A 72,089-nucleotide genomic window follows, 5' to 3' on the forward strand; every position below is an offset into this window, starting at 1 on the left:
ATTATCTAATATTTTATTAGAAACAAATAAAAAAACAATTGGTTTCAGAGTACAAATCTATGAAATTATTATTATTATTTGTTAAATGGTTTTAAATAATCAGCGGAATTTGTGAAAATAATTTCATGACTTGAACTAGGGAGAGTGAGGTACACAAGAGGGTTCTAAATAATTCATAGTACTTTACATAAAATTTTGGAAATTTTTTATGGAATTATAATATTTTTAATTACCTTTTTACTCATTTAATTAACTAAAAATAGTTTCGGGTCTCCAAAAATTTCATACAATATACCCAAATTTCCAGAATATTATCTACGATTTTATTATGAAAAAAAAAAAAAAATAGAGCCTCCCTGAGGCTGCACGCGCCCCCACGCGCCGCCGGTGAGAGTGGGCGTGGGCGACGCGCACTGTTCATCGTCCCTCCCACCCGTTTTATGCAGAAACGGGTCGTGCGACCCGGTTTTTGACCCGGTTCGATCTCCCTCAATACTCAACGAAACTCGACGTTCCTTATATGGATTTTGATCGTTTTTCAATTTTACAAAGGTTTCCGGTATTAGTTTTTGAAATCGGCGTTCGATTCGCACGTAAAATGAGGTCGAAATTTGGAAGAAATTTAAAAAATGTAATAGTTGTTCTATTGTTTCAAAAAAAAAAAAAAAAGGTATTTTTATGATGCAAATTACATACATGCCCCAGTTGCTCTATTGTTTCAAAAAAAAAAAAATGGGTATTTTTGTCCAACTCAAAAGGTGCACCTTGCTAACTTAGACCTAACTAGGGTCTAAGTTAGAAAACCCCTATATATATATATGAGTATGGATATAGTCCCGTAATTTTTTTTCATACGAGTATAAATAAAGGTCCCACAGATGTTATAAAAGAACGGGCAAACTTATTAATTTGAGTAAAACACATTGGTCATGCATAAATCACACAAAAATTAGGTTATCGTATTTTTTTTTGAACAAGCTAAAATGAGATATATATATATATATATATATATATATATATATATATATATATATATTAATAAACAGTCTTCCCAGCATAAGGTATACTGAGAACGATTAAAACTATTTACAAAGAGTCACGAAAAAAACCATAAAAATCAAATCAGGCCCAAACAAAGTAAAGGATCAGACCACCAGCTATGGTAATTAGAGACTAAAGTCACACTCGTCGTCTTCAACCACCTATAGGAAAATAGCTTGATCTTATCCAATAATTGATGAGAAGTACTTGTTGAACCGCCAAATAATCTATGATTTCTTTCTGTCCAAATAACCCAAACACAAGCGAGCCAAATCAGCTGCATAAAAGACCGTCGAGCACGGGAACCACCTGCTGAAGAAGTGAACTGGACAATATGATCACCCAAAGTAGTGTAAACCACCATAGGGACGCCAATCCACTACCGAACTAATGCCCAGAGAGAACCGAAAATTTCGCATGAGAGGAACAAGTGATGAACCGACTCCACCCCTCCACAACCAGAAACACAAGAAGTAGCTGTAGACGATAAGATGCCACGGGAAGCCAGATTGATTTTGGTAGGCAACCTATCCTGCAATAAACGCCATGCTAAAATAGATACCTTCAAGGGTACCTGCTTGTGCCAAACAAGATCATAACAAGCATCCAAAGTAACTAATTCCTGAGAAGTCAAAAGCTGATAAGCATCACGAACAGAGTAACCATGATCAGGATCAAATAACCAAAGCCACCTATCTGGAAGATGAGCCTGCAAAGAAACACCAAGAAGTAAGGTCTGACACTCCCCCAACAACTCCTCCTCCCAAGCCCACAACTGCCTCCGCCACACCCACACCCCTCCTCCTGACTCCCACCCTAAAGAAGCCATCTCAGCTACCGTCGCTGATTTGTTCTCATACAGGTCAAACAAACGCCTAAACCTCTCACACAACGGACTCTCGCCCAACTAAGGATCGAACCAAAACAAAGTATCAGACCCATCCCCCACCTTCTTGGAGATACTCTCCTTAAACCAACCTCCTGCTGACCCTCTATCACCATCCCTAATCCTCACAATCTCCCTCCACCACGAAGACCCTCGCCTATCCCCCACTTTCACCCTACCTCCCTCCACACCATATCTAGCCTCTAGAACTCGAAACCACAAACTCCCTCTGTCCACCAACAACCTCCAACACCATTTCCCTAACAAAGCTAAGTTAAACTCCCTCAACTGCCGAACCCCCAAACCCCCATACTCCTTACGAAGACAAATAGATTTCCAGCTTATCCAAGAGGTTTTCCTAACATCCTCACTCCCCCCCCAAAAAAATTTAATCAAAAGAGATTCAATAGAAGAGATAGTACCTGAGGGAGCTTTGAAGAAGGAAAGAGCATAGACAGGTAGAGAGGTTAAGACAGACTTAAGCAGTATCAGACGTCCACCAAAAGAAAGAAAGCGGCTCTTCCACCCAGATAATCTATTCTTTATACGAGCAATCACCGGATCCCAGAAAGCCAAGCGCGTCGGATCGCCACCAATAGGAAGACCCAGATAAAGGAAAGGCACCCTTCCCACTTTACAACAAAGAGCAGACGCAGCCTCATGTAACCAAGACGTAGGGATGTTCACCCCAACCAAAATACTTTTAGAAAAATTAACCTTCAACCCTGACATGGACTCAAACAACACCAGAACAGCCCGCAAAGCACGAACATTCGCCCAGCTTTTGGTCCCAATAAGCAACGTATCATCGGCAAACTGAAGATGGGACACAGAAACAGGATTTTGACTGCCAACACTATACCCAGTAAACAAGTTACGCTCAACCACTGCCTTCATCAACACATTCAAACCTTCGGCAGCCAACAAAAAGAGCTAAGTTAATATATGAGTATAAATATATTACACAAAATATTAAAATATTAAAATGGAAGTAACCACCTAAAGAAAAATATTAAAATATTGAAATTAGTTATTAACTTTCAAATATGACACAAAATACCCTTGAAAATGATGGTGTATAAGATATATCGATGCCCAGTTAATAATTGATTTTTATAAAGTGAGGTAATTTGAATTTGGGTTACATACAAAAAAATTGGATTTTCAGATAAAAAAAAATTGTGGGAGAAGTTACAAATAAAGTGAAGTTTTGTGGTTACAATTGGACATTTAACTCATATTGATTATATGTTGATTCCAAAAATATAACAAATTAATTCATATGACTTAGTGGTAAATGCAATAAGAAGTGTAACAAATTAATTCATACATATCTTCTTTTCATATATTGTAGATTTTAGGGTCATGTTAATCGGTGAACTCGGACATTGGTGGTTAAGAAAATCAAAAAAAGAAACTTTTAAATTGAAAACAACATTTTTAAACTTTCAAGAAGTTTATCGTACAAATTTCAATGTCATATTACTATATATGGTTACGTGACCAAATATAATTTGTTGGTTATATTCACAAAATTTGAATTTTTTATTTTATTTAATTATTTCATATATAATCAAAAATTACTAGACCATGGAAGTCTTACTTGGATTTTTATATATAAGGAAAAAATTGGCTTATGCTAAGAAACTAAACAAAAAAATATCCGCTTAAAAATCTGTGAATTCAATTTTATAAAAGTCAAAAATCAAAATACTATTTTTTTTTTCAATATAAATTTTCCACTTTTGAGTTTCTTCCTAAAAGCACATGTTACTCAGACCCTTTATATAATGATCCTACTTATAAAGAGTGTTGCCCCCACTGATTGAAAACTAAGACCGTGTATCTCCTATCAATTTTGTGATAATTAAATACCTAATGTTTTTAATAATTGTTTGGTGAGATAATTAGAGATACTTTTGGTTTTTATATTGCAAATGTAAAAAATCATTTATACATATTTATAAGTTTTAATTCAACTGATAAAAAATGTTGAAGTCGTTAGATCAAACGTAATGATTGGGGTTTAAATTCTAGCTCATCCACGTGTGTATTTATAATGACTTTTTCATTTCGTCTATATATTAAAAAAACATCATTTGCACTAACAATAAATTAATTTAAGTGATAAGGGATTTAAGGCTCATTTGGATTGACTTATTTTTGAGCTTATGCAAAACAACTCATGCAAATAAATAAGCTTGTATGTATTATTATAAGCTTTTCAAGGTGGTTTGTGAAAAAACAGCTTAAAAAATACAATTTTTGTTAATGAAAACTTATGAATTAACATAAAAATTTATTTATTTACATAAGCTATTTTTGTAACGACCCAAAATTTAGTATTCGTTATTTAATTATTTTATTACGCGAGGGCGTGATTTATAATTAAATTATTAAGCGGCGAATAATCATTTAGCGAGAACGTAAGTTAATGAGCGAGAAGTTATGTTGTTTGGGCCTTTGGGCGTGGAATAGGCATTGGGCCTAAGCCAAGTGGGCTTTGATCCATGAGAATAGAGAGAGCTATAAGTAGCAAGTCAAACCATGAATAGTCTCATAAGTTGCAATTCTTGAGAAAGAGCAAGAGGAGGAGCTCATGAGGGAGAGGGAGAGCTCGTGGGAGAGAAAGAGAAGAGCAAGCTTGTGGATTCGTCGAGCTAAGGTACGAGAGTTAGATTACATATTCGTGAGTGATTCGAAAGAGGGGAGGATGTCGATTCCTCCATTCCCAAACTCTTTCCACTCTATTTTCTTGTGGGTTTTGTGGGTGATTTTCTTAATGGAAATTGGATTCTTTTGATCCTAACATGTGTAGTGAACTCATGGTAGATGAGGTAAACAACTTTGGGGAGTTGAAAGTGGGTATATGTAGATGTTTGATCAATGATTTGCATGTTTTGTTAAACTTGCTTAAAATGCAAGAAATTGGTATGAATTTGTAAGTGTGATGTATGTGCGTGTTTGTGAGTGTTAATTAATGTTCATAAGTACCATATATGCTTGAATTAGCTGTTTATAAGAATTTATAACATGTCTAGATGAATTTTTGAGTTGATTCAATGTTAAACCGCCTTAGAAAACTCAAGAACAGATATTTTCTGGTGTGGTTCGCTACCTGCTCGCTACAGCGAACATGCTCGCTGCAAGCTCGCTACCTGTTCGCCATGTACCTGTAACCCTCTGATGTAGTTCGCTACGGGTTCGCTACGGCTTCGCTTAGCGAACAGCACTGTGACAGCAACTTTTTGATAATTGTTTATAAGTGTAATTAGGCACTTGTAACATGGTTTAAGGGTATCCTTACATGATTGTTGATACATGTTGATGCTGTTAATGCTTATTGTTAATCGTTATATGATTCGCACGCGTATGCAATGACTTGTAGTTCAAGTGACTATGTTTATGTTTTAGCATTAATTTGCAATGTTAAGGAAATGATGTGTGTTTTATGACATAAGTGTAAATGAAACCTTATGTGTATAAAAATGGTTATGCAGATAATTATCATGTGAATAATTATGATTGGAGTGATAGGATATTGTGTTATCCTAATGTGTTAGATGTTGGAATTGTGTTTCTGCATCAGTGAATGAATAGCTTCGAGCTAGATAGCGTCATGTATTTGATGTGTTTAAAAGTAATCATGCATTCATGAATAATTGTGTTATGGGAATCATGTGAATTCCAATAATTGATGAAAATGGACTATGTTTATGAAAAGTGGCCGAAGATGGGATTATGTTATCCGAGATCTGGAGCCCATATCCAAACATGATATAAAACTGTGTGACTCCTCTTTATGGGAGAGATGGTTGATGATAACCATATCCTACATGATATAAAACTGTTATTGAGCTTATCCAAGGGAGATAAGGTGGTTCGGTAAGTTCCGACGCATCCAACAAGATGTAAAACTGGGTTCATCTTAAATGGGGTGAATAGCAGCATCCTGCATGATGTAAAACTGATGTAGAGTCCGTGCATGACTATAATCTGAACAGTCCGTGCATGACTATAATCTGAACAGTCCGTACATGACTATAATCTGAACAGTCCGTCATGACTGAAATCTGAACAACGTGGAAATGGTACCACATACACTAGTCGTGTCTAGGGATGACATGACATTGGATAATTGGCATTAGATGCATTAGGGTAAATGCACATGTATTTGATAATTGTTATGTGACAATATCTGATTGGATTGTGATGTGTTTTCCGTATGTGTTAAGCTTTGGTATTTACTAATTGTTTAATACTGTGATTGTTGCCATGACTTGGTATGTGAGTAGATTCCGTCATGACTATAAAATGAACAAGTGTAGAGTCCGTCATGACTATAAAATGAACAAGTGTAGAGTCCGTCATGACCATAAAATGAACACTTTGGTAGTGTCCGAGAAGACGTGAAACTATATGATTGGTGTGTTTGTAAATGAATGATTAATTGGTAGTCGTATTGACGATGTATGTGCGTGAGTTAGAAATGTATGATAGCGTGTGAAGTGTGTAGTATACTACTCACACTTATATTTATGTTTATGTTTTCTAACTCTCTGCTTTGTGTTAATTGCTGGACCTTTGGGGGTCCAGGTTGACAGGTAATGTGTTAGCCTCGTCCGAGTGCAATGGTGAAGCTCTGCTCTGATTGAGACACGGGAAAAAGGGGTTTTTATATGTATATGCATGTAGTCCTCTTAGTATACTCTGTTGGTCTTAAGCTTTCATTTGAAAAGTATCCGTTTTGTATAACTAATAACGCATCGTTCGATGCGAGGTTTTGTTTTTAGTTCATTCGAATATTTTACTAGATAAATGTATTAGTATTATCTTTGAATGAAGTTTGTGATATTCAAACCAGCGCTTTATAAATCAGATTTTCAATTTTTCCGCTGCGTATTTTCGAAAAAGATTTTATAAAGGCAGAGTTAATTAAATAACGGGTTTGGGTGTTACAATTTTCAAAAATTAAAAAATAAGTCAAATTCAAAGGGACTCTTAGACTTTTTAAATAAATGGTAAGGGGTTTGATACATGCTTTTGCGTAAAAAAAATTGTTTGAAAGAGAGAATCTACCTTATGTGTCTCATAGGTTTCTCAATGAAAATTAGCCACCATAAGATGACAATAAAAATTTTATACCAATATCATAGTAATCCAAAAGAACGAAATACCACTCGGAAAATTTACACAAACACTAAGTTTAAAAGAAGGAAATTACTATAGCTCATGCAATTCTTAGTCATATAAGTTTCACTTGCGAGATAATCCTATAACATCTTCAAAATATGAAGATACATTGACAACAATTATAATTCTTACCACTTGACTATGACACATCAGCAAAAATAACTCAAAAATAGAGTGGGGGACCAATTTCTTAAAAAAAATAAAAATAGGGAGATTAAAAAAATTGTTTTTAAAATAGGGACTAAAACTTCACATATTGAAAATGGAGCACCAAAAGTGCATTTAAGTTTTTTTTATTTTTATGATGATCATTTTTAAAATAGAAGTGCTTACGATATAATTCTCGTAGAACTGTTGTCTGCAATAGTGTTCTTGGCTTGCCTCATGAAGTGCGTGCAAAATAGAATCGCAAACTTCAACCACGACACGTTCTTGCTAATAGATTCATCACCGATGATATACCTAATGGTGGATTCTAGGGTGAGGGAGCAATTAAGTCCCTCACCGGTGAGGCACCATGTTTTTAGCCATTAGATCAAATAAGTGGTTAAGATCTATTTTGGTTTTTTTCATTTTTCCACATATAATCACTCTTCTCACCAAACATTCCCACCAAAAAGACAATTAACTCCTCACCATCACACCATCGGTACACTATTCCGACCATCACCACCGCTAACGCCGACCATCAACACAGTCCCGGCGACCACCGCCACCGCTGCCGGCGACCACCGCCACCAACGGTGGATCTTTCTCTCTCTTGCTCAAATAACACCGATTTTAAAATTGTATGGAATTTGTTATTTGTTCATCTTCCCTTTTCTTTTCCACTATTATTCATCCTTCCTATTTGTAAATAAAACTTTTTTTTCCTGAAATTGTCAATTTTTCTATTTCCATGGCAGAAATCAAACATTAGAAATCTACAATTTTATTTTCGATTCAGCAAAGAGCACTATATTGTTAGATCCGTATATTTTTCAAAATTACTGACAATTTCATATGAAAAGTGAAATTGCAGCAGTGATGGAGCAATTTTAGGATTAAGATTAATTAAAATCTCAATCTCATGAAGCAAAAGTTGATTTGTTGTGGAAGACTTGTAGTTTTGTAAGGCTGGGAACATTCATGTTTGTACATGCATGTTCATGTCTGGGTAAAATGGGACGAAGAAGAAAGAAGAAAAAAAAAAAAAAAATTCATTGTAAAGGGAAGATGAACGAATAACAAATTCCATATAATTTTAAAATCAGTGTTGTTTGAGCAAGAGAAAGAAAGATCCACTGTTCGTGGCGGTGGGCAGTGGTGGTCGCTGGTAGCGGTGGTCGTCGGGACTGTTGATGGTTGTTAGTGGTGGTGGTGGGACTGTGTTGGTGGAATAAAAATATGTTGATGCACGTAATTTTGTGTTGAAGTGTGGGGACACATGTAATTTTGTGTTGAAAAAGTATGTGTTCTCTTTTTTAATTGAAACGAATCTGAACCATTGATTTTGATCTGAATGGTTGAAAACAAATTTGATTACTCCCTCACCGGTGAGTCACCTATTTGATCCCTCATATTAGATGCCACCATACCTAATACCAAAACATGTATGAATAGTATATCAGTGATTCCAATTAGAGTTTTTATGATTATGATTGCACTATATGATACTTAACATGCACTAAACTTTTCTCAAGATCTAAAATGATGTGTATTCACATGTACTAAACTTACAACCCTCGTCCACAAGTCCTAGCTTATAAAAAATTGCCGCAATTGCTAGGCTGGACATCATGATTGAGATTCGAACTCCGACTCACTCACTTATGTGTGTGAGTTTACGATAACTTTATCATTTCGTCTATATACAAAACAAAAAAAAACAAAAAACTTACAACCCTACCCTCGCACCCATAACATACATATTGACCACAGAACAGAACCATGTTAGAACATTTACTATATAAGCATCTTGTTGATGTACAAAAATATTTTTAAAATGACTCCTCACTTAGTATTCTCATCATGCCCATTTCTTTCTTCCTCTTTGGTTCTCAAATTGAAAACCTTAGAACTAGAAATTGAAATTCACAATGCAATGGCTTTATCTAAAACAAGTAGTTGAATCCGCAAACATAAACTCAGAAAACTGGGTGATTTATCTATATTGGGAGATGTGAAGAATGGGCAAATGTAACCAATGACAACATTGTAAAATACATTAAAGATGAAATAAAAAAACACAAAAACCTTACAAAATGGCGCAAAATCCTTTCATGTTGTAACCTAAACCAGTTTGGTTTTGAACACTAATTATGAACATATATTTAAAATTTTCAAGGAGGAATTGTTAACTACACTCCCTCTTTTAATATTCTAGCCTCTAATCCACTTTATTCCAAAAAATCCCTTCCTTGAAACCACTCTTCTGCCTTCTATTAATTTCTCTGTTCTATAAGATATATAGTACTATCCTCGACATGCAAAATTCCTCAAAATTCTTCATTCAATAAATCCTATGAGCCTTTCAATCCAAGAATAAATTTGGGATGAACCTTGAATGTAAATAGTGCAAGAGCTTTTGTGATTCACTAGCCATGCTAACAAGAAATCTGATTGACTTTCGTCCATATAACAATAGTGTATAAAAATCTAAACTAAAATAATGATCATAGTCTCAACGACGCTTGTACAAACAAGGTTTAAGTGATGGCCATTCAATTTCCTTCCCTTTAGAATTTTGCTTTACCTACACACAAAAAGCTAATTCAACAGAGAGCAGCAAACAAGAAAAATGGAATAACATTGCAATTAATTAGCTATATACCTTTTTCGTGAAGTAAAACAAAATAAACATTTTATTTGATACGTCCTGCAATGATTAAACATCAGTAAGCACTACCAAACACTATATATATTTAAAGCGGATATTATGTTTTGGTGCAACTTTTATTCTTTGAATTTTAGCCTTCATTTAAATTCTTAATTACAATTTTACACGACTTTACTCAATCAAAAAAAAATTGTTTAAAAATAACCACGTAAAATTTTGTAACTTTCATTGCTTATTTTGGACCGGGAAGAAAAGAGAACAGGGAAGTAAAAAGAGAAAACAAGAGAAGAAAAATGATCTACAAAAGCGGAGGACTGCACGCTAGTATTTATAGTTATAGCTGTCTTATAGAGGCAATGAAATGAAACATTCTCATACCCTTTTCACATAGTTAAATCCTAACTCAGAAATAGCCTTTGAAAACTTCTCGGGGTCTGCTCCTCCATTATTTGGATCAAACCTGCTCTTCACTTCAGCTATCAAGAGCCAGCCGCTGTTCATAACTACGATCAGTCAGATTCTGACGAGACGAGGAAAGCATGCCGGGTTAAAAAATATTAATTCATTACAAAAAAAAAAAATACCCTGGCTTAAGCACCCTGTATGCTTCTTCAAGGTAAGTTTGATAGTTGGTTCCCATCAATGAAAGACAGAACACAGCAACATCAACAGCTGAGGAATTTAGTGGAGTCTGCAAGTAATTTACAAAATGAGCATGTCCTCTTGTAAGCAATCTAATTATTAGAAAGAAAAAAAATGATAATAAAATGAGATTGTTCTCCATTTTGTGCTTCAAATATTATTATTATTATTATTATGAAATTCGTGTAATTAAAATTTGTCCAGAAGCTAGCTTGTACATTTTTTTTCTACTAAAGATAACTACCTACTTGAAACTATCCAAAATTACACTAACTAGAATGGTAGAACACTAAAAACAGCCTTTCATGATTTTGCTAATGTATCTCAATATATAAGTACAATCGCATCGATAAAAGCTGTACTTCAGGTAAGGCACAATATTTTACCAGAAGAAAATGAAGATGAAAAACTCAAGTTGTGTTGTCAAATTTCCACCATGGCACAAACATTGCATTATGGCATGGCAAATTTTGTGTCAGTGCTGCAACATGGCGCAACACCTATTATATCTACCATGTTTCCACTATAAGATGTAATGCCATGTTTATATGGCAGATTGTTGGCTGGCCGCCATAATCCACCATTGATAACACTGACCTCAAGCCCAATTCGTTGAGATTTTTATACACTCAAAAAATAGGTAATCATATAATAATTATTTTCCCAAAAAAAAAAAAACACCCTACTGAAATAAATGCCAAAATATGGTAAAACTCATTTGTTTTCTACATAACCGTGATGTTTCCAATGCTTTAAACTTAATCTCTAATGCATACGCAGTACATTAGCCTAACAAGCAAAACTTACAGTTGCCATATCACAAGCAATTACAACAGGATTGTTGGAGACAAGGTCTAGAGAGAAGACGGTATTCTTCAAGCTTTTGGAAATGAGCGCTTCCCCTACAATGCAACAGAAACATGAAAACAGTAGCGGTGAACAATCCAAATATGGGTACTATGTAAGAGATATAATGAACAGCAAGATAAAGTAAACTCTCACCACAGCCAAAATCAGCAACAACAAAAGAAGGACTCTGTTTTTTCAGCCACTTAATAATTACATTAACTGGCTGTTCTGGCCAATTAGACATTTGTGTTTTGTATCCTGCATGATACTATCCAGATAAATGAAAAACAATTGAGACGGCCAATAAAAATGAGCAATTCAAACAATTACAATACATGCTAAATTACTAATAGACTAATATAATATGTAAGAGGATATGAAGCTAAGTCACTGGTCTTGCAAGTCATACTCATTAAACATATCTTATAAGTTGCTTGGCGAATTCTAACACTGATTTCTTTGATTACATTTTTAACACTGATTTTATCATTAACAATGTGGATTTTGTTGTTTAAGCTACAAATTCAAGTCACTAGACCTCACAAGTCTAAAATTCTTATAACTTTTCAGAAGTTCAATGTTTTGCCATTGTTCCAAATGCATCTTATATATCTATGACTGTTAAGTACTTAGATATGCACGTAGTTCAAACAGAATAAAAAAACATGCGTCAGTTTAGTTAGCTACGTGGATGGTTGTTGATTACTTAATGTGCACATTTCTGGATATTTATTTAACATAAAGAAAGGAGGATCAATTTGAGTGCCATCACAAGATAATCAATAAAACTACGAAAACATAAGTCTTTTCCTACTTTCGTATCAGTAACACACACTAATCAAGCGACACTATTATATCTTATGTAAGTCATGTCTAATGACAATTGATTCAAAACAAAAAGTCCGTGTAAACAAACCCTTACCAAGTTAAATAGAGATGAATCTTCACGGAAATAATGAAGCGCCTCCTTCCCACTGAAAAGAAAATGACAGATCCTTAACTCTTGTCAACCCAAAAAAGAATTACAAAAATAAACACCCAAATAATGTCTATCTAAGCAAGTAGTCTAATCCCAGCGAAATAATGAGATCCAAAAATTATAAAGAAACAGCACTCCTTCCTAATTCACTGCCCAAACCACATAAAGGAAGCCACGCTGAACCTCTCAACTTCCTCTAAGGATAAGTTTGGCAAAGCCAAATTGCTAGCTTATAGCGTTATGAACTTATGATTAAAGTGAAGTTGTTTGATAATATCCTTTCTTTCACGAGTTTAAAGCATATAATTTTTTCTCTCATATTTACCCTAAAGGCTTAATTGAAATAAAAATAAATAAATAAAAAAATACTAATTAAGTGGTGGAATAGTATTACCCGGTTGAAGCATAATGATCATATGTTTGTAATGTAATGCCTGTCGACCCATAAAATAAAAGGTCCTTTATTAGGAGTTGATGACTATTCATAAGACTTCGACTCAATGTTTTATTTTTGTCAAAATGTCCTTTTATATTTATCAATTAACTCAACTGTTAGTCTATCTCACCAAACACTTCAAATTCAATTGGATAGTTTACCCGCTGTCACGTAGCTTATAGCTTATCATATATCGGCTATAAGTTCATATACTATCAACTATCTTATTCGATACTTTTTATTACCAAAAGAGCTACTAAAGTCTTAATTTCAAGTTCAAAAATCACAATAAGAATACAAATTGCAGCAATAACATACGTGCAAGTGTATAGCTTCTCGTTAATCATCCTAAAGTGTCCTCCAGATAATCTTGCTCGCATCTGCAAAATTATCCAACAAGCAAAAATAAATAAATACCCTACCGGTGCCACTTGGAATGTTGGACCAGTCCGTACATCCCTCATATTAGTCAGTCCTTAAACCGGATACCGAGTCTTAAAATAAATAAATAAAAGTTGAGTTTTGGGTATACCTTTTGAAGAAAGTTGGAAGATTTGGAGGGTTGATTCGAGTTTGTACGGTTAGTAATAGAAGGTGGTGATGAATCATTTTTGGTGTGTCGTCTCGTTCGCTTTTTGTTGTTCATTCTCACGATTTTAATTGTGTGCTTCTACTGGCCTAGGGTTCTTTACTTTCTCTACTATGACGAATTTATTTATGAAAAGCATGCATTGGGGGTAATATATTCCAAATCCCTGATTTCAATTCTACGTTGTGGAGGCTATTTCAGTGTCAGTCAGGTGTTGGCAATAATAGAGGTTGATGGAGGGATGCAGATTGAGTGCATTCAAAGATATGCAGTCAGCAAAATCAGGTCCGTCTGATTGAGATCAGACGGTTTAAATTTAAAGTCAGAAACTTTAATATTTTAGAAAATTAAAACTGCATCAAGATCTATGCGTTCAATTTTGATCAGACGGTTAGCAACTTCTGACTACAGCCTGACTGCATGGTTGCTGACTTCATAGGATCCAATTCCGTTGAGGGAGGGAGGGAGGAACGATGAGATCAATTAACCATGTAATTTGGACCGATGGATTTAAAATTAATGGTTGAGATCCATCCATAGAAAATTGTGCGATTCAAATAAATGACAAATTCAAATCATAAATCAAACACGAACTTTGGTTAAGTTAAAAGATATTATTTCATCCAAGCATTTTTGGATAAAACATCGTGATTCTGCTACGACATAGTATGACTATGTTTGGATGTCAAAGAGATAGGAAAGAAAGAAATAGTGAAGTGAAAAATAAGAGAGAAGAGAGATATAAGAGAAATTGGACATAAATTTTATATGATTTGAATGAAAAGAATGTCTAATCTAGGCACAAATCCAACACCTCAATTTTTAAACAATCCATCGAAATTAGAATACTTTTGAATACCACAAGACTTTTTGTAAGTTGTAAAGAGTCTTGATTGAATACCACAAGACTTTTAAAATCCTAATTGAATACCAAGAGATTTTGTCATCATAAAAAAGTCCTTTAAAATCCCTTGAAATTCTAATTGAATACACCCTCCTAAATTAGTTGAATGAGGGTATTATTGTAAAATTGTTTATTTCACTTATTAACACACAAATTTCTCGTAATATGGAGAAATTTGTTTTTTACGATTACTGACCATTATATTTCTCTCTTTCCTTATTTATCTTCTCATCCAAACTATAGAAATGATCAATTACTTTGTTATTTCTATCTTTCTTTGTTCTGGGTCGAGCTTAGATGCTCGAGCAACAGAGGGGGTCGAACAAATACGTCCCGAGCAAGCTTAACATAAAGAGCCCGTGAGAGCTACTCGACACTCCAACGGTCTGATACTCCTGCGTATCGTAACGGCCGTAAACCGGAATGATGAGCATTTACTGCACATCAAGGCTCTAAGCCGTTTTCCGGCAGCCACTTGATGGCCATTAATGCCATCAAGGGCCTTGGCCCTGCGCTGGAGGCTATATATATGTGACTCCACTTCATTCACAAGGTACGCATATTTTTAGCTAAGAAAACCTACTCCACACCAAAACTGACTTGAGCGTCGGAGTGCTTGCAGGTACACAACCCCTCTCCGCTTCAACAGGGGTTTCAACCAACTTCAATGCTTTCAACCACCTTCAACGCCGGCGCAGTCGCATTCTCCTGGTCAACACGATTAGTGGCGCCGTCTGTGGGGATCTAGTTATCTAGAATATCGATAAGAGTGTATATAACTGAATCGGGAAACATTAAATTTTCATTACATATTGTCCGAATACATAAATAGGATTACAAAATCCAAGAGATTAATACTAAATTGAGCTAACAACTGAAAACATAAAGAAACTAAATCTTATACAAATATAAGATAACATGACGTCAGCTTAACTAGCATAATCCAAGTATCTGAACTCCATGCTTGTAGACCATGATATCTTGATCAACCTGTTTATCTGAAATCAAATAAGTGGGGGATGAGACAGTCACTTCGTCTCAGTGGATTCCTACTACCCAATTACTATTGGTGTCTATACCGGGGCAACTGACGAACTAATAGTTCTCTGATCCTGATAGTCAATCTCTGAACATGATTTACATAACATAATTTCATAACATAATACATAAAGGTGTAACACAAATTATATATCTTGTTCGTTTTATTCATAACAAAGACACTCTGAGGTGAGCCGGTCTCAGAGGCCCGACATGTCCGTCTGCGATAATAATGTACATCGACACGGCTGAAGCTCATAATCATAACATGATTGGATTCTAACGAATCCCATAACGTGGTACATAAGTAACCACCATAATTGATTGACTTTCTTAAACTTAACTTAATAATCCTGATTGTTATCCTGCCCATGAATTCCCTCCCGGGTTAATACTAACTTGTCCTGATTATCATGTACCTAACGTGTAATTAACATTCTAATTATTTAATGTATTTATAGTATCCACAGAAAATATCTAAAAGAGCCAGGGATCTAAAAAGAGTGAAAGCATATGCATTTTAAAAGATTCTGCAGGATACTGATCTGCTATTCTCACTTAGAGAGGATACCAATTCAGCATTCTGTTTTGTGTAAACTATGCATAAATTTGCCTACAATCCCACTTTCTAATAGTTGTGCACACCATAATAGATTAAATGATTAAAATGGAGAAGAACTTTGGGATTAAGCTCCTCTCATACACTAATTCACCCTAAATCCTAATGTTATCATGCAAATCATAATTTACGGGAAGTAACTTAACTTTCTATCTAAACTAATATTGTCATGCATATATTTTGGGCAACTAAGGTACTAACTAATCATGAAGGTTGAGCTTCTAAGGGAACCCACCTCAATCCGTAGATGAAAATCCTTGAGTGAATTCGAGATTCCACACTTATGCATCAGTTCGTGTGACTTAAACACGTAGAAACCTGCAGCCAAAAATCACAGCATCAGACCCCATCTTTAAACGCATCTCCAGACCTCATTACCAAACCAAAACCTATGAAAGGGATACTCAAACTGTAGGGAAATTCGTCTCGATTCTGAAAAGTCAACAACCATTCAAATCTGGATTATACGGCAACAGTTATGACTATATTACTAGCAGTAGGTCCATACGAATTTATGCAGAATTCCTTACCATGTACCTTGATTATCAATCCCTTCAATTTGGTTGCTTCTTCCAAACCCAGACCTTGAATCTTGCTCTTAAGCTTCCATTTTCCTCTATAGTGGTTCTGATTTCCACTTTTAAATCCATGCTTAGCTCCAATTATTTAACCAAGCCTCTTTGTAAGACCCATAATCCTGAACCTATTTTGCTTAGTTTTTAAGACCCATAATCCTGACTTTTGTTGACTTTTTAGGGATTTTTGCACCCGGAACCTATTTTGCTTAGTTTTTCGCGTAGATTTCGATTCCGAAGTTTGTTTGTTGAGCTAAGGAATGATATTTAGGTTCTTCGATTGAAAGACCATGGGTTGTGGATAGGTTAATTAGGGTTCGAAGGTTATTAGTTCGAGTATCGTCGTTATAACGACATAGTTTGCTGAGATCGTGCCTGTTTTGTGCTCGAGTGTCGGAATGGCACGGGGTTTGTTTTCCTGGTCTTCTTATAGGAAGGAGGATGTTCTTGTATCCTTGGAATTTTATTTTTCGCGTTATTCTAGTTTTTGAAAAAACGGGCAATAGTTTACCCGCTGTTCCGAATTTTCGTTAACTCCGAATCCGTTGATATTTTAGATGGGAACTTTATATATCGGCTTGAGTTGGGATATGACTTTAGAATATTTTTAAGAGTTAGGAATGAAAAATACAGTCGGGGAAAAATGTTTCGCGATAATTTTTGGAAATCGTTTAAGGCGAACGTTTAGTTTCTAAATTTTCTAGTTTCGCGAGTTTGGTCCGTAAGCGTAATGCGACTCGTCTGTGAGGCGTGAGTTCTCATGAGAGAAAGAAAATATCTTAAGATGATAGACTTGGATCGATCCAATGGTTAGGGTTTAATCTTGCTTTAGTGGCACTATTTGATCCTATGGCTAGGAATGATCATGATGCCTTTACATAGGATGACTTTGGTCATTGTTTTGTACTTAGAAAAATCACATTTTTGCTCTTCCTTCTCTCTCAAAACCGTGCTTCCTCTTTCCCCTAGCCCTAGCTTCACAAAATTTTCAATTCTTCACCATTTTCATTCATTTTGAGCTCATTGGATCCATAGAAATTGCAAGGGTTTCTTTCTTGAGGTAACTAGCTTCTTCCTTTCTCTTAGTTGGCCATGATTATGGTTTTGTTTGGATTTTAGGTTTTATGTTCATGAGAGAAAATTTTTAGAACTTGGTTAAAAATGTTTTGTGATCCATGGAAGTTGTTCATGAGATGTTAACTAGGGTTGTTTAGGCTTAGCTTGTTTGATTCCATGAGATTAGTGAGTTTTTCATGGATTTGTTCTTGGTTAGGGTTTTTGGAGAATTTCTAATTGATCAATAATATGAAAAATGGTTTTGTTAATTGTGTATTTGAGGTTGTTTTAAGACTTTTTAGAAGTTAAAAATCTTGACAAAGATTTATGTTTGAAAAATTATTTTCATGCTCAAAAGACTTAGAAAATTTTATGAGATTTTGGGTGGGTTTTGGAAAATGTTTTGATTGATCAATGAAATAATTTTGGGGAACAAAATGATCAAGGCCATGGTTTTGAAATGAAAAATTTGGTGTTGGCCTTGTTTTTCCCTCTTTGGCCGAGGCAACAAATTTGGGTAGGGAGAATCGATTTTTTTCGAAATTGTTCTAAGACAAGTAGTGTGACGTAATCATAGTCTAAAAAGTTTGATTGGTTTTGGTTTTGTTAGAAAAGAAAATGAGTTGCTTTTGCCCTAAGGAAATCAATTTGAAAATTGTCAAAAATTGCGATTCGACCTAAAATGTTTTGGATTGTTAGGGTTAATGCTTTTTAGGTATTATGGGATATTATCATGGTTTTAAAAATGAAAATTTGTGGGAGAATGCCTTGATTTCTCAATTCTGGACGAACTGTGCAGGGGCATTTTCGTCCATTTAAAATTGTTTCAGTTCCCTCAAAACTTAACCATTTGATCCGTCTTTTCGAGACGAAGAGTTTGGCGTATGGTTCGTCTCGAGTGGACAAGAGTTGAATTAGTTATGGTCATTTTAGTTTGAAAACTATTTTGTCGAAAATGTGTTTGTTTTGTGAAAAATAGTGTATTTAACTTCGGGAATTTTTAATCACTATGGGGAGGACTCGGAAATAATATCCGAGAGTGTTAGGAAGTGCCTTAGACACCTCTAGACCTTTGTGGATAGGTTTAGTTTCGATAAGATAATTTGGGAGAAACTTATTCATTGTCCGCTCGTTATTTTTAGGAAACGCGAAACGGTAGATAGTGTGAAACATTGTGGTTTTTGGTTGGAAGCATTGCCGAGGTAAGGGCACCTTTTTATTTCCGTCAATAGCATTAGGGTATGCTTGTGGTTATGTTTGTTTTGGTTCCATGCTTGTGTGCTTGGTTGTTTTCGATGTTATTTGTCTTACGTATATGTGGGAAATATATGTGTTGACATGTGGTTATGAATATGTGTATGTTTGTTGCATTAGTATATGTAGGGACGTATGCTCATGCAAACATTGTCGGTATTTGATCTGAGTGATTGTACCGGGTGATACTTCCGCCTTTAACGGAGACGGTATTTGATCTGGGTGATTGTACCGCCGTTAACGGAGCCGGTATTTGATCTGGGTGATTGTACTCCGGAGTATCCACCAATTGTGTTGGCATTTGATCTGAGTGATTGTGCCGGGTGTAATCCACCTTTTTCCGGAATTCATGCATGTAACGATCCTGTGACGGGGTGTTACCGTGGCGATCCTGTGACGGGGTGCCACACTCATTCATTAGAGGTCTTGCATTAGGGTATGTGTGCACTTTATTTATTCTTCTTGGTGTGAGGATGTGATAAGTGTTTACCGCTTTCTATTCTGGTATGTGTATTCGGTATTTTATTACTTGTTTCCAGTTGGTGACCCTTATTTTGCATGCCATATCGCGGGCTCCTCCCACCCCCAGACGATGGAGCGCCATCTGAGACCGTAGGCCGTGTGGACGGCGAGGACTTCGTGGACTATCCCGGAGTGTAGAGAGTAGCGCTTGTTAGGCTACATTTTGGTTAGGCTTAGGGCCTAGTTTGTATTTTGGATGACTGTATGTCTTATACATTTATACTCAGACATGTTTAGTGCCTTTTGGCCTTGTGATATATTCGGTTCATAACTCGTGTCTTTTGGTTGATGAACTTAATGTATCCGCTGTATGTAAATTATTCAGGTACACACTTTGCTTCGAGGAAGCCCTGTAATATAATGTGTTGATGTTATATTTATTTTCTATTGAATGACGAATTGCCGAGATAGCTGCGGGCGTTCACGCGCGCCATTTTATTTAAGCGTGTTGTTTTAAAAAAAAATAAATAATACCCCTTTTTATGCTTTGAAAAACGGGGTGTTACATTTTGGTATCAGAGCTCGACAGTAGATCTTCAAAGGGAAAGTGTGTACATGGGTTAACAGTCTGAGGTCAGTCATATTAGAGTTAGAGTCGGGTTTAGTGAGCATAAGTGCTTGGGTTCTTATGTGTTTGTTGTCTTGAGTCAAGCATGGGTTAAATGCTTAGGTAATTGATTGTTTCTCAACCGAAACAATGTTCCCTATAGTGCTTCAGTGAGTAGGACAGTTAGCCCCTAGAGCTTTGGTCGAACTGGGTCGACGAGTGTCTCCGAATTTTCTCAGAGGCAGCGGTCCGAGGAGGATGGATTTGAGGAGAATAAGAAATGCAAGGGATTCTTGGAAGTTAGATTATTGATTAGAAGTGCATTGGACGTGGTCACTCGGAGATGTTGAGTGTGGACGAGTGGACATCATTCTTGTAAAGGATTTCAAGTAAGGACTTGATTCGGGGAACTTTTTGAAGAAAATATTGGATGTTTGCTACGGTGAGTTCGGGATGAGACTTGATGAAGTCATTTGGTTGTCAAGAAGATGCAGCCAATGAGGGATGGTGGAACAGACAACAATGTCAATTGGAATTAATTACGATGATTGGGTAATCATCGGGGCGAGCCGTATTTGAGTTAAAGTGGATGTTGCGCGTCAAGAGTGAGCGAACCTGGTGGTGTTAGATGACAGTTATACGTCGATGGGTACCTTAAAGGTTTAAGTTGAGTGTTTAAGGTATATTAGGATATGAAATGTGATTATTAAGGGTAAATCACGTGATGATTGAAGGTAGGAGATCAAGTATCACGTTGATAAGTGGCAATCTATACATAGTTCGGGAGATAGTAAGTATAGGTGTTGATGTAAGAGAAATATATAGGTAATCATTGGTTAGATAACTATAGATTTCGAGAGATGTTTTGGTAAGAATGAGGAGTTCAATTTTGGAAAGTGAATTTTATGTCGATGATATGGGATACTAGAGGTGTATGGTATGGAAATACTTAGAGAATTGTAGCAGTGTAAGCTATAATTGTTGATTATTGGAAGGTAGACCCTAAGAGAAAGTAAACATCTTGAGTAGTTTGAAGGGATTAGTCAAGATTTGAGTAGAGATCCTGTGTGATTGGACATTTAAGTTAATGATTTCGATCGACCAAAAGGGTTGAAGGACCAAGTAGTATCTTGAATTTATGACATCATTGGTGTTGAGGTAGACAAGTTTTAAATAATTCAAGTTTTGGACGAGAATTTTTGGAAATTTTCTAGAAATGTCGTGTATTATTAGAAAGAGAGTTTGTTAGTAAGAGTACTAAGACAATGGGAGCGATAGTTGGAAGGAAATTTTGGTTTAATTTTGAGATGTAATGGAGAAAGTTAGATGGTGTGGTAAGTATTTTAAATCTCTTGAGGATTAGATTCAAGAGATTGATTTCGGTATTAAACGTACTAAGGAGGAAATCATAGCGAAGGGTTGTGTTTTTGTAGTTGTTCTGGAGAAGTCAAGCATTAAGATTTGAGACACCTATTCAATCGCTGGATGAATGAGTAATATGTGTCGATTCGGAGGTAAATTATAGTGACATGACGAAGATAAGATTAGAGATAATTATGCATAGAGAAATACGTAATAGGAACTTGATGGATTAATTAATTGGAGCGTTTGATTTTGAGGTGTACATTAGTAGACACCTTAGTGGAAGTTAGAGATGAATAAGAATCAAGCTAGTGAATGGATGTGTAGAATATTTGGATTATGTGCGACGAATTAAAGACATGGTTTGAAATCAACGAGATGGAGGTCTTGGTTGTTTGGAAACCAACTTTAGGAATTTATCGAACTTAGAAGTTTCATTTTACTAGATTGCTGAGGAGGACCTAATTGGAGTTTTGTAGATATTATAACATCGACAAGATAATCGCAAAGGAATGGTTAACGTTGTGCGTTAGCAAGGAAGCGAGAAGGTAATACAAGTTGTAAGGGGAGACTGACAACCCCATTGGTTAATTTGGAAATTTAAATAGGAAAAGGAGTACAGTCGGAATAAGGATGGTGAGTTTAGTAAGTGGAAAGCATGTTGGAGAATTCCACATAAGAATTTAGAAGTCGAGGTTAAGTGCGAAGTGTCATTTATGGAAGGAATGAAGCGAAATAGTTAGTCGTTGGGAAGAAATGTTAAGAATAAGTGATGGAAAAGCACATGAGAATGTGGATTATAATAATTAAGGATACTTGGAAGGGATTACCTCACATATAATTTGGAAAATTATGATTGTGCGTGTATATTAAGGATTCGAAAGCGTCACCTGAATGGATGTCATGGTGAGGTGTGTGTTGTATGTGGAAATAAAAAAAAGAAGGTAAGCGCTTGTCTGGTAGAAAAGTTTGGTGGAGACTAGCACAACTTCGATTCATTGTAGTAATTTCGATGAGGACAGGCGTAGCAGAATGAATATCTGTATCGAGTAAGTAAAGGACTTCGGATATTGTCATCATGGACGGTTGAATAATAGTGATGTAGGGAGTACCTTAAGATCTATTATGGAGGTAGGTATCTCGACATGTGAGGTGATGTCGGGATAATTAAGAATGGTCGGGGTGACAAGCCATTTTGAGTAGAAGAGGATTTAATGGTAAGAGGAAAGAAACCCGAGAGATGTTTAGAAATAGAATGAGAATACAATTTAAATTGGTTTGTGCCAATGATGGCAGTCAACAAGGATAAACGTTTTATGCTAAGGCTGGCAAGTATAAGCTAAGTATTAATTTGGAAAATAAGTGGACGCATAAGAAATTGATTCTTGGAAATTTGAGAATTAGATAAAGGGAGTCCAAGAGAATTAGATGATAAAAGTTGGCGAATGTCGAGAAAAAATGAAATGAGGAACTTGGATCACCAACCAGATGCTGGGATGATATTACTAAGACCGTGATTGGAATGAGATTCAAATGTGAACATGCGGGTCTACACAGTTATGATATTAAAGGAAAGATTAAGGACTTATGGATATGGGCGAAGTGGTGAAGTTCTTCTATTGAGATGATAATTTCTTTCGAAGTGCAATGGTTTGGGTGGTACTTGCTGTGATAACATCGTACTTGTTGTTGGATGATACTCTAAGGATGTTTTATGAGTGAAAGCATGAGAGTTCAAGCGACGTGTTTTGAGCGTCGTGTCTCGTTGACAAGGTCGAGGTAGTAAGTAAGTGAGGAAAACATTAAGAAAACCACGAAGGAATTGTTGGACCCTTGTGCCTCGGAGGACCTGGAGCACAAGTGGCAAAGAAAAAAAACATTATTAAAGTTAGGTGAAGATGGTCTAAACCACCATCATGATTGTCGGCTATCTATTGACAAATTGAGGAACTGATCATCCTTGATCTCTTGTTAATAATAGACAGCATCATGTTGACTGGAATCGACTAGTTTTACTAGCTTTGGTGTAGAGAGTTTGCGGTGTTTCTTTTTAGAGGGTAGCAGTCACCACTCCGTGTGGGCCTAGTTGAATTGGCTATGTCGTGGAGGCTTAAGAGGTGACTTTAGAAATTTCGTGTGTCGACCTAGGATCTTTGAGGAACTAGAGGTTGTGAACCTTCGTAGTGAGGTTAGATTTTGAGTGGTGAACTCGTTGTGTGATGTTTAGCTTTGTGTCTAGAGTTTGGAACCAGTGCGACTATGTAGAGGGTTGCGTTTTGTGCACGGTCGTGTCAGTGTGGTGGTGATAGCATCTGTGTGGCTTCACCTGGTGTTAGCATCTGTGTGGCTACACCTATTCCTATGAGATTTGTTGTGTAGGTGTTAGTAATAACTGGTTGAGTTGTTACTCTGGCTTTAGTTTCGAGGACGAAACTTCTTTTTGGTGGGTAGTAATGTAAGACCCATAATCCTGTAGGTTCTGGTCCTGGCGCAACGCGCGCAGGCTTGGTTTGTGAGGGTTGACTTTTGTTGACTTTTTAGGGATTTTTGCACCCGGAACCTATTTTGCTTAGTTTTTCGCGTAGATTTCGATTCCGAAGTTTGTTTGTTGAGCTAAGGAATGATTTTTAGGTTCTTCGATTGAAAGACCATGGGTTGTGGATAGGTTAATTAGGGTTCGAAGGTTATTAGTTCGAGTATCGTCGTTATAACGACATAGTTTGCTGAGATCGTGCCTGTTTTGTGCTCGAGTGTCGGAATGGCACGGGGTTTGTTTTCCTGGTCTTCTTATAGGAAGGAGGATGTTCTTGTATCCTTGGAATTTTATTTTTCGCGTTATTCTAGTTTTTGAAAAAACGGGCAATAGTTTACCCGCTGTTCCGAATTTTCGTTAACTCCGAATCCGTTGATATTTTAGATGGGAACTTTATATATCGGCTTGAGTTGGGATATGACTTTAGAATATTTTTAAGAGTTAGGAATGAAAAATACAGTCGGGGAAAAATGTTTCGCGATAATTTTTGGAAATCGTTTAAGGCGAACGTTTAGTTTCTAAATTTTCTAGTTTCGCGAGTTTGGTCCGTAAGCGTAATGCGACTCGTCTGTGAGGCGTGAGTTCTCATGAGAGAAAGAAAATATCTTAAGATGATAGACTTGGATCGATCCAATGGTTAGGGTTTAATCTTGCTTTAGTGGCACTATTTGATCCTATGGCTAGGAATGATCATGATGCCTTTACATAGGATGACTTTGGTCATTGTTTTGTACTTAGAAAAATCACATTTTTGCTCTTCCTTCTCTCTCAAAACCGTGCTTCCTCTTTCCCCTAGCCCTAGCTTCACAAAATTTTCAATTCTTCACCATTTTCATTCATTTTGAGCTCATTGGATCCATAGAAATTGCAAGGGTTTCTTTCTTGAGGTAACTAGCTTCTTCCTTTCTCTTAGTTGGCCATGATTATGGTTTTGTTTGGATTTTAGGTTTTATGTTCATGAGAGAAAATTTTTAGAACTTGGTTAAAAATGTTTTGTGATCCATGGAAGTTGTTCATGAGATGTTAACTAGGGTTGTTTAGGCTTAGCTTGTTTGATTCCATGAGATTAGTGAGTTTTTCATGGATTTGTTCTTGGTTAGGGTTTTTGGAGAATTTCTAATTGATCAATAATATGAAAAATGGTTTTGTTAATTGTGTATTTGAGGTTGTTTTAAGACTTTTTAGAAGTTAAAAATCTTGACAAAGATTTATGTTTGAAAAATTATTTTCATGCTCAAAAGACTTAGAAAATTTTATGAGATTTTGGGTGGGTTTTGGAAAATGTTTTGATTGATCAATGAAATAATTTTGGGGAACAAAATGATCAAGGCCATGGTTTTGAAATGAAAAATTTGGTGTTGGCCTTGTTTTTCCCTCTTTGGCCGAGGCAACAAATTTGGGTAGGGAGAATCGATTTTTTTCGAAATTGTTCTAAGACAAGTAGTGTGACGTAATCATAGTCTAAAAAGTTTGATTGGTTTTGGTTTTGTTAGAAAAGAAAATGAGTTGCTTTTGCCCTAAGGAAATCAATTTGAAAATTGTCAAAAATTGCGATTCGACCTAAAATGTTTTGGATTGTTAGGGTTAATGCTTTTTAGGTATTATGGGATATTATCATGGTTTTAAAAATGAAAATTTGTGGGAGAATGCCTTGATTTCTCAATTCTGGACGAACTGTGCAGGGGCATTTTCGTCCATTTAAAATTGTTTCAGTTCCCTCAAAACTTAACCATTTGATCCGTCTTTTCGAGACGAAGAGTTTGGCGTATGGTTCGTCTCGAGTGGACAAGAGTTGAATTAGTTATGGTCATTTTAGTTTGAAAACTATTTTGTCGAAAATGTGTTTGTTTTGTGAAAAATAGTGTATTTAACTTCGGGAATTTTTAATCACTATGGGGAGGACTCGGAAATAATATCCGAGAGTGTTAGGAAGTGCCTTAGACACCTCTAGACCTTTGTGGATAGGTTTAGTTTCGATAAGATAATTTGGGAGAAACTTATTCATTGTCCGCTCGTTATTTTTAGGAAACGCGAAACGGTAGATAGTGTGAAACATTGTGGTTTTTGGTTGGAAGCATTGCCGAGGGAAGGGCACCTTTTTATTTCCGTCAATAGCATTAGGGTATGCTTGTGGTTATGTTTGTTTTGGTTCCATGCTTGTGTGCTTGGTTGTTTTCGATGTTATTTGTCTTACGTATATGTGGGAAATATATGTGTTGACATGTGGTTATGAATATGTGTATGTTTGTTGCATTAGTATATGTAGGGACGTATGCTCATGCAAACATTGTCGGTATTTGATCTGAGTGATTGTACCGGGTGATACTTCCGCCTTTAACGGAGACGGTATTTGATCTGGGTGATTGTACCGCCGTTAACGGAGCCGGTATTTGATCTGGGTGATTGTACTCCGGAGTATCCACCAATTGTGTTGGCATTTGATCTGAGTGATTGTGCCGGGTGTAATCCACCTTTTTCCGGAATTCATGCATGTAACGATCCTGTGACGGGGTGTTACCGTGGCGATCCTGTGACGGGGTGCCACACTCATTCATTAGAGGTCTTGCATTAGGGTATGTGTGCACTTTATTTATTCTTCTTGGTGTGAGGATGTGATAAGTGTTTACCGCTTTCTATTCTGGTATGTGTATTCGGTATTTTATTACTTGTTTCCAGTTGGTGACCCTTATTTTGCATGCCATATCACGGGCTCCTCCCACCCCCAGACGATGGAGCGCCATCTGAGACCGTAGGCCGTGTGGACGGCGAGGACTTCGTGGACTATCCCGGAGTGTAGAGAGTAGCGCTTGTTAGGCTACATTTTGGTTAGGCTTAGGGCCTAGTTTGTATTTTGGATGACTGTATGTCTTATACATTTATACTCAGACATGTTTAGTGCCTTTTGGCCTTGTGATATATTCGGTTCATAACTCGTGTCTTTTGGTTGATGAACTTAATGTATCCGCTGTATGTAAATTATTCAGGTACACACTTTGCTTCGAGGAAGCCCTGTAATATAATGTGTTGATGTTATATTTATTTTCTATTGAATGACGAATTGCCGAGATAGCTGCGGGCGTTCACGCGCGCCATTTTATTTAAGCGTGTTGTTTTAAAAAAAAAATAAATAATACCCCTTTTTATGCTTTGAAAAACGGGGTGTTACATTTTGGTATCAGAGCTCGACAGTAGATCTTCAAAGGGAAAGTGTGTACATGGGTTAACAGTCTGAGGTCAGTCATATTAGAGTTAGAGTCGGGTTTAGTGAGCATAAGTGCTTGGGTTCTTATGTGTTTGTTGTCTTGAGTCAAGCATGGGTTAAATGCTTAGGTAATTGATTGTTTCTCAACCGAAACAATGTTCCCTATAGTGCTTCAGTGAGTAGGACAGTTAGCCCCTAGAGCTTTGGTCGAACTGGGTCGACGAGTGTCTCCGAATTTTCTCAGAGGCAGCGGTCCGAGGAGGATGGATTTGAGGAGAATAAGAAATGCAAGGGATTCTTGGAAGTTAGATTATTGATTAGAAGTGCATTGGACGTGGTCACTCGGAGATGTTGAGTGTGGACGAGTGGACATCATTCTTGTAAAGGATTTCAAGTAAGGACTTGATTCGGGGAACTTTTTGAAGAAAATATTGGATGTTTGCTACGGTGAGTTCGGGATGAGACTTGATGAAGTCATTTGGTTGTCAAGAAGATGCAGCCAATGAGGGATGGTGGAACAGACAACAATGTCAATTGGAATTAATTACGATGATTGGGTAATCATCGGGGCGAGCCGTATTTGAGTTAAAGTGGATGTTGCGCGTCAAGAGTGAGCGAACCTGGTGGTGTTAGATGACAGTTATACGTCGATGGGTACCTTAAAGGTTTAAGTTGAGTGTTTAAGGTATATTAGGATATGAAATGTGATTATTAAGGGTAAATCACGTGATGATTGAAGGTAGGAGATCAAGTATCACGTTGATAAGTGGCAATCTATACATAGTTCGGGAGATAGTAAGTATAGGTGTTGATGTAAGAGAAATATATAGGTAATCATTGGTTAGATAACTATAGATTTCGAGAGATGTTTTGGTAAGAATGAGGAGTTCAATTTTGGAAAGTGAATTTTATGTCGATGATATGGGATACTAGAGGTGTATGGTATGGAAATACTTAGAGAATTGTAGCAGTGTAAGCTATAATTGTTGATTATTGGAAGGTAGACCCTAAGAGAAAGTAAACATCTTGAGTAGTTTGAAGGGATTAGTCAAGATTTGAGTAGAGATCCTGTGTGATTGGACATTTAAGTTAATGATTTCGATCGACCAAAAGGGTTGAAGGACCAAGTAGTATCTTGAATTTATGACATCATTGGTGTTGAGGTAGACAAGTTTTAAATAATTCAAGTTTTGGACGAGAATTTTTGGAAATTTTCTAGAAATGTCGTGTATTATTAGAAAGAGAGTTTGTTAGTAAGAGTACTAAGACAATGGGAGCGATAGTTGGAAGGAAATTTTGGTTTAATTTTGAGATGTAATGGAGAAAGTTAGATGGTGTGGTAAGTATTTTAAATCTCTTGAGGATTAGATTCAAGAGATTGATTTCGGTATTAAACGTACTAAGGAGGAAATCATAGCGAAGGGTTGTGTTTTTGTAGTTGTTCTGGAGAAGTCAAGCATTAAGATTTGAGACACCTATTCAATCGCTGGATGAATGAGTAATATGTGTCGATTCGGAGGTAAATTATAGTGACATGACGAAGATAAGATTAGAGATAATTATGCATAGAGAAATACGTAATAGGAACTTGATGGATTAATTAATTGGAGCGTTTGATTTTGAGGTGTACATTAGTAGACACCTTAGTGGAAGTTAGAGATGAATAAGAATCAAGCTAGTGAATGGATGTGTAGAATATTTGGATTATGTGCGACGAATTAAAGACATGGTTTGAAATCAACGAGATGGAGGTCTTGGTTGTTTGGAAACCAACTTTAGGAATTTATCGAACTTAGAAGTTTCATTTTACTAGATTGCTGAGGAGGACCTAATTGGAGTTTTGTAGATATTATAACATCGACAAGATAATCGCAAAGGAATGGTTAACGTTGTGCGTTAGCAAGGAAGCGAGAAGGTAATACAAGTTGTAAGGGGAGACTGACAACCCCATTGGTTAATTTGGAAATTTAAATAGGAAAAGGAGTACAGTCGGAATAAGGATGGTGAGTTTAGTAAGTGGAAAGCATGTTGGAGAATTCCACATAAGAATTTAGAAGTCGAGGTTAAGTGCGAAGTGTCATTTATGGAAGGAATGAAGCGAAATAGTTAGTCGTTGGGAAGAAATGTTAAGAATAAGTGATGGAAAAGCACATGAGAATGTGGATTATAATAATTAAGGATACTTGGAAGGGATTACCTCACATATAATTTGGAAAATTATGATTGTGCGTGTATATTAAGGATTCGAAAGCGTCACCTGAATGGATGTCATGGTGAGGTGTGTGTTGTATGTGGAAATAAAAAAAAGAAGGTAAGCGCTTGTCTGGTAGAAAAGTTTGGTGGAGACTAGCACAACTTCGATTCATTGTAGTAATTTCGATGAGGACAGGCGTAGCAGAATGAATATCTGTATCGAGTAAGTAAAGGACTTCGGATATTGTCATCATGGACGGTTGAATAATAGTGATGTAGGGAGTACCTTAAGATCTATTATGGAGGTAGGTATCTCGACATGTGAGGTGATGTCGGGATAATTAAGAATGGTCGGGGTGACAAGCCATTTTGAGTAGAAGAGGATTTAATGGTAAGAGGAAAGAAACCCGAGAGATGTTTAGAAATAGAATGAGAATACAATTTAAATTGGTTTGTGCCAATGATGGCAGTCAACAAGGATAAACGTTTTATGCTAAGGCTGGCAAGTATAAGCTAAGTATTAATTTGGAAAATAAGTGGACGCATAAGAAATTGATTCTTGGAAATTTGAGAATTAGATAAAGGGAGTCCAAGAGAATTAGATGATAAAAGTTGGCGAATGTCGAGAAAAAATGAAATGAGGAACTTGGATCACCAACCAGATGCTGGGATGATATTACTAAGACCGTGATTGGAATGAGATTCAAATGTGAACATGCGGGTCTACACAGTTATGATATTAAAGGAAAGATTAAGGACTTATGGATATGGGCGAAGTGGTGAAGTTCTTCTATTGAGATGATAATTTCTTTCGAAGTGCAATGGTTTGGGTGGTACTTGCTGTGATAACATCGTACTTGTTGTTGGATGATACTCTAAGGATGTTTTATGAGTGAAAGCATGAGAGTTCAAGCGACGTGTTTTGAGCGTCGTGTCTCGTTGACAAGGTCGAGGTAGTAAGTAAGTGAGGAAAACATTAAGAAAACCACGAAGGAATTGTTGGACCCTTGTGCCTCGGAGGACCTGGAGCACAAGTGGCAAAGAAAAAAAACATTATTAAAGTTAGGTGAAGATGGTCTAAACCACCATCATGATTGTCGGCTATCTATTGACAAATTGAGGAACTGATCATCCTTGATCTCTTGTTAATAATAGACAGCATCATGTTGACTGGAATCGACTAGTTTTACTAGCTTTGGTGTAGAGAGTTTGCGGTGTTTCTTTTTAGAGGGTAGCAGTCACCACTCCGTGTGGGCCTAGTTGAATTGGCTATGTCGTGGAGGCTTAAGAGGTGACTTTAGAAATTTCGTGTGTCGACCTAGGATCTTTGAGGAACTAGAGGTTGTGAACCTTCGTAGTGAGGTTAGATTTTGAGTGGTGAACTCGTTGTGTGATGTTTAGCTTTGTGTCTAGAGTTTGGAACCAGTGCGACTATGTAGAGGGTTGCGTTTTGTGCACGGTCGTGTCAGTGTGGTGGTGATAGCATCTGTGTGGCTTCACCTGGTGTTAGCATCTGTGTGGCTACACCTATTCCTACGAGATTTTGTTGTGTAGGTGTTAGTAATAACTGGTTGAGTTGTTACTCTGGCTTTAGTTTCGAGGACGAAACTTCTTTTTGGTGGGTAGTAATGTAAGACCCATAATCCTGTAGGTTCTGGTCCTGGCGCAACGCGCGCAGGCTTGGTTTGTGAGGGTTGACTTTTGTTGACTTTTTAGGGATTTTTGCACCCGGAACCTATTTTGCTTAGTTTTTCGCGTAGATTTCGATTCCGAAGTTTGTTTGTTGAGCTAAGGAATGATTTTTAGGTTCTTCGATTGAAAGACCATGGGTTGTGGATAGGTTAATTAGGGTTCGAAGGTTATTAGTTCGAGTATCGTCGTTATAACGACATAGTTTGCTGAGATCGTGCCTGTTTTGTGCTCGAGTGTCGGAATGGCACGGGGTTTGTTTTCCTGGTCTTCTTATAGGAAGGAGGATGTTCTTGTATCCTTGGAATTTTATTTTTCGCGTTATTCTAGTTTTTGAAAAAACGGGCAATAGTTTACCCGCTGTTCCGAATTTTCGTTAACTCCGAATCCGTTGATATTTTAGATGGGAACTTTATATATCGGCTTGAGTTGGGATATGACTTTAGAATATTTTTAAGAGTTAGGAATGAAAAATACAGTCGGGGAAAAATGTTTCGCGATAATTTTTGGAAATCGTTTAAGGCGAACGTTTAGTTTCTAAATTTTCTAGTTTCGCGAGTTTGGTCCGTAAGCGTAATGCGACTCGTCTGTGAGGCGTGAGTTCTCATGAGAGAAAGAAAATATCTTAAGATGATAGACTTGGATCGATCCAATGGTTAGGGTTTAATCTTGCTTTAGTGGCACTATTTGATCCTATGGCTAGGAATGATCATGATGCCTTTACATAGGATGACTTTGGTCATTGTTTTGTACTTAGAAAAATCACATTTTTGCTCTTCCTTCTCTCTCAAAACCGTGCTTCCTCTTTCCCCTAGCCCTAGCTTCACAAAATTTTCAATTCTTCACCATTTTCATTCATTTTGAGCTCATTGGATCCATAGAAATTGCAAGGGTTTCTTTCTTGAGGTAACTAGCTTCTTCCTTTCTCTTAGTTGGCCATGATTATGGTTTTGTTTGGATTTTAGGTTTTATGTTCATGAGAGAAAATTTTTAGAACTTGGTTAAAAATGTTTTGTGATCCATGGAAGTTGTTCATGAGATGTTAACTAGGGTTGTTTAGGCTTAGCTTGTTTGATTCCATGAGATTAGTGAGTTTTTCATGGATTTGTTCTTGGTTAGGGTTTTTGGAGAATTTCTAATTGATCAATAATATGAAAAATGGTTTTGTTAATTGTGTATTTGAGGTTGTTTTAAGACTTTTTAGAAGTTAAAAATCTTGACAAAGATTTATGTTTGAAAAATTATTTTCATGCTCAAAAGACTTAGAAAATTTTATGAGATTTTGGGTGGGTTTTGGAAAATGTTTTGATTGATCAATGAAATAATTTTGGGGAACAAAATGATCAAGGCCATGGTTTTGAAATGAAAAATTTGGTGTTGGCCTTGTTTTTCCCTCTTTGGCCGAGGCAACAAATTTGGGTAGGGAGAATCGATTTTTTTCGAAATTGTTCTAAGACAAGTAGTGTGACGTAATCATAGTCTAAAAAGTTTGATTGGTTTTGGTTTTGTTAGAAAAGAAAATGAGTTGCTTTTGCCCTAAGGAAATCAATTTGAAAATTGTCAAAAATTGCGGTTCGACCTAAAATGTTTTGGATTGTTAGGGTTAATGCTTTTTAGGTATTATGGGATATTATCATGGTTTTAAAAATGAAAATTTGTGGGGGAATGCCTTGATTTCTCAATTCTGGACGAACTGTGCAGGGGCATTTTCGTCCATTTAAAATTGTTTCAGTTCCCTCAAAACTTAACCATTTGATCCGTCTTTTCGAGACGAAGAGTTTGGCGTATGGTTCGTCTCGAGTGGACAAGAGTTGAATTAGTTATGGTCATTTTAGTTTGAAAACTATTTTGTCGAAAATGTGTTTGTTTTGTGAAAAATAGTGTATTTAACTTCGGGAATTTTTAATCACTATGGGGAGGACTCGGAAATAATATCCGAGAGTGTCAGGAAGTGCCTTAGACACCTCTAGACCTTTGTGGATAGGTTTAGTTTCGATAAGATAATTTGGGAGAAACTTATTCATTGTCCGCTCATTATTTTTAGGAAACGCGAAACGGTAGATAGTGTGAAACATTGTGGTTTTTGGTTGGAAGCATTGCCGAGGTAAGGGCACCTTTTTATTTCCGTCAATAGCATTAGGGTATGCTTGTGGTTATGTTTGTTTTGGTTCCATGCTTGTGTGCTTGGTTGTTTTCGATGTTATTTGTCTTACGTATATGTGGGAAATATATGTGTTGACATGTGGTTATGAATATGTGTATGTTTGTTGCATTAGTATATGTAGGGACGTATGCTCATGCAAACATTGTCGGTATTTGATCTGAGTGATTGTACCGGGTGATACTTCCGCCTTTAACGGAGACGGTATTTGATCTGGGTGATTGTACCGCCGTTAACGGAGCCGGTATTTGATCTGGGTGATTGTACTCCGGAGTATCCACCAATTGAGTTGGCATTTGATCTGAGTGATTGTGCCGGGTGTAATCCACCTTTTTCCGGAATTCATGCATGTAACGATCCTGTGACGGGGTGTTACCGTGGCGATCCTGTGACGGGGTGCCACACTCATTCATTAGAGGTCTTGCATTAGGGTATGTGTGCACTTTATTTATTCTTGGTGTGAGGATGTGATAAGTGTTTACCGCTTTCTATTCTGGTATGTGTATTCGGTATTTTATTACTTGTTTCCAGTTGGTGACCCTTATTTTGCATGCCATATCGCGGGCTCCTCCCACCCCCAGACGATGGAGCGCCATCTGAGACCGTAGGCCGTGTGGACGGCGAGGACTTCGTGGACTATCCCGGAGTGTAGAGAGTAGCGCTTGTTAGGCTACATTTTGGTTAGGCTTAGGGCCTAGTTTGTATTTTGGATGACTGTATGTCTTATACATTTATACTCAGACATGTTTAGTGCCTTTTGGCCTTGTGATATATTCGGTTCATAACTCGTGTCTTTTGGTTGATGAACTTAATGTATCCGCTGTATGTAAATTATTCAGGTACACACTTTGCTTCGAGGAAGCCCTGTAATATAATGTGTTGATGTTATATTTATTTTCTATTGAATGACGAATTGCCGAGATAGCTGCGGGCGTTCACGCGCGCCATTTTATTTAAGCGTGTTGTTTTAAAAAAAAAAAAAATAATACCCCTTTTTATGCTTTGAAAAACGGGGTGTTACACTCTTTCTCCACATAAACCACATGTAATTACCAAGAATGGAATTAATGATAATTTCTAACATCAAAGAATGTACAGATTCTTTTAAGGAAAGGAACAAAGCTCTGAGTTTTCTTACCGATAATCAAGAGTGGCTGGGCAGAAATGGAAACAGCAACATGCAGAAGCAAGTTGTTCTGCTGCTCCTCGCTAAGCGAGAAGCCCGATTCGCTAGGCAAACCTGCGATAACAGTCCCTCTCTAATCCTTCATTGTTTTCATCAATTCTTGTGTTTTAGGACTACCCATTGCTGCTACAAGTTCCGAATAGAGGTGCGCAGGTCTAGAATCAAGGAATTAGTGCATTACTAACATGTTTGGTGGAGATTTGGGCGAGTTACAATTGAGAGGAAGGTGAAAGGGGTAGTGTTTGAGACTTTATCTTGGTTAATGCAGTACTTATGAAGCTGATTCCTCAATTGCATGCTAAATTTCTGATGTGAATAGGTGGTTGGAGATGAAGATAGAGCTTTTGGTGGTGGTGGTGGTGGTGGTAGAACGTGAGGGAGAGAGAAGTGGAGAGAGCTTGTTTTCTGATTTTTCCCTTCTCAGGAAGTGGAAATGAATGGATGGTTTAGTCATATGGTTGTGTGGTTATAAGCAAGAGTGTAGGTCCCACTTGATCCTTTGTTAGTAATATGTGGTTTCGACTAGTCATTGTTAGCTATGTGTGATAAGTTATACTCACTATTTCCAATTTGTCTATGATAATTTCCCTTAATTAATATTTCTCTATTAATTAAAGTTGGGATGTTACATTTTCCCAAACCAAAAACAAAAACTTCCTTCAAAACAACCACTTTGCGATCAATGGCTGACGTCAACAACCACCAGGTTCCGGAGCACGTGGCAGAGAACAACGCTCAACCAATGGACTACGCGCCGTACCACTCGCTGGACGGCCAGTTCGCCTCCGTACCGAAAGACAGCCAAGGAGGGCAAAACATGCGCGATGAGCCCTACAATCCGGAAGAACCGCAGATCCATGTGGCTAACCCGCCACAGGCGACTCCGGCAGCGGCTGTCCCATTAGGTGCTCCCATGCAGGACATCATGGCTGCATTGGTCAACGCTATCAATCGACAGTCAGACTTGATCCTGCAACAGAACCAAAAATTCGAGCAACAGAACCAAAGGCTCGAATCCCAAAGCCGTCGAATAGACGCAATGGCTGAGTCGAGGGTGACGGTGCAAGCCCGCCGAGCTCACCGCTCACCCACGCCTGTGAGGGGAAGAAGTTTCTCCAGGTCACGCTCACCCCCTCGCAGAAGGAGCGAAAGGAGGATGAGCCCGAGGAGAAACGAGGAAGTATCTCGAAACTCCACCCCTCCAAGGAGACATTCCCCTAGAAGGGATAATCCTCCTCGCCACCAAAGACACCGATCCCCGGAGAAGCGGGACAGCCACCAGGGTCCCCTCTCCCGCAGGATTCGGGAACTCCCTCTACCGGTCGGCCTCGAAAAACCACCGGCAATGGATACTTACGATGGCTCGACAGACCTAGACGAGCACATTGAGAATTTAGAGGCTCTCCTCGAGTACAGAAATGTACGAGGCTCTATCAAGTGCAAGCTCTTTCCCACGACCCTGAGGAAAGGCGCTATGGCTTGGTATAAGAGTTTGGCGCCGGGATCCATCGATTCCTGGTCGGATCTCTGCGCCCGCTTCCTGGCCCACTTCACATCTTCGAGGCGTCATCCAAAAACAGAAGCGACACTCGAAGCCATCATTCAAGGCGAAACGGAGCCCCTCAGGTCCTATCTCGAGCGTTTCAACAAAGCGGCCGTCGAGGTAAAGGTCGAAGAGAGTATGAAACTGTACCTCCTCGACAGGGGAATTCGTCGAGACAGCGACTTTGCCAAAGCTGTTGGCATCGAAGAGCCAAAGACGCTGGACGCTTTCTTCGAAAAGGCAAAGAAATACATCGCCTACGAAGAAAAGCAGAAAGCCATAGATTTGAGGAGGCCTAAAAGTCATGAAAAACCCAGGAACCATGAGAAAGATGAAGCTGGAACCTCGCGAAGAGGTAACGAAAAAGGAAGGGAGGATAGGGTCAAAGAGTCCAAGCCTCCACGTGGAAAGTTCACAGCATACACTCCATTAAATGCTCCCAGAGATCGCATTTTTGCAGAAGTCTCCGCTGCGGACTTCAAAAAAGCCGGAATCCATTTCCCAAGGCAGCCCATGAAGGCAAATACTGATAAGACAAAATTTTGTCGTTATCACAAAAGCCACGGGCACGTTACTGAAGACTGCGTCCATTTAAAAGACGCCATCGAGATTTTGATACAGAAGGGCTACGCCCGAAGATATGTTCAGAACAACGAACAAGTACAACAACGAGAGCCTCAAGAGGTCGCCATGGCCATTGATGCCTCCGAGCAGGAAAATAACCGAGCCGTAGTCCCACAGGCTCTCGCCATTTCGGCACCAGAAATTCCCCTTCCCTCCCCAGGGTCGGATGAAGAAGCACTCATGAGGCATTTCAACGCACATATGAATGGCTCATGGGAAAATTTCCCCAAAGCAATGGTAATAACAGGGGGAGGGATCAGCAAAGTCACCATCGGGTCAGTGAAAAGAAAGTTTGATGAACTGGAGAGCATTTGCTCGGTGAATCCCGTCGCCGTCTCTAAGCCCGAGGAAGGCTCCAACCCACTGGCCTTCTACAAAGAAGAAGTTCCTGGAGGCTCGCCAAACTACCAAATAGCACTGCTGGTAAGAGCTCGCATGGCGAACTTCGACGTCCACTGCATCCTCGTAGATCAAGGGAGCTCGTGCGACGTAATGTACTCAGGGCTCTTCAAAACACTCCAGCTGTCGGAGAAGAACCTGATTCCATATGTAGGGCCTGACCTCCAGGGGTTCAACGGGTCGACTACCAAACCTTGGGGATACGTGGACCTCATCGTCACCTTCGGCGAGGAAAAAGCAATGAAATCCGTGAGGACACAATTCATGGTCGTCGACTGCCCCTCGCTATACAACTGCATCATCGGCAGGACCACCTTAGCCGAGTTGTACGCTGTGTCGTCCACCATCCATCTGAAGATGAAATACTACACACAGGACGATCAGGTCGCAACCATCAACGGTGACATAGCTGCTGCGAGAAGATGCTTTGAAGCTGCGGCGAAAAATCTGAGCACCGTGGTGACCCCCAAGAAATCAGAACCAAAGAAAAATTCAGGGGTAAACACTATTGGAACTTCTGTCGACATCGATGCTCGACTCACAAAAAAGGAGCATCATGAAGATAAGTAGAAGGACCTCCCCATTGTTGAAAAGAAAATCTACCGCCCAATTCCGGACGGAGATTTCGAGCTGGTGCCATTGGGCGAAGATCCCCTCAAAGGAATCAAGATTGGAACCGGACTCCCCGACTTGGTCAAAAAGCAGCTGATCGCTTGCCTAAAGGACAACACTGAACTGTTCGCCTGGAGCGCTGCAGATATGCCCGGAATCGACCCTGAGGTCGCTTGTCATCAATTGACTTTAGATCCTAGGGCTAGTGCCGTTGTTCAGCGGCGTATGAAGCAGTCTCCCGAGAAAGCGGAGGCTGCTGAAAAAGCTGTAAAAGACCTCCTCGAGGCAAATTTCATTTCGGAAGCCAGGTACACCACCTGGCTATCCAATGTTGTACTTGTTAAGAAATCGAATGGAAAATGGCGCATGTGTGTTGACTATACCGATCTTAATAGGGCTTGCCCTAAAGACGTTTACCCTTTACCTAACATAGACAAATTAGTAGATAATTCATCAGGATTTAAATTATTATCGTTTATGGATGCGTACTCGGGTTATAATCAAATAAAAATGGCTGAAATCGATAAAAAGAAAACAACGTTTATGACCGAATCCGGTAATTATTATTATAACGTAATGCCTTTCGGGCTTAAAAACGCAGGCGCCACATACCAAAGGATGATGAACAAAGTCTTCAATAATGAAATTGGTGACATGCTAGAAGTTTACATGGATGATATGATCGTCAAATCCGAAGAGGAAGTCGATCATACAGCCCATTTGAAAAGAGTATTCGACCAACCGAGAAAGTATAACATGAGATTCAATCCCGAAAAATGCACGTTCGGCGTAAAAGCTGGGAAATTCCTCGGATTTTACTTAACCGAAAGAGGAATTAAAGCTAACCCCGATAAATGCAGAGCATTTTTTGAGTTTCCTACACCGGACTCGAAAAAATCGATCCAATCACTAAATGGGATGCTCACAGCCTTATCTCGTTTTGTCGCAAAATCCGCTCAATACGCGCTACCCTTATTCAAATTACTTCGAAAAGAATCCGCATTCGAATGGACGAAGGAATGCGAGGACGCGCTACAACACTTAAAACGAGCATTATCCGAACCCCCAGTCTTAACGCGACCCAACGAGGGGGAGACCCTATACCTTTACATTGCCGTAGCATCGGAGGCCATTAGCGCCGTTCTCATAAGAGAAACCGAGCAAGGGCAAAAACCCGTCTATTTTGTGAGTAAGGCTCTGCAAGGACCAGAACTCCGGTACTTACAGATTGAAAAAACGGCCTTAGCAGTAGTCATGGCCGCGAGGAAGTTAAGACATTATTTCTTAGCTCATTCCATCGTTGTTCGAACCGATCAACCAATTAAACAACTCCTCGCGAGGCCGGACATGACAGGACGAATGCTAAAATGGTCGCTCGAGTTTTCCGAATTTGAAATCTTTTTCGAAAGCAGAAAGGCTTTAAAAGCCCAAGTGCTAGCGGACTTCGTAGCCGAGATGACCATACCATCCACCCCGGGTAGAAACAAATGGACCATCTTCGTGGATGGATCCTCAAATCCACAAGGGAGTGGTGCTGGAATAATGCTCGAAAACAGCGAAGGGGTGCTCGTAGAAGTCTCGCTCGAACTCGCCTTTCCCACCACAAACAATCAAGCCGAATACGAAGCCTTCTTGGCAGGGTTGAGATTGGCCGAGGATATGGAAGCCGAGGAAATTAAGATATTCACAGATTCACAGCTCGTCGCATCACAAATAGTCGGGGAATACCAAACAAAAGACGAGCGACTCACGGAATACTTGAACTTGATCAAAGAAAAATTAACCAAATTCAAGCAATCCGAAGTCAAACATGTTCCCCGCGAACACAACGCAAGAGCAGATATTCTATCAAAGCTCGCGAGCACGAAGAAGAAGAAAGGCGGAAATCAATCGCTTATTTAGGAAACGCTGTCCAAACCGAGCATAGTGAAACCTTCCGAGGTATTCCTGATATGCGAAATCAACGCCAACAGTTAGATGGCACCCATGCTCGAATTTTTGAACACGGGAAACCTCCCAATTGATAAAAAAGAGGCAGCTAAAGTCAAAAGGAGAGCCTGCACATACGTAATCCTAAATGGGAAAATGTATCGCCGAGGATTTTCCGTCCCTCTGCTAAGATGCGTCGAGGAAAGCGAGGTAAGCTCGATCCTCAGCGAAATCCACGAGGGAATAAACGGCCAGCACATTGGTGGACGCTCCTTGGCCAGAAAGGCTTTGCGAGCAGGATTCTACTGGCCCACCATGCAAGCAGATGCAAAAGAGCATGTCAAAAAATGCGATAAATGCCAACAACACGGGGATATGCACTTGGCCCCTCCGAACGAGCTAAAGACGCTCTCGTCCCCGTGGCCCTTTTCTTGGTGGGGGATGGATCTCCTAGGACCATTTCCGACGGCAGCAGGACAAAACAAGTACCTAATAGTAGCTGTCGACTACTTCACAAAATGGATCGAAGTCGAACCCCTCGCCAGCATCACAACATTCAATGTGCTGCGATTCTTCAAACGCAATATACTTGCGAGATTTGGGATCCCTCAAGTTGTCATTACAGATAACGGGACTCAATTCACAGACAAGAAAGTGCGAGAATATATGGCAAAGATAGGCACAACTCAGCATTTTACCTCTGTCGAACACCCTCAAACAAACGGCCAAGCCGAGGCTGCGAACAGGGTTATACTACGAGGGCTTAAAAGGAGATTAGATCAAGCAAAGGGTAAATGGACAGAAGAACTACACAGCGTACTCTGGTCCTACCGAACAACCCCGCACTCTACGACGGGAGAAACGCCTTTTCGATTAACATACGGAACAGAAGCAGTGATCCCGGTAGAAACGGGGGCATCTTCATTCCGAACAGAGATACCCCTCGAAGGAGGGGATAACCAAGACATGCTAAGAGAAGAGCTCGACCTCTTAGAAGAACTTCGAGAGGGCGCGGCCCTTCGAGAAGCAACTTTGAAACAAAAAATAGCAAAACGGCACGATAAAAGGGTCATCAAGCGAGAATTCGACGTTGGTACATTAGTACTACGACGCAATCAAAAATATTGCCGCGAGGGCAAACTCGCGGCGAATTGGGAAGGACCTTATCGAGTCCGAGCCAAAATCGAAAACAGCGCTTATTACTTGGAAGACCTTTATGGAAAAGAACTTCCCCGACCTTGGAATGCCGAAAAGCTCAAACAATGCTATAGTTGAGGGAAGCTCGAAGACCATCCCTCGATGAAGGCTGTGTCTTCGTCCATGAGAAGCGCGCCTATACAACGGAGGAGTGCTTAGGTACGGGCACGAATCTTAAAGTATAAAACAAAGTCGAGACATTAGGGGCTCGATGATGTTGGCGAGGAAAGTTCTAGACCACGGAACGCCATCGTCTTAGTACACGCCCGGTAGAACCCCAGCTCGCGATGGGATGTTCACACCCCGAGGAGGAAAGCTTAACAACAGCCCCTCTCCTCATTACTAGTTTGGATGAACATCTCCAAACACTTAGAATGGTTCCCCGCACCTTCTAAGCTCGGCATCAATGGTACTAGCTATCATAACGATGACCACCGTCCGAACACACACTAGCGCGAAGACACGAATAGCTCGGCGTATAGAATGTTTGGAAAATTAATTAAGTTAAAGTTGCAAGCAAAGACAATCAAGGCTAGAAACAAAAACATCGCACGAAAATTGCCACATAAAACCTAAATCTAAATACGAAGATAAAGGCAAAAAGCGAGCAAATAAATAAGTGCTGAGATAAAAAGACCGCGAGGGGCCATAATTGTCGATTACATCAAAAGGGGCAAACATAAAGCCCAAGCAGGTCAAATAAATACACAAATTTAATTACAATCAGGAGGCGAGCAAATTTGGCCATCAATAACTTCCTTATCCTCGTCCAAACCTTCCTCGGACAAGCCAGGGTTGAGGATCCGAAGCTGGGCCACGGCATTGTTGAAACTAAAAGTAGCTGCAGCAACCATGTTGGACTCATACGCCTGGATTTTTGCAATCAAGGCCGCACGGTTGGAGGAGGCATACACCCCTTGAGGGTCGAGCTCCTTCTCTCCCTCTTCGACCACCCCAGTCGCCTGCAGCCCCGCTAGTTTCCCTTCCAGCTCGTTGATCGTAGCTTTCTGCTTCTCAACCTGCTGAAAGGCGCTGTCCCTCTCCTCCGACACGGTCTTGAGCCTGTCCTCCGCTTCCTTGAGGTTAGTTGAAAGAGTCTTGTGCTCTTCTCTATAACCCTCGCAGGAGGCCTCGGACTCTGCTAACCTCCGCTTCAACACCAACAGTTCTTTGCGAGCTTCGTCCCTTTCCTTCAGATATTTGCACTCCGGGCCATTCAAAAAAGTTGCCACTTCGACTAACTTGAGCAGAGCCATGGATTGAGTGGCGATTTCACTTCGCAGAGCTTCAGGACCCATGTCCGTAAGGATTGCCTCATCCGCTGGGTTGATCTTCACCTTCGTGTCTCCATTCAGCAAGGTGCCATGGGCATAGAAGGGGTGGGAGGACGAAATCATCAGCGGGAACACCGGCGATCAACCTGTGAGGGCCGGGATTTGAAGAATCATCCTGACCGTCGAGGTCCACAACCTCTTGCTCCCGACGAGAAGAAGCGTCCTCCTCCCCAACCAACCGGATCCTTTTGGAACGGTCCGCAGCAGAAGCGGTCGGGGATTGATGAGCTGAGGAGGTCGCCGCAGTACTGCTCGTTTCCCTCTTATTCTTCGCGGCACGGGCTTGGCGAAGAGCAGCAGAAGCACTTGTCATTTTACCTGCGCGAAAATTGGGTCAACAGTCAGCAAACGAAATAAGACATGCAAATAAAAATCGAAACACGCAAAGTAAAAAGCAAAGCATAATGATAGATAAAGCTAGCTACGAGCATACTCCAAAAAGCGGTTAATTTCTCTGGGGTGTCACAAACGATCAACTCCTTCGTCGCGATCACCTTTGTACTGGTCAACCTCTGACCATCTTCCCCGAACATGGGATCACCGTCAGGATCGCACAAAAGGTAAGGAGACAGGCCCTCCACAAATTCCTTCAATTTCTTGTAATCCAGTCTCTCCTCGGGAAAGAGCTCCCCCAACTTAAAGACAAACTCACTGGTCGGCATAGAATAATGGTCTTTGCGCCAGTAAAAGGGGAATTTGGCGAAATCCTCCTCGATGGGATGCCCCTGTTCGTTGAGAACTTCACGCCCCTGGTCGTCTAGACGATGTCCTCTGCGGACAAAATTTTTCCAACCTTTCGTCGTTATCGCCCTGACCCCGTAAAAGGCAGATTTGAATCTCCGCACCGATTCCGCATACATATCAAAGAGGCGCTGTCGTTGCCTCAAAGAAACCCAGCCGTGCTTGGTGTCGAGTTTTGGGGCCCCTTTTACGAGCTTCCCTTTCGCCTTCTCCCCGCGAGGACAGCTTCGTTGAAGGCCAAAGTGATAGAAGAACAAGGGCAGGGTAGGACCCAAACCTAGGTGCTCAGCAGTCATCTCAAAAGCCTTGATAAAGGCTAAAGAGTTCGGATGCAGTTGGGAGGGGGCTAAGTGGAGATGGCGGAAAATGGACACCTCGAGATCTGAAAATGGTAGCCTCAATCCCAGGTGTTTGAACGCGATCTCGTACATGGGAATCGTCCCCCACGCCCAATTACTGCAAATCCTGTGACGAGCAGTCGGGATCCGTACTTCGAAGTCTTCAATAGGAGGGGTCTGGATATCCGTACACATAGAATCCGGGATATCGTCCTGGCAATTTTTATAGATTGACTCCGTCTCCCGAGGTTCATCCGCCACCCACGAATGGTCGACTCGAACGCGAACCAAAGAAGACGGCTGTTGGCCTAAAAGCGGGGCTTGTCCTCGAGACCCTTCAGCCATTTACGAACCTGAAAAAGCAGAGGAAGGAAACGTGAATTCGATATTCAAATCCACCCTTCCACCGCCAAATCAAGTGAAAGGGCGAGGATCTCGACAATACTTAGGAAACATGCGAAAAAGCTAAAAGGGATAGGATTATTCCTCCGAACCCTAAATTCATAAAATACTCGAACACGAAACGCATGAGATGCTCGACATTGTTCTTAGGTGGAAACCCAAAAGTCAGTGGGTAAAACAGCGAATTTTTGCCTCCAAACGCGTAAAAATCCTTGTTTAGGGGGGAAAAGTGTGCTAATCACCACCTATAATCCTCAAAAAACTACGCATGCTACATAGAGAACACACTACAAACTACCTACTACATGAACTAACTACGTCCTATTTAATCAAACAACTAAAGCAAAATCCAAAGCAAAATGAAAGGATAAAGCACTTATTTGATTAATGAAGACGAAAAAGGATGCTTGTAGTGTGGTAGCGAAAGAAACGTGAAACCACCGGAAGGAGTAGAATCAGAGAAGCAAAGACGATGGAGGAGTAAGCAAGAAACTGTAAAGTTTCAAATGAAAGAATCATTCTCCTATATATAGGCCAACGCGCCCGTACAGGGAAATTTGCGCCATTCCCCATCTGGACCATTGATTTAATCCAACGAACAGGATCAAATACAAACAAGCGGCCCAGATTTAATCTCAAGGAAAAAGAAAAGGCGCGAAAATCCAACGGCTTTCGACGACCTCGAGGTTCAAATCTCAGTTAATAGCCACTCGAGTGCTATTCAGATAGCCTTTACACGTGGCGAGAGAAAGCGAAGCGACTCGTCCTTTCAAGTCACATCCGCCTGCTCGCGTAAATCACGCAGAACCCAAGACGCTACTGTTGGAGTAAGCCCTAAAAGCCAATCTATTTTGATAGAATCGTCTTTTGTATGATGACTTTGATTTATATATATTTAATATATATAATAAGGCATTTCTTTATTATGTTTATTTGAAACTAATAAAGTCCCTAGAATAGCTAGTCTAATTAATGGAACATTAAGTGTGACTTAATAGTGAGACTCCATTAAACATAAGGATACTATTCTTAAAAGTATCCATAGTCAAGTTTTACTGTGATGTGGGATAACGATAAAACATTGAGACTATTATGTGAGTAGACTGATGACCTCATCTCACGAGTCATGGATATGAGATATCAAGTCTTCACATAGATATAAATGTTGTTGGAGTAAGCCCTAAAAGCCAATCTATTTTGATAGAATCGTCTTTTGTATGATGACTTTGATTTATATATTTAATATATATAATAAGGCATTTCTTTATTATGTTTGTTTCAAACTAATAAAGTCCCTAGAATAGCTAGTCTAATAAATGGAACATTAAGTGTGACTTAATAGTGAGACTCCATTAAACATAAGGACACTATTCTTAAAGTATCCATAGTCAAGTTTTACTGTGATGTGGGATAACAGTAAAACATAGAGACTATTATGTGAGTAGACTGATGACTTCATCTCACGAGTCATGGATATGAGATATCAAGTCTTCACATAGATATAAATATTAGGAGTAATATTTATATTGGATTGACCCACCATGAGAATACTACATAGTATGTTATGAAAAGTGTCATAAGTTATTCTTATAGTGATAATGGTGTATACCACCCTTCGACCAGAAACCACTATGGACCCTAGATGTGGAGTAGAGTACTTAGTTGCCGTTCAAACATTGTCTGTAACAGGATGACTATAAAGTCGGTTGATGGGTACTCTACAAATCATGCTGAGGGACATGAGTGACCTAGATGGAATTTGCCCCTCCTACATAACAGGAGCAATATCTGTAGGCCTCTTGATGGAATATGACTGATAAAATGCGTGGCCACGCCGAACTAAGTTAATATGAGATATTGAGCTTATTCGTTGTTCAGTATATTCTAGGATCAAGAAATAAGATATTGAACCATACAAGGGTGACACAATCTATGCCTTGTGTTCAATATAGATATAAGGGCAAAGGGGTAATTATACACACGATCGTTATCACGGAAAGGTTTCGTCAGATCACATGACATTCTCGTCACTTGGGTAGCAGTGATGTGTTGCTAGATACCGCTCATTGTTTATAATATTAAATATGTGATTTAATATTATTGCCAACGTTACGAGAACCTATAGGGTCACACACAAAGGACAGATAGATGAGAGAAATAAATAAGTAATACTTATTTATAAAATAATAAGTAGGACTTATTAGTAATTAAATAATTAAGTATGACTTATTATTTAATTTATGAAAATAGAGAAATGCGGTCCACCGTAAGGTACGGTGCAGTGCTTGGCTTGATGATCACACAAGTGGTTCTATAAATAGAACCCTTGTGATGAAGTTTTAAAGAGAGCTTAACCTAATTCACAAAGTGAAAACCTAGCCGCCGCTCTCTAAACCCTATTCTCTCTGAATCTCTGGTGGAATTGGCTAGCACCGGTCATCGGAGAAGTTCTGTTCGTGTGGACTGAGTAGATGCATCGCTACTTTGCTTTGCTCGTGATCAGAAACAGTTTCTACTTCAAAGGTTCTGCACTTCAAGAGGTAAACACATAAACTTGTGGTTTTGTGTTCTTTGATTTGTGATTAATGGTTTAATCAAGATCCGTTCATCGGGATTGTTCCGCTAAGAGGATTAATTATTTTGAAAAACCCCTCTTAAATCCCTTCAGTGGTATCAGAGCATCGGTTCCGATTAAATCATTATATTCAAATCGGATTGATATATGTATATATATGTGTTTCTTCGTGAAAAGCATTATTGTTTTGTTCTGTGTATATATACTTGAATGATAATTACTGGTTTTATGCTTCAATGGTTGGAGCAGATGGAATTTGATTCGAAAACCAATATATAATTTTATTATTATTAGATTCAAAACTATTACGCAATAATTTAAAGGTGTTTTAAATCATGGCTTGATTTTGCTTTCAATTTTAATTTGAAGAAGCAACATGTTAACAATATTTTAATCCCTACGTGTGTTTATTAGAATTGGATTTGATTCATATGAATTTACTTATGTTGCTGCGTGTGAGCACTCAATGTATTTTATGAATCGGTTTCCATTTATCACTTGTTATATATGTGATATATATGTTGTGATACTTGTGAATTAATTGTTTTTAATCCAAGAGGTCCTATTTTACTAGAAGCCACATGAAATTAGCATGAGAAGTTATCTTGTTTCCATGATGCCAAATGAAAAATTGTTTTAATTTTTGTGACTTGCATTTGGAATTAAACTAGCCATGTATTTTCTTAAAACTCTGCGATGTGCAGTAACCTTCTCATGATAATTAATGTACCACATGATTCAAAAGGGTTTTGAGTCTAGTTTATGTTTGAAATACGATTTATGAAATACGGTTTTGATTTTGCTTGTCGTACATGTGATGTGCGATAAAAGAGATCAATTCTGTTTTGGCTTATTTTGAATCAGGAGCTTTTGGATTAATTTTGTTACTATATCACCGAGATTGAATTTTAATTTAGCATTAAAATTTGATATCAATTTGGTTTCAATTTAGTAATTATGTGATAATTACTTAATCTGATTTAAAAGAGAAAGAATCGGTATATCTAAAAACATATATGAAAATTTTATATATATATATTGATGATACGGTTTTGATATTATTTTCTTTGTCATTGAATTGTATATTTAATGAGTATCAAAGAGGTGATACGGTTTCTATTTATATGACGACATTTGCTATATCGATTGTATTGCAGTAAATATATATATATTTTTTTTTTGTTAATTGATTAAATGTTAATCAATTAATTCTTAGAGGTATATAGTTATGGCCTTAGCGTGTTTGGCGTTTATTTTATTTGGTTTAAATACGACCTGTGTGTCGTGGTTTATTATTTTATAAATACGGCATGCGTGTCGTGATAATTTATTTACTTTATTTATTTTAAATAATTGTAATTGCTCGTGATGACGGGTGATGGATAATTTTCGCAAGTGAACGAATTACCACGTAGTAATAAAAATATCGATCCACAGGGATTGTGTGATTAAACTAGTCTAATAGTGTTCATAAACATTATGCAAGAAATACACATAAATTGGGGGTATGTTGAGTGATGAATTGTTAGAAAACGTGCTTTGATATAATGGAAAAGCGAGGTAGAATCATCGGAATCACCTAGTCTATAGCTAAACCACATGCAATCTACTATATCATAGGAATCTACTCAAGTGTTCACAACTGGATCAACAAATTAGTGAATCGCAATCTCTTGTCAAAATCCACTCTATTCGTTGTCGATACTCCCCCGATCTCTCGGGCGGAAGCTACCTACAACGAATGATATGAAAGCGCGTCGATCGTTCGCTACACTCTATGTCTCAATCTCTCGACCAGAAACACTCGAGTGCTCAATGCAATTCAGTTCAGAAATTAAATCAATACTCTCGCACGTGACTTAACTCGAAATCATTACAACACTAATGAAGGATTATAAAGCATTAAGAATAGATTTGCATTGAGTAAACACATGAACAGAGTACATTCTTACATATAGCAGATCACAATTGATTCATCTACATCCTAGACTATCCTAGATCCTACCTCCAAAAGAAGCTTAGCTCCTCATGTTGCTTCGTTCGCGTCCTCGCTTCAACTTCATGGCTTGAGAATCCATGCTATTGAGGTGCTCAGAGCTATCCTATGGAGTCCTTGATCTGGATCTTGATGCTTCCAAAATCAAAGAATAGATGAATATTGCAGAATTTTCCAACCCTTTAACAGAAAAATGCAGAATCCTTATATAATGATCGCAACCACGCCGCGCGCCAGATCTATCACGCCGCGCGTGGTTGCACTTTCTTCAACGACGCCGCGCGTGTAACGGTATCACGCGGCGCGTGATCAAATCTGAGGTCTCTGATCTTCAACTCTGCCATCTTTACGCCGCGCGTGATAGCTCCACGCCCCCGGCGTAGTTGTTCCTCTTCTCTTCACGCCGCGCGTGGTCAGTGCTACGCCGCGCGTGATCAAGTCAGAGAGCAATCCAATTCCTGAACAAAGCTTCACGCCGCGCGTGGTCAGGTATCACGCCGCGCGTGATCAAAGTGAAAACTTGGCTCCCTGTGATCTCCATCACGCGGCGCGTGATGGGCTACGCCCCCAGCGTAGTGAAAATCAGCAATTTCCTGCAATTTTTCCTGTTTTCTTGCAAAACAAGTAATCAAGCTTATGATTAGATTTCTCTTACATTTATTGCTTAAAACCTACTAAAATGCATTTAATGTTGCTAAAATAGGCATGGATTAGAGCGTGTGACGATCCGTCATCACAACCCCAAACTTAAACCTTTCCTTGTCCTCAAGGAAACAACTTTTACCTCAAGCTTTTGTGTCAAGACCTTGGCATTTTCCTTAAATTCACTCGAATCATACATACGTGAGAATCACCTGATGATCAATGATCCACCTGCAAACAATGCTCAATTGCACAATCGTTCCCGCAAGACATTTTCAAGTAATTCACACTTTTCAACCAAGGCTCTAAGATCCCATCACACTACTCACATACACTCTTCAGTTTTGGTAATTCACTCAAATCAACACATCAATGCAAGTCAACAATAATTTTGCAAGTAGTCTAAGAATTCATCCGGTTCACTTTGTGCACACACTTTAGAGGTCTTTTAGGGTTATAACGTGGCTTGGCTAGGGTGGATGGTGACATTTTGGGATAAGTAGTAGAAAAACTTGGAGTTAGATCTCCCTAAGGTCAAAAATTCATAAACCAAACCCCTTCTTCTTTTGAACTATAGTGGACTAGAGAACTTTTTCAAATCAACAAGTAAAGTTAATTCTTTTTGTAACTCAAGGCTATCACTTCTTTTGCATTTCTTTTCTCTTTTGCAACATTCATTTCTCTTTTTTTTTTTTGTTTTTTTTTGTTTTTTTTTTTTTTTTTCAATCTTACCTTTTCTTTTCTTTCATAATGACTAAAGCCTTGCAACTTTTGAAATTTGTCTCAATTTTTCAAATCAAAACTTTTTGTAAGTTCTCTAGTACCCTCACCCCAAACTTTATTTGTTGCTAATTCCAAAGAGCAACCCCAAACTTAGTGGTGAGCAATGCGCATCAACCACTAATTAGGTGCCTAACCTCCAAGAAAGTCATTCCTTTTTTTTCTCATCAAAAAGTTTCTTAAGGTTGTGCAAAAATAACATTTTCTTTTTCAGCTCAAATTGGTTAAGCAAAGGATAATTATATGTAAGGGTGGATAGAAAGGCTCAAAGGGACCAAGGAACATGCCTCGTGTGTGCTACAAAAGTACCAATCAAATAAAAAGACGACAAGCAAAATCGAGAGACAATACATGAGTGGATATCACACAAAGAAGAAAAAGGAGTGTTTGGCTCAATACCTCTCGGTTGGGTCGAATCAAAGAACCGGTCAAAAAGTGTGCGTTCCTTTCCTTTGCCTCTTGATCACATGAGTGCAACAAGCTATTGCACTGCAAGTTTCACAAATTACACACGGAGAAAATCATGCAATTGATACTCAAGTAACTAGAAGGAACATGCCAAAGTATTGAAACAAACTCTAAAAGTAAAAACCATTCCACAATCAAACAAGACAAAGTTCAAATTCAAAGTTAAAATCGTACAATCCAGCCAAATCCAAGCAACATCAAATTATTATTACAAACCAACAAAAGTAAAGTAAACGAAAGTAAAAGTAGAGATAGAGTAGCAGAGTAGCAGCAGCAGAAAATCATAGATCCTTACTTCACAGTTGTGAAACTTCTTACCAATCAAAAGTGCATAATCATTGTATTAAAGAAATCAAGGTTTACTGAATTCACTTGCACTGATTTTAGGCTTCACATCGCACTTAAGAACTTAGTGAAATTGATAGATCTGAAGCCTAAAACCAAGCAGATGAATCTGACCCTTGATGAATGATGAGTCTTTAGCTAGAAATTGAGGGTTTAAATAGTCAGAACAAGGTCACCTGATTACGCCGCGCGTGATGTTTTTTAAATTTCCTATTTTGACCCAAAATCCAACGGTCATGTTGACCAAATTCAAACGGTCAGGTTGACTTGACGACGCCGCGCATAGTCCTACTCACGCCGCGCGTGACCACTTTAGCAAAACCACTTTCCTCTCTGCCTTGTTTACGCAGCGCGTGACAGATACCACGCCGCGCGTGATAACTAGTCAGAGAGCTAACTTAACCATTTCCATCGTCACGCCGCGCGTAGGAAGCCCTCACGCCACGCGTGACCGGTATTCTAGTGACACCCCTTTCACCAATTTGCACTACGCCGCGCGTGATCTTAGTTGCGCCCCCAGCGTAGTTTACTTCAACCGTCCTCTGTTTTTGCTCTGTTTGCTGCTCCTACCTACATATTGCAAAACAAAACAAACTAAAACATTAGAAACCGTTGGGTTGCCTCCCAACCAGCGCTTGTTTAACGTCCCGATGCTTGACGTTCCATGCCCCTAAGGGTCATGGAAGAAAAGAGCCACATTGTGACGAACGAGCTCTCCACCGCGATAAACTTTCAACCTTTGACCATTCACCTTAAAACTCTGATTCTCCCCTGATTTAAAGATTTCCACAGCCCCATGTGGAAACACTTCCTTAACCACAAAAGGACCGGACCACTTGGACTTGAGTTTACCGGGAAATAACTTGAATCGAGAGTTAAATAGTAGCACCAACTGTCCTTCGTGAAACTCTTTTGGAACTAATTTCGCATCATGATAGCGTTTAGTCCTTGCCTTGTACAGCACCGCATTCTCATATGCCCTTTCGCGCCATTCTTCTAACTCATTGAGCTTCAACAACCGAGCTCTACTGGCGAGTGTGGCATCCATGTTCAGTTGCTTAACAGCCCAGTATGCTTTGTGCTCAAGCTCCACAGGTAAATGACATGCTTTTCCATAAACCAACTGATACGGGGAAAAGCCGAGGTCGGTTTTAAATGCAGTACGGTACGCCCATAACGCATCATCGAGTTTGAGTGACCAATCCTTTCGCGATGAAGAAACCGTCTTCTCAAGAATCTGCTTCAATTGTCGATTTGACACTTCGACCTGTCCAGATGTTTGGGGATGATAGGGAGTTGCCACTTTATGCTTAACATTATACCTCCGCAACAGGTTTTCAAGATGATTATTGATGAAGTGCTTTCCCCCATCGCTGATTAAAATCCTTGGCACACCGAACCTTGTGAAGATATTCTTTTTGAGAAACCGCACCACGGTGGCTGAATCATTGGCTTGGCAGGCTGTAGCTTCGACCCACTTTGTAACATAATCCACACAAACCAAAATGTGCACATTAGATTGGGACGAAGGAAATGGTCCCATGAAATCGATCCCCCATACATCAAATGGTTCGACTTCAGTTAGGCCATGCTGAGGCATCTCATCTCTTTTAGAAACACTCCCCGATCTTTGACATGCATCACAAGCTTTTACAAACTCCATACAATCTTGAAAGATCGTTGGCCAAAAGAATCCACATTGTAAAACCTTCGCAGCTGTTCTTGGGCCACTATGATGCCCTCCACAAGGTGAGTTATGGCAATGCCACATAATACCTCGGATCTCACTATCGGCCACACATCGACGAATCATGCCATCATTGCTCATCTTGAACAAAAATGGATCATCCCAGAAATAATGTCGCGAGTCCGCGAAGAGCTTTTTCTTTTGTTGTGCTGTCATTTCTTCCGGAATGAATCCACTAGCTTTGAGGTTGGCAATGTCACCGAACCATGGAAACTCAGATACTGCAAGCAATTTTTCATCCGGGAATTCACACTTAATAGCTTCCTCCTTATTAGTAACATCCGGATTGCTTAGCCTTGAGAGGTGGTCAGCCACCACATTCTCTACCCCCTTCTTGTCTCGAATTTCCAAATCAAACTCCTGTAAAAGCAACATCCATCGCAACAATCGCGGCTTGGAATCGCCCTTTGTCAACAAATACTTCAAAGCTGAATGATCTGTAAACACAATCACTTTTGACCCAATTAGATAGGAACGAAACTTTTCCAAAGCGAATACCACTGCTAGCAATTCCTTCTCGGTTGTGGTGTAGTTAATTTGATTCTCATTAAGGACCTTGCTAGAGTAGTATATCACATGGAAAAGTTTGTTATGGTGTTGGCCTAGGACCGCTCCAACCGCGTAATCACTTGCATCGCACATCAATTCAAAAGGGAGATCCCATTGTGGTGCAACGATCACGGGAGCAGTGACCAACTTAGCTTTAAGACAATTAAACGCAGTCACACAAGCCTCATCAAAAAGAAACACCGTATCCTTGACTAGTAAGGACGATAAGGGTTTTGCAATTTTTGAAAAATCCTTAATGAACCGCCGGTAGAACCCGGCATGTCCGAGAAAAATCCTTACCCCCTTTACATTTAACGGTGGAGGTAGCTCTTTGATTACCTCAATTTTGGCTTGGTCTACTTCAATCCCCTTTGAGGAGATTTTGTGGCCGAGAACAATCCCTTCTCTTACCATGAAGTGACATTTTTCCCAATTTAAAACCAAATTGGTACTTATACATCTTTTCAGTACATCATTCAAGTTAGAAAGACAAAAATCGAAGGACTTACCGAAAACCGAAAAGTCATCCATAAATACCTCCATTGTGTCCTCCATCATATCAGAGAAGATGGCAAGCATACATCTTTGAAACGTCGCTGGGGCATTACATAATCCAAATGGCATTCTTCGATATGCGAACACCCCGAAGGGACAAGTAAACGCGGTTTTCTCTTGATCTTCCGGGTCGACGGTGATCTGATTGTAACCTGAGTAACCATCAAGGAAACAGTAAAACTCCTGCCCAGCTAACCGTTCCAACATCTGATCCATGAATGGCAAGGGAAAGTGATCCTTCCTAGTAGCGGTGTTGAGTCGGCGATAGTCAATGCACATACGCCATCCCGTAACAGTCCGAGATGGAATAAACTCATTCTTATCATTTTTCACCACAGTCATCCCCCCCTTTTTCGGCACCACATGGACCGGAGATACCCAAGCACTATCGGAAATAGGGTATATCATGCCGGCCTCCAAAAGTTTCAGCACCTCTTTCTTCACAACTTCCTTCATGGTAGGATTGAGTCTTCGTTGAGGTTGCACAACTGGTTTAAACTCAGCTTCCAACTTGATTTTATGCATGCAAAAAGTGGGACTTATACCTTTTAGATCGGAGATAGTCCACCCCATTGCGGCTTTGTTGGACTTCAAGACCCTCAACAGTTTTTCCTCTTCCAAATGAGTGAGTTTGCTGCTAATGATGGCTGGAAACGAAGCATCATCACTTAAGAACACATACTTAAGATGTGAAGGGAGTTGCTTCAGTTCGGGAGCTTTCCTTTCCTCTTCCATTTGATCCTTAGCATTCACTTCAAGGAGGTTTTCAAACTTAGGACTTTCATCTATCCGATTAGCATTCAAATTGCTAAGACATAACTCAATTTCTCGCTCCCATTCGTCTTCCAAATTATCCATGGAGTTAACTAACACTTTTTCAAGAGTGGAAGAGGAGTGTTGAACCTTAAAAATATCTTCAATGACCTCGTCAACCAATTCAATTCTGAAACATTGAGTGTCATCGTCGTGTTGTTTCATAGCTTCAAACACATTAAAGAGGATTTGTTCGCCGTCGGTTCGGAGCATTAGTTCTCCCAACTCCACATCGATAAGGGCGCGTCCGGTAGCTAAGAATGGTCTACCTAACAGCAGAGGTTCCCAATTCTTATCTTCTTCCATGTCTAAGACAACAAAGTCAGCTGGGAACACAAATCCGCCGACTCGAACCAGAACATCATGTAGAATACCTTCCGGATACACGATGGATCTATCCGCCAAAGAGAGACTCATCTTTGTCGGCTTTGCTACGGCTCCCGGTATCTTCTTCATCATAGATAATGGCATCAAATTTACACTTGCACCCAAGTCACACAAAGCCTTTCCAATAGTAAGATTTCCAATGGAACATGGAATTGTAAAGCTCCCCGGATCTTTCTTTTTCTGAGGTAGCTTCCTTTGGATGAGGGCGCTGCACTCTTCCGTCATACTTACCATTTCATCATCTAGCGGTTTTCTTTTCTTTGTAAGCAGCTCCTTCAAAAACTTTGCATAACTTGGCATTTGTTCCAATGCCTCAACTAATGGTATAGCCATCTCAAGCTTGTTCAACACTTTCATGAACTTCTTGAATTCCTTCTCTCGCTCAAGATTCTTAACTTTCTTTCTCCTAGGATAAGGCATCCTGGTGATGCATCATTATTTGAGTGGTGGAAGGAAAGACTGTATAGCAATATTACTGCTATTGATCATGAGTTGTGGGATTTAGTTGAGCTTGGAGTAACTTTTGAAAACTTAAATGATCATGGAAGATTGTCCATTGAGCACAGAAAGTTACTCTCACCAGCTAACTTAAAAATCTACACTAAGCATCATAGAGTAAAGGACATTGTTGTTGGTGCTATAAGACATGAAGATTATGTCAGAATAGAAAACAAGTCCACTGCTAAATCTATCTTTGACTCTATGTGTACTACCTATGATGGTAATGAAAAGGTTCAAGAGGCTAAGGCTAGTCTCTTGATAAGACAATATGAACTATTCACTATGCAAAAAGATGAAAGCATTGAGACTATGTTTACAAGGTTTCAAATCCTTGTATCTGGTCTTAAAGCTCTTAAGTGAAGTTATTCCACCTATGACCATGTTCAGAAGATTCTGAGGAGTCTTCCTATTGCTTGGAGACCTAAGGTCACTACAATAGAAGAAGCTCAAAATCTCAAGACTTTGAGTCTTGAGGCTCTGATAAGAAATCTCAGAAGCCATGAGATGGTTCTAAATGCTGATTCAGAAGCTAAGAAGAAGTCCAAGTATGTGGCTTTACAGTCAACTAGGACTCCTTCTAAAGCTCTTAAGACTCAGCTTCTTGACATTGAAGAGGAATCTTCTGCAGATGGTCAAGAGGAGGAAATGGGTGAAGATGAGTTTGCTTTATTCACCAAGTTTCAGCAATGGAACAGGTTTAACAAAAGAAATTTCAGAGGAAACAGCTCCAGAAATTTTATCAGCAAAAAGGATGATCAGAAGAACTGCTTCAACTGTAAGAAGCCAGGACACTTTATTGCTGACTGTCCAGAAATGTCTGCCAAAGACAAAAGCAAAAGATACAGCTCAAAGAAGCAACAATTTAAGAGCAAATTGAAAAAGAGTCTGATGGCTACTTTTGAAGAGCTATCATCTGAGGAAGAAGTTGAGGAAGAGGAAGAGGCAAATCTAGCCCTAATGGCTTCAACTGACTCAGATGCAGACTCAGAGGATGAATCAGAATCAGATTCAGAAGTTACAGATGAGGTATTTTCTGACTGTTCTAAATCTCAACTTATAACTGCACTTAACAAGGTCATTGAGAAACATCTCAGAGTGTTAAGTAAACAAAAAGCTTTACAAGAAAAGCTTAACACTCTGACTGAACAGACAGATCATTTTCAAGGTCTATATCAAGAAACTCTGAATAGAGTGAATGATTTTGAAAAAGGTTGTGCTGTGTGTCACAAACCTATTGATGAGCAGGAAATAGCTCTTCAACAGTTTGTGCATCTCAACCTTGGGAAGAGCAAAGCTGCAAATAGGATTTATAATGTTTTGAGACATAGAGGAGAAGGACTTGGCTATGAATATGGTAGAACATATTCAAAGCTAAAGACCTTTGCCAAAAAGGTTGGAAAATCTTGGGTTTATTATGTTGTTCCACCAAGTGAAGAGGGAAAGAATCCTGGTACTCTGGAAATTGAGGATGATGATCTGAGAAAATTAGAAGCTGACAGCTCAGAGGAACCATGTTCCTCAGGATCTGGGAAGAAAAGTTCAGAAGATAGAAGTTATTCAGAACCTGAGAATATTAGTTCAGATGTTCTGAAAACTTCAAAATCTGAGACTTCAAATTCTGGAACCAAAGGAACTTCAGTACCTGAGGCTAGTCAATCTAAAAGCTCAGAAGTTTTTAAAAGAAAAAATTCAAACTCCAAACCTCAGATGCAGTACAGAACTCAGATTATTTATGATTCTAGAGTCAGTAGATATAATCAATCAGAACAAAGGATTGGTGATAAATACAAACTCTAGAGTCATAAACAATCCAAATCCTGGAATAATAACAAATTTCAAACAAAGAAAAAGTTTCAAAAAGGTTATTATTCCAAACCAAGATCTTTCTCTAACACTCAACAACATAGTAAGCATTTGTGGACTAACAAGCGTGGACCCAGAAGATGGGCACTAAAAGCTGAAATAATGTACCATTCAGATTTACCAACTAGGAAAGGATATGTCCTACCTAGAGCATGGAAACAAGTCCTGTGCAAAGGAAGAAGGGCTTATGTCCTAGACAAATGGCTGACATGTTCTCAAGTTAACAATCAGAACTTGAGAAGTGAAGAGGAAGAATACTGGGATGACTTTATCATTAACTGTGATGAAGAATTCTACCGTAATGATTAAAGTTGTTTCTCATACAGCCTACCACTCAAGGATGTATCATGAATCATTCATGGTACCTGGATAGTGGATGTTCAAGGCATATGACTGGTGACAAACAACTATTTTCTAAGTTGACTCTGAAAGAGGGAGGCTCTGTTGGCTTTGGAGGCAATCAAAAGGGAAAAATAATAGGTACAGGTACAGTAGGTAATTCTTCCCTTTCTATTAATGATGTTTGGTTAGTTGATGGACTCAAACATAACCTATTGAGCATAAGTCAATTTTGCGACAATGGTTATGTAGTTGTCTTTAATAAGGAATCATGTACTGTAACTAAACAATCTGATAACTCCATTGTATTCAAAGGTCTGAGAAAGAACAATGTTTATAAAATAAATCTGTCTGATTTGAATGAACAAAAAGTTGTGTGTCTTCTGACCTTGAGTGAAGAAAAATGGATCTGGCATAAGAGGTTAGGCCATGCTAACTGGAGGTTAATCTCTAAGCTTAGCAAGCTTGACCTTGTCAGAGGTTTACCAAAAATTAAATATCACTCAAACACACTTTGTGGTTCTTGTCAAAAAGGAAAGATTACAAAATCATCTTTTAAACCTAAAAACATTGTTTCTACCTCAAGACCGTTGGAACTTCTTCACATTGATTTGTTTGGGCCAGTTAACACTGCCTCTATCAATGGAAAGAAGTATGGGTTAGTAATTGTTGATGATTACAGTAGATGGACTTGGGTAAAATTCCTAAGAACAAAAGATGAAGCTTATGATGAGTTTAGCATCTTCTGCAAACAAATTCAAAATGAAAAGGGCTACACTATTTTAAAAGTTAGAAGTGATCATGGTGGAGAATTTGAAAATGAACCTTTTGAAAATTTCTGTGAGAAATATGGCATTCTGCATGAATTCTCTTCTCCTAGAACTCCTCAACAAAATGGGGTTGTAGAAAGGAAGAATAGAACTCTGCAAGAAATGGCCAGAACCATGATGCATGAAACTAATGTAGCGAAGTTTTTATGGGCAGAAGCTGTAAACACAGCATGTTATGTTCAAAATAGAATCTATATCAGATCTAAGTTGAACAAAACTGCTTATGAATTGTTTAAAGGAAGAAAACCTGACATTTCTTATTTTCATCAGTTTGGATGTACTTGTTACACTTTAAACAACAAAGTCCTTCTAAAGAAATTTGATGCTAGAGGTTATAAGGGTATCTTTATAGGATACTCTGAACGCTCAAAAGCATACAGACTGTATATTTCAGAAACACACACTGTGGAAGAAACTATGCATGTCAAGTTTGATGACAAAGAGCCTGACCAAGTGTCAGAGCTTGTGGAAGGTTTGTCTAGATTTCAGGTATCAGAGGATCAATATTCAGATATTCCAAACTACTCAGAACATCCATTCTCTGAAGAACCTCTAAACATAACAGTTCCTACAGACTCTGAACATCAAAGAAATGAAGTAGCTGCTGAACCTGCTGATGATGAGTCTGAAGATGATGAACCCCCTAGAAACACCTTCAAATACAAATCATCACATCCAGAGGAACTGATCTTAGGCAATAAGGATAGTCCAAGAAAGACAAGATCTCAACTGAGAAATGAGGAATCTTTAGTTGGTCTTATTTCAATGATGGAACCTTCAAAGGTTGATGAAGCTCTGAAAGATGATGCTTGGATAGTAGCTATGCAAGAAGAGCTGAATCAATTTCAAAGAAATGATGTATGGACTCTAGTGCCCAAACCTTCACACAAGAACATTATTGGAACAAAATGGGTATTCAGAAACAAGCTGAATGAACAAGGTGAAGTGGTAAGAAACAAGGCTAGATTGGTTGCACAAGGTTATAGTCAGCAAGAGGGGATTGACTATACTGAAACCTTTGCACCAGTTGCTAGACTTGAGGCTATCAGGTTACTTCTATCTTATGCTGTTAATCATGGAATAACCTTGTATCAAATGGATGTTAAAAGTGCCTTCTTAAATGGTTTTATTTCTGAAGAAGTGTATGTTAAACAACCTCCTGGTTTTGAAGATATCTCAAACCCAGAACATGTTTTCAGATTGAAGAAATCACTGTATGGTCTGAAACAAGCTCCAAGAGCTTGGTATGATAGACTCAGTAATTTTCTTCTTGAAAAGGGTTTTGAGAAAGGGAAGGTTGACTGCACACTCTTTAGAAAAACAACCAAAGAAGATATTTTAATCATTCAAATTTATGTTGATGATATTATTTTTGGTTCAACTAATGCTTCCTTGTGCAAGAATTTCTCTAAGATAATGCAGGATGAATTTGAAATGAGCATGATGGGAGAATTGAATTTCTTTCTTGGAATTCAAATTAATCAGAAGAAGGAAGGAACTTATGTTCATCAATCAAAATATACCAAAGAACTTCTGAAGAAGTTCAACCTAGATGATTGCAAGATAATGAACACTCCTATGCATTCAACTACCAACATGAGCAAGACAGAAGATGAAGGAAAAGTAGACCAAAAGGTCTACAGAGGTATGATTGGTTCCTTACTCTATCTGACAGCCTCTATGTAACGACCCAATTTTCATATTATTATTTTTATGTGTTAAAATATTTTATTTAACGTGGCATTTTAATTAAGTTAATAACTTGAGTTATTTATCGAGTACTTTAGTTATTAAGCGAGTAGAGAGAGTTAACGTGTTATTGGGCCAAGCCAATTGGGCTTGAGGCCCAATGGGCCTTGTGTGTGTGTGGAGCGCCCATATGGGCATAGTGAGGGAAGAGAGAATTCATTTCTCATGATTCTTTTGTGTTCTTGAGAGAGGAGGAGAGAGCTTGAGGAGCTAGGGCAAGAAGGAGAGCTAGGGATTCGAGAGCTTCGTCGTGTTTTCTTCGAATCCAGGTAAGAGAGTAGATTTCATATTCGTGGGTGACTCGAGGAAGGGGAGAATGTCGATTTCTCCTCACCCAAACTTCCTCCACCCCATTTTCGTTTTAGTTTGGATGGATTTTCTTAATGAAAATCGATTCTAAGGTTCATAACATGTTTAACATGCTCTTATCATGATGTATGAACGAATCTAATGGTTAAAAACGAGTTTATGAAAGATTAAACTCAAGAACTTTGTGTTCTTGAGTGTTTTGAGTAAAAGTGATAAATTCTTACTTTTTCGTAGTAAAAATGGTAGATCGGTGAAATGAACCGTCCTTTTGTGTTTAGATATGTTTGCTATGCTTGAATATAAACTTATTTGGGGTTTATAACATGAAAAATGGGATTTTTGGGTGATTTGGTGTAGAAAACGCAAGTTTTGAACTGTCCTGACAGGAGGCACTCGCTAAGCCTTCGCTCAGCGAACGTGTGGCGAACAACTCGCCACAAGCTCGCTGCATGCTCGCCATGAGCAGGTGATCCTCTGGTGTGGTTCGCTATGGCTTCGCTAAGCCTTCGCTTAGCGAACAGCACTGTGACAGCAACTTTTTGATAGTTGTTTTAAGTGCAATTAGGCACTTGTAACATGGATTTAAGGTATCCTAACATGCAATTAGGTGTTTATAACCATGATTAATTGTATTGTGATGATAGTTGTTGATTATATTTGTGGAATATGATTGTGTTGATGATGTTTGTTTAAATGTCAAAAGAAGTATATTAAGATGTTAATCAACTTAATAAAGAAGGATATCGAATTATGTTATTCGATAAAGACGTATATTAAGGTATAGTGTTATCTTAATAAAGACGGAATGTTGGATAGTGTTCCACATTTATAAATGACGAGCTTAATGCTAATTAAAATTATTGTGAGTGAATTCATGAAAAACATATACATGCATTCATGAATTGTTGTTGTATATTGGCTTGTCCAATAAAGACGGATATCAAACTATATTTGTTTGATAAAGACGGATATCGGAGGTGAGATACTCTGATAAAGACGATGGTACCACATGCATTAGAGGTGTCTAGAGGACATAGCATGAATGTGAAGCATTAGATTGCATTAGGGATTATGTGTGCATTTTATGATAATGATGTTTGACACATACTTGGTAAATGTTGATTGTTAATCCGTATGTGAGGAGCAGAGTCCGTCATGACTATAAAATGAACAACGCAGGGTCCGTCATGACCATAATCTGAACAATGTATTTGTTGATGTTTTGGTATTGTCCGAGACGACGTGAAACTATATGTTTGGTGTATTTTGTGGATGATTGATTAGGTGATAAATGAAGTATATGCATGATATATGAATATGCATGAATGATAGTGATGTATATGTATAATGTATGATTATGCATGTTTTATGAAGAAGTGTTTAAGTACCCTTTACTTACACTTGTATATTTTGAGTATGTTATCTAACTCTCTTTTATGTGTTATGTGCTGGACCGTTGGGGGTCCAGATTTTACAGGATTTTGTGGTATTCGATGTCGAGTCGTCGATGAAGCTCCGCTCTGATTGTGACACGGGAAAGGGTTGTATTTAGACTATAGGGTCTTTATGACTTTCGATATTTATTTGTAAAACTATACATTTTGAGAAATGATTATTTTGTATAAACACTGTTTTTACTAATTAATTACATTAGTATTATTTTGATAGAGGAGTGTAATACTCGAACCAATATTCAATAAATTAAATGTGATTTTCCGTTGCGTATTTTGAAAAAGATTTTACTAAAGGTAGAAATATATAAATAATGGGTTTGGGTGTTACACTCTAGGCCGGATATTTTATTCAGTGTTTGCTTATGTGCAAGATTCCAGTCAGATCCTAGAGAATCTCATCTTACTGCTGTAAAGAGAATCTTTAGGTATCTGAAAGGAACAACTAATCTTGGACTTCTCTATAAGAAATCCAATGATTATGTGCTAAATGGATTCTATGATGCTGACTATGCTGGAGATAAAATTGAAAGAAAATCCACAAGTGGCAATTGTCAATTTGTTGGTGAAAACCTTATCTCCTGGGCTAGTAAGAGACAAACTACTATAGCTTTGTCTACAACAGAAGCAGAATACATTTCAGCAGCTAAGTGTTGCACACAACTACTCTGGTTAAAATATCAGCTAGAAGATTATCAGGTAAGCAGTCACAATATTCCTTTATATTGTGATAACACTGCAGCCATTCATTTATCTAAAAATCCTATCCTACACTCTAGAGCCAAACATATTGAAATTAAACACCATTTTATCAGAGATTATGTTCAGAGAGGCATTATAGATATTAAGTTTGTTGATACTGAAAATCAATGGGCTGACATATTTACTAAAGCCCTACCTGTTGAAAGATTTGATTTTATAAAGAAACATCTGAACATGTTTTCAATCTCTGAATGAAAAATTTTATTTGGCAATTAAAGGGTAAGAAGTTATGTATGTCAGAACTTATGGTTCAGATCATCTGAAACACAAGCTCTGAAATACTTAACTCTGATAGATCTTTTTAAATCTCAGAGGCTCTGAACTATTTAAGTGGAAAACGTTTAGTATTCGCTGCTGAACAGTTGTCCATTAAAATAGAAGTTACCAAGTAAACTTCTGCACGTGGTCTACGTGTGTCAGGTAGTGGGTGGTTAATGATGACTTTTAGTATTCAAATTTTTGTCAATAAGCGTAACTTCCCAAATTTGCCATTTTTGTGTTAACTGTACGCATTTAAATAAACTTACACAATACACTTGCACACTTTTCACTTTCATAACCTACACTTTCTTTTCTCTCTAAACCTCCAACAAAAATCTTCTTTCTCTCTCATTAGTTCCTACCCTTACCTAAACTTCATCATGGCTGGTTCTTCTTCATCTTCAACAACCAAGATCCCTCCGTTCATGTTCAAACATCTTCAGATTGTTGGGAACGAGATGGAATTCCCAGAATCTCAACTAACGTTACTTCCTGAGAAGATGATCGACTTTGATAGTCTGAAGGATAATGGGTTTGATGTGAAGCTGTACTTCTCTGCTCAGGGTTGGGATAAGTATTTCGACATGTTAAATGGTCCTATCTACCCAGATCTTTTGAAGAAATTCTGGATGAAAGCAAGAGTTTTTACTAAGTACGAAGCTAAGTTAGAAGAACGTGCTGCTATTGAAAGAGATCCTAGTCTGAAGGGAAAAACTAGGAAGGAGATGGGTTTATTGGAGTTCACCGGTACACAGATTAGGTCTAACATCTGTGGTATCAATCTTACTTTCTCTCCAATTCACTTTAATGCCTTGCTGGGTTTGGATAACTCTGGTTTGGTGCTGGATGACTTTGAGAAGGATACAAGATTCAGAGAAGAACTTCTGCACAGGATGTGCATTGATATGAAGCTGAAGGGAAAGGTTAAAGGTCTGACAGAAGAATGTAGGGTTCTATTCAAGATTATTTTATCAACTATCAGTCCAAGAGTTGGTGGTACTGATACTATCTCCTGGCCCCATCGCCATCTGATATACTTCCTTCTGACTGAAAGGAAAGTCAATCTGGGTAAATATTTCTTTCAGAGGATCTGTGAAGCCATCTTCTTAAGCAAGTCTCAGAGGAAAACAACCATTGTTTATCCTAGACTACTTTCAGATCTTCTCTTCCAAGGTCACATCATTCAGAACTTGAAGAAGTTCTATCCAGAACTTATGGCTCAGAAGTTCTCTCCAGAAGTTCTGAATGCAAGCTTTCTGACAAAGATGCATCTCATTAACACCAAGCTGGTTCAACCTAAACAAGAGTTTGAAGTACGTCTTGAAGATCGTCTGTATGTTAATGGTTATCCTATTATTTCTGAACTGGATGCTGAAGAAGTTATTCAAGATTATCTGAAGGTTCTTCAAGATGAAGGTTTTACTGTTGATAGGAGTATGGTTCCAAAGGCTCCAGTAAACATGTATAGACCTAAGAGGAAACCCAAGAGGAAAGCTGATTCTCAAGAAGATCAAGTTAAGCCAGATCTTCTTGCACAGAAGAAGATTAAGGTTGAGCAATCTATGGCTGAACAAAGGACTAAGAGGAAACATGAAGATGCTGCTGACAAGGTTGCTGAAGCATCATCTAAAAAGCCAATTATTATTGAGGAGGATAGCTTATCAGATGAGACTCAATCTGATGATGAAACTGAATCTGATGAAGAAACTCTTGATGCCAGGCTGCGTAAGAAACAAGTTCCTGATCCCAAAGGTAAGACTCCTAAGTATACCTTTAATGAAGCTGAAATTGGAATAGGTTTTACCAAACCTCTTAGAACTATCCATCCTAAACCTATCAACATTTCACCTTCTGATAACCCCCTATCTGAACTAGAAAAACATCTTAGCCCTGACCCCCTAAATAATCAATCTTTTACTCATGAGACAAACCAATCTTCATCACCTCCTAAACCAAAATCACCTCTACCTCAACCACAAAAAGAATCACCTGACATTCCATCATCTGAACCTCAACCAGATATTCCTACTCCTGAACCAACCTCTGAACCAAAATCTCCTGAACCAACCTCTGAACCAAAATCTCCTGAACTAACCTCTGAACCAAAATCTCCTGAACCAACCTCTGAACCAAAATCTCCTGAACCAACTTCTGAACCTAATCCTAACTCAAGTGCTGAACATGTTTCTCCTGAACGTATTCACACTTGTGCTCCAAGACCTTCAGAGGCAGATGTTGTTATCATTGACAACCCTGCTCCTGAATCACCAAAACATTCAACCCCTTCCTATATCTCACCCTCACCTTCTGACCTATTTGGTAAACTCTCCAATCAGCTTTATGATGATCTACTTAGGTTGTCAAATATTAAGAACAGGTTCTTGGTTTGCCCCTCTGATGTGGATATGGAGGTATCACTTCTCAAGGCCAAAATCTGTAATGCTGTGGATGCAGTTGGTGAGGATATAAAGTCTGTTATTGGTAAACGGGATTTGGAGGTTGTTCATCTGATGAAGGAAGGTTTAGCACGGGCTGGTTTGAAAAGGTTAACTATGTATAGTCATGAAGAGAATGAGCGTGCTAAGTTTGCTGCTGTGTCTGCTGCTGTGATGCGTCTGAATGCTTTTAAGGATTGCTGGGTTGATTCCAAACTGTTTAAGAGTCTTAAAGATCAGAGGATTGAAACTGAACGTTTGGCTGAAGCTGCTGCGAGGATTGCCAAACAAGCTGATGAGCTACATCAAGAGGATGCTCCAGATGCTGATGTTCTTATGATTAATTATCAAGAGGAAGGTGAACCCTCCTCTGACAAAGGAAAAGCTCCTATGGATTCAGATCAGCTAAGGGTTCTTCAGGATGCATTGAGGCAACAACAAGAAGCTCTTGAGAGGCAAAGATCAAATCATCATAATCTAGAGTCCAAGGTGGATAAGCTTGACTCCAAAGTGGACTCCTTGAACGACAAATTTGACATTCTCTTAGCCTTTCTTCAAAAACCCTAGGATTCTCAGCACATTTATGTTATTTTATTTATGTTCTGAACAATTTTTCTGTTTCTTTGGATTTTGACTTGGATATTTGGTTCGTTATTTTTATTTTGCGCGGTTTATCTTTATTTATTCTATTATTTTTTAGACAAGAAAATAAGAACACAAGCAGAATTTAAAAGAAAATTTTTTATTGATGATCTGAATATGCTGAGTACATTGGTAAAAAGAAAAAGACAACCTAAACCTATTCAGATTGATCCTCAGAAGAAATCTCAGATTTCTCCTCAGCATCATCTGATGATATTTCTATAGGATCTGGGTTCTGCTCTTCTTCTTCTTCGTCTTGTTCTTCTTCTGGAACATAGCCAGCCAAGAATTCAGCATAGTCAGCGTCAATTTCATCTTCCTCAGCCTCAGAGTCTGATGAGATGATAATGATTTCAGCGTCTTGTGGCTTCTTATTGTCTTCTTTATCTTTTTCTTCTCTTTCTCGTTCTTCCTCCTTTCTTTTGCGAAATTCCGCGATACGAGCACTAAACCTTTTCATTCTTCTTGATTTTTTTTTCTTGATATAATTGTGTATATGTTGTTGTGAAGAATGTTTGTCAACAAGTTCTCTTTTATAGCCTTTTTGGCGCTTTGGTTTTCGTTTTTGAAATTAATTCACCTTTGTAACAACCAATTTCCTTCTTTGACTGTCTTGGTTATCTAAATATTTTTTTTGCTTTTTGATAATGACAAAAGGGGGAGTAGTTACGCATTAATTGATAAGTTGATAAGTTTCAAAAAGCTGAAACCACTTTTGTTTGTTAAGTTATTAAAAGTTATCTTTTAATTGTTTTACGTATTTCAATGCGGAGATTAAGTATTTTAAAACTGAAAATAAATTTCATAAGTAAGGATAAGTTAAAAGTGCAATTTTAACTTAGCCTTATGAGACTCAGGGGGAGAGCTTGCAAACCTCTCGCTCTGAAGAAAGATATGAAATTTGTTTTACTCTAAACTACTTAAGTCTTATACTAAATTAAAATATCATGGATAAAACTTAAAGCTTAGGCTTTATGGAGTATCAATCTTAGGGGGAGCTTGCAAACCTCATAAACCTAAGAGAAACATGATAAGTTAATTTAACAACAATTGTCAATTAATACTTATGTTTGTCATCATCAAAAAGGGGGGAGATTGTTGGAACAAAATTGATTTAAAAATGTTGCCGCTAAATCTATTAAGGTTTTGATGATAACAAAGTATTAATAAACAATTGGAAGGACTAAAAATTTAATTTAAGTGTGCAGATATTAGCTTCAGATTAACTCTGAATGAAGCTCAGAAGATATGTATTCAGAAGTTCACAAGCGCTCAGAAGATGTTGAACTTCAGAAGTTACAACCGTCAGATGATGAAGTCGTCAGAACTTCTTAAGGTCTAAGCTTCATCAAACTCTGAAGATCTTCTTGAAGTCTGTGAAGATTCTCTTTTGCAAGTCAACTCTTCTACCAATGAAGAAAAGGACCTTTCAAGCTTGATCAGAACAACTACTCTCATTTTGTCTGTCCACTCTTGAGAACGTGGGACATCAGACTTGTTAGCTGAATAAGGAAAGTCTTCTCTGCACATGGTCAAAGTGTCTGAAACTCTTACTCAGTTTTAGAAACAACCAACTGCATCAAGACAAGTTGCTTGAAGACAAAAGGTTATCTACTTCAACGGTCATCTTTATGCAATGACTCTTTTTCTGGTTATATATATACTAGAAGGATCAGTTGTGCAATATCAATTAATCAAGGATTAAACACGCGCTCGAACAAACTCTGAATTTTGTATACAAGCTCTGAACCTCTGAACTAGTGTTTTTGCACTCTTAGTCCAAATACTTTGTATTCATTGTATTTGCTCATTAAGGTTCTCTTAAGAGCAGTTGTATTCTTTCAACTATTTTATTATCTCTGGTACTTGAGTAATCTTAAGCTTGTGTGCTTAAGTGAGAAGTCTTAAGCTTGTGTGCTTGAGCATTGTTGTGAAGTCTCTTGCTTGTGTGCTTGAGCAGTTGTAATCTTGTGTGATTATAGTGAAATCCCTTGGAAGTGCAAGGGGACTGGACTACTCTCGTTTTGTGAGAGGAACCAGTATAAATTGCTTGTGAGCTCTCTCTCTCTCTCTCTCTCTCTCTCATCTTGTTATTATTTGTGTTATTTATCCGCTGCTAACTTAGTTAAGTTAAGAACTTGGGAAAAGTTTTAACTTGGCTAAAACACAATTCAACCCCCCCCTTCTTGTGTTTTCACACCTTCAGCGCGCGCGCGCGCGTGTGATATTCGACATTGTGTGCGGTCTCCCTTTCTTACAAAAGTGGGTACCCCAAGGGCACACCCTTGGTTGCCACCTTGTGGTATATAAACACTACCAAGTAGTGTGATCTTTCCAGTGTGGGTCTCAAAGAGTCTTTTTTCAATTCACACTCTACATGGTTCTTACACTTGTGTTTATTTCAATACCAAGTTCCCTCCATAATTCTCATCATGTTCCAACAATGAGAATACTACATAGTATGTTATGAAAAGTGTCATAAGTTATTCTCATAGTGATAATGGTGTATACCACCCTTCGACCTGAAACCACTATGGACCCTAGATGTGGAGTAGAGTGCTTAGTTGTCGTTCAAACATTGTCCGTAACAAGATGACTATAAAGTCGGTTGATGGGTACTCCACAAATCATGCTGAGGGACATGAGTGACCTAGATGGAATTTGCCCCTCCTACATAACAGGAGCAATATCTGTAGGCCTCTTGATGGAATATGACTGATAAAATGCGTGGCCATGCTGAACTAAGTCAATATGAGATATTGAGCTTATTCGTTGCTCAGTATATTCTGGGATCAAGAAATAAAATATTGAACCATACAAGGGTGACACGATCTATGTCTGGTGTTCAATATAGATATAAGGGCAAAGGGGTAATTATACACACGATCATCATCACGGAAAGGTTTCGTCAGATCACATGACATTCTCGTCACTTGGGTAGCAGTGATGTGTTGCTAGATACCGCTCATTGTTTATAATATTAAATATGTGATTTAATATTATTGCCAACGTTACGAGAACCTATAGGGTCACACACAAAGGACAGATAGATGAGAGAAATAAATAAGACTTATTTATAAAATAATAAGTAGGACTTATTAGTAATTAAATAATTAAGTATGACTTATTATTTAATTTATGAAAATAGAGAAATGCGGTCCACCGTAAGGTACGGTGCAGTGCTTGGCTTGATGACCACACAAGTGGTTCTATAAATAGAACCCTTGTGATGAAGTTTTAAAGAGAGCTTAACCTAATTCACAAAGTGATAACCTAGCCGCCGCTCTCTAAACCATATTCTCTCTGAATCTCTGGTGGAATTGGCTAGCACTGGTCATCGGAGAAGTTCTGTTCGTGTGGACTGAGTAGATGCATCGCTACTTTGCTTTTCTCGTGATCAGAAACAGTTTCTACCTCAAAAGTTCTGCACTTCAAGAGGTAAACACATAAACTTGTGATTTTGTGTTCTTTGATTTGTGATTAATGGTTTAATCAAGATCCGTTCATCGGGATTGTTCCGCTAAGAGGATTAGTTATTTTGAAAAACCCCTCTTAAATCCCTTCAGTGGTATCAGAGCATCGGTTCCAATTAAATCATTAAATTCAAATTTTCTTTTATGCATATCGATGGTTATATGATGATATGATCATGTTTATATGCGTTTGTTTGATTGAATGCGTTAATCACGTGTTTGGAATTTTATTATCCGAAATTTGTATGGGCTATGAATTTTGAATTTGTTCAAAATATGCTATACATGTTTTCGTTCGTATGTTTGTGTAGTGCATTCGACTATGATTTGCAAGAGTGTGCTATATATGAAAGTCATATTTGCTTTTTAAAAGATATAAGTGCATCGCTTTTAGTTCTAAAACAATTGTATACCATATGAATTCAATATGTTGAATTGTGAGATTGATTTAATAATAATTTATATAGTAACAGTTACTAATGTGGTTTGATTATCTGATAATCAAACAAGTTTATTTCATTATAAACTATAAATTATTAACCATCATGATTTATTCCTGAAAGTGTTGAATTTGATTCAAAACTCAAAAGCTAGTGGATAATATTGGTTCAGTATGATACACGCTTTATTCTTGTCAAAAGAGTTTTGATTATATAAATTGCTATATTCGATGATTGCAGAATTGTCAAAAATATTTGATTCAAAATATTTTATTTAGAATTAAAAGATTTGAATTAAATTTAATTAATTTGGTAATTTAAAACAATCATGAATCAAAAGGTTTGATTCTGTTTTTGGATTAATTGTTTGAATTGATTACATATATATATTCAAAATTTAATTTTGTTTATTTATTAAATAAATTGCCAAAATATATTTGGATACTTGATCCTAATTTATAGCCAATTTAAATTAATTCTTAGAGGTATATAGTTATGGCCTTAGCGTGTTTGGCGTTTATTTTATTTGGTTTAAATACGACTTGCGTGTCGTGGTTTATTATTTTATAAATACGGCCTGCGTATCGTGACAATTTATTTACTTTATTTATTTTAAATAATTGTAATTGCTCGTGATGACGGGAGACAAAGCCAAACGAAGGATGTCGACGGAGTAACTTGAAAAGTTTGCTCGAGGGTCAAAGAATTGTAATAAATTAGTTTATTTAATTCTTTCATTTTAGGAGGCCATAACTATACTACCTTAGTTTATTTTATGTATGTGATGCATGAGATGAATGTTTTAATTATATATGTTTTGAATATTTTATATAATTGTTAAACATATATTTACATGAGTGTCATGTAAATTGAAACACGTTTTGTATGAGATACAAAATACGGTGAGATTAAATTTAATTAAAATCCCTTAAAAGAAATATTAAGTTGAAAGTTTTCCAACATTTAGCACTCATCAAGACTAATATCGAATTATGTGGGTTCGCCAAAGCGAGGTGCATTTTCTATACTAGTAAGGTGCGATAGGATAATTGTAATATCCGACTGCTATTTTTTGGGTTAACTTAACTAAACCTATTATAATACGATTATAAAAGTTTAGAAGCAAGAGTTGGGAACAATCTATATAATGGATTAGAATAAGGAGTTATTCACCCAACTAAGTAATATTCGAGAATTGTATAGGATACAATTGGAAGGAGTTCCTACCTAAATAGCTATGTTTTGGGTGATCAACCAAAGCTGACTTAAGACATGGTGAAATACGGATCTTGACCCACTAGAAAATCTTTCAACAGGATTTTCCGAATTAAATGTGAAAGGTCATTTGGTTTGAGTAAAATAGTGGGAGCATATTTAATTAAAGACCTAGTTAAATATGTTTTAATCATGATACAAATATTCTTATTTTCGTAGTTAGATATATTTGGCATATATTTTATATTTTACTGTAAAATATCCTTACGAAGGATAAATAGTTCAGAAAGGAGTTTTTGAATTGGTACATGTATTGAGAATTGTTCTCTCAAATACGAGAAAAACTACTAATGATTTTGAAAGAGTTAAAGTTGAAGAAAGAAGTAAGACTTCTTCATAGACCTTGTTATAGAATGTTAAATTATTATCCACTTTTTATCTTAGGTATATGATACCAGTTGTTAATTTCATATTTGTTGAAATATGAAGTTGTTTTAAAGAAGTGAAAATTTGACCATAGATAAAGTCAACCTACGTTTAGAATGAAATAGTTTCATTGATCGTAGAAGTTGAGTTTGACATGGAACCAAATAATTGTTATTATGTTTCATTTAATAATAGAAACATTGGACTTAAACCTTGTATTGACAAGAAAAAGGACCGCTTGTTTGAATAATAGACAAGTGTTGTTTCATTATCCAAATAATGTTTTCTATTCTATTGTTCTAATTGAGTAATGGAATTGAGTTCCATCAACTTGATAACCTTATCTATAACAATGATGAATAAGGATCAAATAAGATTTGAACCTTGTAAATTAGTGGCAATTAATATTGTTTAGTACTAATAGGTGAGACACACATTTCCATACTCTATGGATAGGAATTTTTGGACTCATTTGATTTATATCATTTGAAGGATGTGAGTTCCACTTTTGAAAATAGTTCGGTATGTCAATTACCAACTAAGGAAAAGTGACATTTGATCTATTTGAAATATATACATATGAGATGTATATGAACCACTAAACTAATTATTTGCTAGATATAATTTTATTTCTTTTACTTCATTTACGTTACTAATTAGCTTAGTAGATGTGAATATGTGTGGTTGACACAAAGTATGATTCTTTGAATTTGTTCAAAGAATTTATGAAGTAAATGAATAATTTTGAAAAAGTATTAAGACCATACAAACAAGTCGTAATGGTAAATACTTAGATAAGGAGTATAGTAATAACTATTTATATTACATCATGTTTGACATGATTACAAATAAGATAGTTCGTTTATCTCCGACGACGCTTTCGAAAAAAAATTATTTTAATTAGAGTTATTCTTTACCCACAAAAGTTCCAATAAAAGAAATCATAAAGACATCATATTTGATATGGAGGTAAAAGTACCTAGTTTGACTTTATGGTAGTTTGGGATTGTAAGGTTTATAACATAAACATAATTCCAACTTGGATTAATGTGTATTTGTGGAGGGATCCTAAAGAAACTTAGAAATACTAATTCTACAACACTCTCTAGGACAAAAGTTGTTTTGTTACTAGAATTTAAATAT

The 72,089-nt window shown here is 38.1% G+C and overlaps 2 protein-coding genes across 12 annotated transcripts; both read right to left on the reverse strand.

Annotated features, from left to right (window-relative positions):
* Window positions 1-1,420: 1,420 nt before the first annotated feature.
* Window positions 1,421-1,870, reverse strand: LOC123886154. Its single transcript, XM_045935491.1, has one exon. The coding sequence runs from the start codon at window positions 1,868-1,870 to the stop codon at window positions 1,421-1,423; it is 450 nt and encodes a 149-aa protein (XP_045791447.1).
* A 7,791-nt stretch (window positions 1,871-9,661) lies between these two features.
* On the reverse strand, window positions 9,662-34,896 carry LOC123883656 (ribosomal RNA-processing protein 8-like). 11 transcript variants are annotated; one of them, XM_045932556.1, is made up of 11 exons: window positions 34,227-34,896; window positions 16,532-16,672; window positions 16,230-16,403; window positions 13,163-13,224; window positions 12,352-12,403; window positions 11,583-11,697; window positions 11,388-11,482; window positions 10,523-10,629; window positions 10,317-10,431; window positions 9,933-9,977; window positions 9,662-9,854 (listed from the first exon to the last, which is right to left on the reverse strand). In XM_045932556.1, exons 3-11 carry the CDS (start codon window positions 16,281-16,283, stop codon window positions 9,783-9,785), a joined length of 717 nt encoding a protein of 238 aa, XP_045788512.1. In that variant the 5' UTR covers window positions 16,284-16,403; window positions 16,532-16,672; window positions 34,227-34,896; the 3' UTR covers window positions 9,662-9,782. The 11 variants fall into 11 exon arrangements, 7 of the variants coding, with proteins under 7 accessions (XP_045788512.1, XP_045788509.1, XP_045788508.1 ...); XM_045932553.1 differs by having other exon boundaries at window positions 16,230-16,426; window positions 16,525-16,672; window positions 34,227-34,895; XM_045932552.1 differs by having other exon boundaries at window positions 16,525-16,672; window positions 34,227-34,894.
* Window positions 34,897-72,089: the final 37,193 nt, after the last annotated feature.

The sequence above is a fragment of the Trifolium pratense genome, linkage group LG5 (genome assembly GCF_020283565.1).
Source record: "Trifolium pratense cultivar HEN17-A07 linkage group LG5, ARS_RC_1.1, whole genome shotgun sequence".
Classification (NCBI taxonomy): domain Eukaryota; kingdom Viridiplantae; phylum Streptophyta; class Magnoliopsida; order Fabales; family Fabaceae; genus Trifolium; species Trifolium pratense.

Coding starts and splice junctions, on each gene's coding strand:
- LOC123883656 (XM_045932550.1), bottom strand. CDS start 13,490: ATGAACAACAAAAAGCGAACGAGACGACACACCAAAAATGATTCATCA. Junction 12,404..13,162: donor GAGAAGCTATACACTTGCAC/GTATGTTATTGC, acceptor TTTTCTTTTCAG/TGGGAAGGAGGCGCTTCATT. Junction 10,630..11,387: donor TTGCTTGTGATATGGCAACT/GTAAGTTTTGCT, acceptor AATTACTTGCAG/ACTCCACTAAATTCCTCAGC.
- LOC123886154 (XM_045935491.1), bottom strand. CDS start 1,870: ATGGCTTCTTTAGGGTGGGAGTCAGGAGGAGGGGTGTGGGTGTGGCGG.